We start from the raw sequence: 72,089 nt of genomic DNA, 5'->3' as shown, positions 1-72,089 counted from the left end.
TACAGCGCCCAGAGCACATCACTTTACAGCAATGAGCTCCCGATTTAGGCTCACGGTTTAATCCCCAAGTCTTCAGACCAGTAGGAGAAAGTAGTTCGCTACCCACTCCCTTTATACTATAAACGCATACTAACACTACTTATATAGTTATACTGCAGCGCTAGTATCCTACAGTGCCCAGAGCCCATCACTTTACAGCAATCAGCTTGGTTTGATCCCTGGGTCTTCACACCAGTAGCCGTGAGTACTTTGGTTCCGGTATAGTATTAACAAACGGTAGCGGTCAGTAGTTCCCTTCCCACTCCCTGTATAGTACAAATGCCTACTAACACTACTTGCACACGTATACTACAGCGCCCAGAGCCCATCCCTTTACAGCAATCACCTTGGTTTGATCCCCAAGTCTTCACACCGGTAGGCGTGAGTACTTCGCTTCCCGCTTCCAGTATAGTATAAATCCACGATAGCGGTCAGTAGTTCGCTTTCCACTCCCTGTATGGTATAAACGCCTACTAACACTAATTGCAAATGTATGCTACAAAGACCAGAACACATCACTTTACAGCAATGAGATCACGGTTTAGGCTCTCGGTTTCATACCCGAGTGTAGCAGCATATCATCTCAGCACCATGTCACTCTGAGCAACACCGCACTTTCACACCGGTAGGAGTGACTACTTTGCTTCTCACGCCCCCACAGAGCTTACAGTGCCCCTACCCTCCTTTCCAACTTTTTTTGCCCTTTTTTCCCCTTACTCGCTTCAACGGAATCACAAAATGGCGGCCAACACTTCCTAGTTGCAACCGTTCCCAGCGCTCGCAACCAATATGCAGCAAGCTTGTCCTCGGAGCGCCTCAGCCAATCAGATGGCAGAATTCCCAAATATCGATATCTGTACATTTAAATATTTTTCAAAAACTACTGCATGGATTTACAGCAAATAAAGAAAAGCGTGCTTTCTAGACCAAGACCCTTCTCCCTGCCAATTTTGGGGTAATTCCATCCACCCGTTCGACCTGTAGCCTTGTCTAAAGATTCCCATGGAAATTAACATGGAGAAAACACGTTTTGGGACCCCTCTTTTTTCTCAGCGCCCCTCTTGACGAGGGGGGTGTCACTGACCATGTCATAAGTGATGTAATATGTGACATCATCATCAGTGCATTGCGGGCGCGCAAGTTATAGTTAGCTCAACTAAGTATAACAGGCGAATTTCTCTAGCTTTATATGTCAAATGTTCAACTAACTATAACGTCCCTGAAACCTGTTTTTTTTAGTCAATTTCTAAGGCTTTTTAAATGCTAATTCCTAACTATAACGTCTGTACAACCTATGGGTTAATATATATGTGTATGTGTGTGTGTGTGTGTGTGTGCGTGTGTGTGTGTGTGTGTGCTACATATATATATAACCACGTTCAAAATCAGCCTCTCACTTTGAGTAATATAAAAATCCGGCTGAAAGAGACATTAATCTGTGCCACGAACAAACTGCATGATGGGATTTGCAGTCTTGAAACATTGAACTGCTTGGGTGTTCTCTGATGAAATGTGGTTCAGGTGTGCACCACGCTACTTTACAAGAAGGGGAAAAATATAAAAGACTGAACAAAGGAAACCCCAAGAACCAAGGCATTTGAGAAAGGCTATCGCAGAAATGCGTCATACCAGATATCTGAATAAATGGTTTCATGAAGCCCGCTGTGTCGACTTGTCTACTTTGATAGAAGAAGATGGTGTTTTGATGTTTAACATGCAGCTAGTGACACGCAGAGGGCCCTTCCAAAAAGAGTTCTGGGTTCAGTGGCTTATACCTGGACCGCTGCTCATCCCAGGGAAGCAGAGGCTCTGCTGTCATCAGACAGTCCATGACTACATGGAGAGACGTAGTCACTGAACCGGCGTCTCCAGGTATGATTCCAGTGGAAAAGTGTGGCTGGAAGAGAGGGCTCAGAAACTGTTTGTTTCCCTGCACCGTGCTACGATTTCAACCTAACTACGTTCAAAATCAACCTCTCACTTTGAGTAATATAAAAATCCGTCTGAAAGTGACATTCATCCGTGCTACGAACAAACTGCATGATGGGATTTGCAGTCTTCAAACATTGAACTGCTTGAGTGTTCTCTGATGAAATGTGGTTCAGGTGTGCACCGCGCTACTTTAGAAGGAGGGGCAGAATATAAAAGACTGAACAAAGGAAACACCAAGCACCTGAGGCATTTGAGAAAGACTATCGCCAAAACGCATCATGCCAGAAATCTGAATAAGCGGTTTCATGAAGCCCTGTTGTTTCCCCTTGTCTACTTTAAAAGAAGATGATGTTTTGATATATATAGATGTGTGTGTGTGTGTGTTTTCAAAATCCAAACGCTCCAAGACGAACGAAGGCCAGCGCACACAGGATAGTAGAGAAATATGATTTATTCAAGTGACTTCACCAGTGTATATATATATATATATATATATATATATATATATATACACAATAAATGTGTTTAAATCGCCCCGGGAGTGCGGTTTCTTCTTTATGCTAATCGAAGAAGTGGAGCGATATATATAGCATGTCAGCCTTGTGGGGCCTATTGGAACGCACATCTATGTACATTGACTATTTTCTTCCGGCTATGTGCAATCATTGGATTCATATGTACAGGACACAGGAGATTTTCTGCGGAGAATCCAGTATATCAAGTGGGTAGAGGGTGACTGGCTGATGGCACTTGACGTCACCGCTCTCTATACCAGCATAGTACACACGGATGGTCTGGCAGCTGTAAAGCACTATTTATCCCGACGTCCTCACATCTTTAAAGATCACAATGAAATGCTGCTACAAATGTTGGAATTTTGCTTGTCTAACAATGTCTTTATGTATAACAACCTTCTTTACAGGCAGCTACAGGGTGTGGCAATGGGGGCCAGCTTCTCCCCGAGCTTCGCGTGCCTGCACATGGGAGCCTGGGAGGAGCTGGTCCTCAAAACCACACATCAGGAGGTCTTTGATGTCAATATAATTGGGTGGTACCAGTTCATTGACGACCTGTTTGTCATTTGGAGGGGCAGTGAACTCCAGGCAAAGGAATTCATCAGTGACATTAACATCAACGATCTTAACCTTGCATTCACAGCCACACTAAGTCAAGAAACTGTTACTTTGGTATTTGTCAAAAAAAGCAGGGAACAGTATCATACATGCGAGCAGTGCCCATCCGGCTCATCTCATTGCCAGCATCCCTTATGGGGAAATGCTGCACATAAGGAGGATATGTAGCAACCCTACTGACTTAGAGGCTGCCCAATTAGCCAGCAAGGAGAGATTCCTAGAGCGAGGTTATTCCAAACAGCTCATTGAGGGAGCCCGGGTCAAGTCAATGGGTCCCAAAAGACAGGATCTGTTTGAGAAGTATGACAAGAATTTTAACCATAAGGAGATGGCTAATGAGGGAGAACCAAACCCCAAAGACAGCAAAGTCTTCAGAATTATTACAGGCTATAGCAAACAACATAAGGCTATTTACAATATTATTAACAAGAATTGGCCAATTGTTGTTAATGATCCGGTTATCGGGCCCACCTTACCTGACAGAGCCACTCTCACATTCAGCAAAGCGCCCTCCCTTAGAGATCAGTTGGTTGATATCTGCCCAGAGACCTTGGAGAGAACGACCTGGTTACATAACAACAGTGGCTTTTTCAGGTGTAAAACGTGCAAGTCCTGTGCACACAGGATTAACAAAAAGTCATACAGGGATGCATTTTATGGAATAGAACATCCTATCACACAGGTCTTGACTTGCAAAACGGAATATGCCATTTATGTCTTACAGTGCCCTTGCTCTTTGAGTTATGTTGGTAGTACTAAACTAGCTGTACATAAGCGCATACTTCAACATCTAAGAGCACTATCGAACCAAGATAACACGTATCCGGTGGCACGGCATTTTCGCGAGTATCATCATAGCGACAGCACCAGCTTAAAATATTTTGTTATAGACTCTGTTAAGGCGAGCAGACGAGGGGGCGATAGGGAGGCTAAACTACGAAACTGGAGACCCGGTATATTTTACAGCTGGATACCAAGACACCAGGGAGTCTCAACATAACTGAGGACATGTACACATGTCTGCCATAATGTTAAAACACCTCAGTTATTTATAATCAATATCAGTACCCCGTGTCTAGCCCTGCCACTTGTAATGAGCCATCTCTTCCTTATGATTTATTGAATGCTATCGGTGGACCTTTGATCATTCTGCATTTACAGTTTGGTCCCGTGATTGTCGGATCTGTATTACAGGTATCCCCGGCTGGGGACAACCTGATTTTAGACCAGTAAGAGGATTCTGATTGTTGACCACTTTGACTTGCATCATACATATAATGAATGTATACATTAGATATAGAGAAACATAAAAAAAGTATATACTCAAATGATGAATTGTAATATAATACTTATTTTTGCTTGGATTTCACATGCAGCTGCAGCTGTTGTTGACTATAACCTGATTTTTATGATGAATACACTGCTTTTAACAGCACATCCTAGAAACTACACAAGTAAACACCTGGTTTTTATCTTGTTCACTATATTCAACTATGGTACATGGAGTGTTTATCAATGATTGATGGTTTTGATGTATATATTAGATATACTGTTTTCATTCTAGTTTGCGGGAGGAACTAAATGAACGGGCTGTAAAACATTATGTGAACATCTGTTATCTTATACTTTGGTATATATCTGATATAGTATATAGACTTCACACTGTTTGTCTAGGTCTCGAAAGTAGTACTCTTGGAGGGAACCTGGACTGATCCATAAAAAGATGAGTGCATGTTTACTATTGGCGTAATTTTGCACATACAATTAAACTGTTAACGATGAGAGTTTGCACTATTTGGGATTTTGCACATTGTTAAACTGACATGCATTTTAAGTTACCACAATATTAATCTGTGGTAGGTGGTTGTTTACATTGCATATTTTGCACAGATTGCGGTATCTTGCACTCAATGTGATCGATTTAACAGTGAGAGTTACCCTGTATTTCGTTGTACATTCATTTTTACGGATGTATTTATTTGCTTTTATCACAGCAAGAATGATGAAAGGTTCAGGCATTTTACCAGGATTATTAACTAAACCATGAAAAGGTCAAATTGATATCGTATGAATATATTACAGTGAATTGTGTATGGAATTTGACTTTCAATATTTATTTCATGTCTATACTAAGTTTGTATCACGTTGTGTTAACACGATTAGTCACTAGCACTTTAAAAATGAGCATTTGCATGAGGGACGTTGTCATGTGAGCAAGGCTCCAAGGAGCCGAAACGTCATGCGGCATACTCTGCTTAAATAAAAAGAATTGAGCACTTAACTGGTCCGTGTCTAAGACATATTTGGCGGCTACCTGTCTGTTTGATGCAGTATTTCGGGATATATATATATATATATATATATATATATATATATATATATATATATATATATATATATATATATATATATATTGCGAACTCGTTCTTTTCTGCTGCGGAAAAGAGTGTGACACTGCTCCGGGGGAGTGGTCATAAATTTGAATATCACACGAACAGACCCCTAGGAACATCGAGAGACAATCTGGAATGGGCACTGATGAAGGCATTGAAGGCGGAAACGCATCTGCCCTGCGTTTCCAGAGACTTTTAATGCCATCGTTTTAATAGGAATAAAGCCGCGTCTTGAAAAAACCCCCGGAGCAGTGTCACACTCTTTTTGGCAGCAGAAAAGAACGAGTTCGCAATATTTCACAGCTAGCAGGTGCTGGTTTAAGTGATGCGCCCTCTCGATTTGGAGCTACGCGTTGTACCTGCAAACCTTGTTTGTACTCAATCAGTTACGCGTCACCCCCCCCAGGCGTCAGACTTCTATGAGGCAACTCACGCCAGTATGGGGAGAGAGGAGGCAAAGATGTTTTGCCTGAGAAGGGGGACCAAGGACGGCTTTACCTTCCACGCGACTGCACCGGCGTGGAGTCACTAGCCAACAAAGATTGGGGCATCAAACGATGTCTAAGGATGATCCACCACTGTATGGGCTCCTATGGAGGACTTCACTTACCAGAATGCAGCTGAGTGGTGAAAGGAACGGGAAGTGCGGGCACCTGTAAAGGGAAGGAGGGGCCGATGAACACGTGACCAGGGAGTGGTCATAAATTTGAATATCACACGAACAGACCCCTAGGAACATCGAGAGACAATCTGGAATGGGCACTGATGAAGCCATTGAAAGCGGAAACGCGTCTGCCCTGCGTTTCCAGAGACTTTTAATGCCAGCGTTTTAATAGTAATAAAGCCGCGTCTTGAAAAAAAACCCGGGCAGTGTCACACTCTTTTCGGCAGCAGAAAAGAACAAGTTCGCAATGTTTCCCAGCTAGCAGGTGCTGGTTTAAGTGATGCGCCCTCTCAATTTGGAGCTACGCGTTGTACCTGCAAACCTTGTTTGTACTCAATCAGTTACGCGTCACTCCCCCAGGCGTCAGACTTCTATGAGGCAACTCACGCCAGTATGGGGAGAGAGGAGGCAAAGATGTTTTGCCTGAGAAGGGGGACCAAGGACGGCTTTACCTTCCACACGACTGCACCGGCGTGGAGTCACCAGCCAACAAAGATTGGGGCATCAAACGACGTCTAAGGATGATCCACCACTGTATGGGCTCCTATGGAGGACTTCACTTACCAGAATGCAGCTCAGTGGTGAAAGGAACGGGAAGTGCCGGCACCTGTAAAGGGAAGGAGGGGCCGATGAACACGTGACCAGGGAGTGGTCATAAATTTTAATATCACACGAACAGACCCCTAGGAACATTGAGAGACAATCTGGAATGGGCACTGATGAAGCCATTGAAGGCGGAAACGCGTCTGCCCTGCGTTTCCAGAGACTTTTAATGCCAGCGTTTTAATAGTAATAAAGCCGCGTCTTGAAAAAACCCCCGGAGCAGTGTCACACTCTTTTCGGCAGCAGAAAAGAACGATTTCGCAATGTTTCCCAGCTAGCAGGTGCTGGTTTAAGTGATGCGCCCTCTCGATTTGGAGCTACGCGTTGTACCTGCACACCTTGTTTGTACTCAATCAGTTACGCGTCGCCCCCCAGGCGTCAGACTTCTATGAGGCAACTCACGCCAGTATGGGGAGAGAGGAGGCAAAGATGTTTTCCTGAGAAGGGGGACCAAGGACGGCTTTACCTTCCACACGACTGCACCGGCGTGGAGTCACCAGCCAACAAAGATTGGGGCACCAAACGATGTCTAAGGATGATCCACCACTGTATGGGCTCCTATGGAGGACTTCACTTACCAGAATGCAGCTGAGTGGTGAAAGGAATGGGAAGTGCCGGCACCTGTAAAGGGAAGGAGGGGCCGATGAACACGTGACCAGGGTGTGGTCATAAATTTGAATATCACACGAACAGACCCCTAGGAACATCGAGAGACAATCTAGAATGGGCACTGATGAAGCCATTGAAGGCGGAAACGCGTCTGCCCTGCGTTTCCAGAGACTTTTAATGCCAGCGTTTTAATAGTAATAAAGCCGCGTCTTGAAAAAACCCCCGGAGCAGTGTCACACTCGTTTCGGCAGCAGAAAAGAACGAGTTCGCAATGTTTCCCAGCTAGCAGGTGCTGGTTTAAGTGATGCGCCCTCTCGATTTGGAGCTACGCGTTGTGCCTGCAAACCTTGGTCTCTCAGTTGGTGTATAAGCGGCTGCATGGGTTGGTGAGTAGCTACATGAGTGTCTATATGGGTTATTGATTTGTTGTCTGAGTATCTGCATGGGTGGCTATGTGTCTGTGTGGGTGGGTGGGGGGTGTGACTCTGTGCATAGATGTCTGAGTGGGTGATTCACTGGTTGTATGGATTCAAAAGTGCATCTTGGAAGGGCTGTTTGGGTGAGTTAGTGTGTGTATGGGTGTGTTGGTGAGTGAATGAATGTCTCAGCGGTATATGTGTGAGTAACTACATATGTTTTAAGGCAGTATATGTGAGTGTTGGAGTATATAAATGACTATACGTGAGAGTAAGTTATTTGAAGAGTGGGTGTATAAATGAGTGTCTGCTTATATCAGTGATTGTATAAGACAGTAAGTATTTGTTAGTATCTGCATAGATAAGTGATGTGTCGTGTGTATAAATAACTGAGTTGGTGTGTGTATAACTGTATACATGAGTAAATGGGTATGTGATTGATTCTTTGCATGACTGACTAGGTGTGTGAGTAACTCTATGGATGAGTGGCGGATTGTGACTGTAAGTATAGGCGTATGAGTGCATATTATAGTACTGTATTGATGAGTAACTGCATGTATAAGTGACTGGATGTGTGTATAGACCTAGGAAATAGTCGGTGGTATGTAGTATCTGGCATTGTTGTGTGTATTTATTTATTTATTATTATTTGAAGGTTTTATATAGCGCTAGCTCCACCCGAGGGCATCAGAGCACTTTACATCAGCAATGGAAGTACAAAATAAAAAACAATCATGGTAGTTGACCGAAACAGGTTATACAGGTGTTAAAACCAATCCAATAAAAAATACAGGGAATAATTTAGGGAAACAATAGTGATTAAAGGCACATATAGGAAGAGATAGAGACGCAAGTTGCAGGAACCAGAATGTTATTGTAAATAGTAAATTTAATAGTATGTCAAGGAGGATTCAAAGGACATAGTAGGTAGTGGGTGGTAAAGAGAGGGGGAGGGGAAAAGGGAGGCGACAAGAGAAAAATGGGGGGGTGAATGGGGGAAGGGGGAATAGTCTAAGGAGGGAGGAGGAGAGGTAGTCAGAAAGGAGATCCGGTATTTAGTTTCCCCAAAATTTAGTGAGCAAATGAATTTTAAGGTCTTTTTTTAATCTAGAGTAGGAGGGGTTGCATCGGAAGTCTTTGGGTAGGGCATTCTAAATGGTTGGGGCCTTACCAGAGAAGGAGCGGGATTTGGAAGCAGCTTTTTTGAGTAGGGGGGTATGAGAAGGAGAGTGTTGGTGCTTCTCAGTGTTCGGGCACAGCCAGCTTTTTTAAGTTTAGTTGAGAGGTAGGATGGAGTCTTATGGTAAAGGGCTTTGTGAGTAATACAGGCAATTTTATAGGAGGATCTGCCTTCAATGGGGAACCACTTGAGGGACTTCAGGGCAGGGGAGATGTGGTCCAAGCGTTTACAGTTTGTTGGTAGCCTGGCGGCAATGTTGAGAACGGATTTGATGGGGTCCAGGTGGATTTTGGGGATGCCAGAGAGAAGGGCATTACCATAGTCTATTTTGGATAGAACAAGAGACTGGATAATTAATTTGAAGTCTTCAGCTGGGATAAAAGGTTTGATTTTTTTGAGATGCTGGAGAGTGGAGAGTGCACTTTTTGCTGAGTTCTTGACATGGCAATTTAGTGTGAGTTTATTGTTGCTGGTGATGCCTAGTGATTTACCCGAATCGGCGAGGGAGAGAGTGCAGTTTAGCGCATTAAGGTCGGCGATCCATGTTTGGATGGGGAGAGGGTTGTTTTTGGGAGAGAAAAGGATGATCTCATTTTTGTTAGGGTTGAGATTCAGATGATTGTTGTGGAACCAGGTTTGGATCTTGGTTAAGGCCAAGTTAAGGTTCTGGATATCAGCATAGGATTTTATTTTATTGTACAATTGGGTGTCGTCAGCATATAGGTGGTAGTTGATTTTTTCTTGTTTGAGTATCCGGGTAAGGGGTTCCATAAAGAGGTTAAAGAGAGCGGGAGAGAGGTTGGATCCTTGAGGGACACCAAGGGAGACAGAGGTTGGGCTAGAGAGGCAGTTTTGAATTTTAGTTTGTTGGATTCTATGTTGAAAGTAGGAGGTGAACCAATTAAGGACAGTGCCACTGAGGCCGAAATGATTTTTGAGTGTGTTGAGTAGGGTTGAGTGGTAAACTGTGTCAAATGTCGCGGAAAGGTCAGAAGGATGAGTAGGTAGGTCTCGCCCTTGTCCAGGGCTAGGTGAATATCATCGACTATGTTGAGAAGCACGGTTTCCGTGCTGCACCCTTTGCGGAAGCCATATTGAAGGGGGTCAAGCAGGTTGAACGTGTCAATGTGGTTGTCCAATTGGATGAAGACGCATTTTTCCAGGGCTTTGGAGAGGAGGGGGAGGTAAGAGATGGCGCAGAGATTATTAGGGTTGTTCGGGTCAGCTTTGGGATTTTTGGGGATGGGAGTGATTTGCCCGAGTTGAAGGGAGATGGGCACACTCCCTGTTGAGAGGGAGGCGTTGATGCTGTTGGTACAGTAGGGGACGATGACATGTTTGAGATCTTGGATGAGTGCGGAAGGGAGAGGATCTTTGGTGTGGAAGGAAGGTTTGATTTTGGTTAAAATGTTGTAGACCTCCTGTTCAGAAACAGGGTGGAAAATATGCCATGAGGCATTATTTTTAAGTGGAAGGGAAATGGGTTCTGGAGTTGTAAGAGAAGGGAAGGGGGAGAGGGGGTCAGGGAAGTGTTCAAGGGGAGAGGTGGGAGAGGGGTGGTAATCATGGGTGGTTGAGGGGTGAGCGAGGGTAGAGTATCGAGGAAAGAGTGGTCTATTTTTGTGATTTGTTCACAGAAAAAGTTGGCAATTTCTTCGCATTTGTTAGTGGAGGCTACCGGGTTAAGGGGTGCCGGGGCGGTTTGGTTTCCAATAATGTTGAACAGTTCTCTACTCTGCTTTTGGCACGAGAGAGTTGAAGACGAAAGCATGACGCTTTTTCTGAAAAGATGTGTTTTTTGTAAGAAGATCTCGCAGTTCTAAGGAGGGCAAGATGGGATGGGGAGGGGTGTTGTCTTCATGTTCTTTACGGCTAGTCTCAGCGAGTGTCTTTCTTTATTAAGGTCTAGTGTGAACTATGATTTAGAGGGGGCATTTTTTTATGTTTTAGTTTTCAGAGGGGCAATTTGGTCTAACACCTCCGTTACAGTTTTGTTGAAATGCTCTGTGAGATCATTAGCATTTGAAGAGGGGTGGTGAAACTAAGTTGGGATTGGAGTTTGTGTTCCAGTGCACCAGGAGGGATTTGTTTAAAATTTCTAGCTACAATTGTAGATTTTTTTTTTATAGGGGCATGTGGGGCTGGGGGAGATATTGTGAACAGAATGAGATGGTGGTCAGACCAGTCGATGGGGAGGATGTTGGATAGGGATGTAAGATCTGGATTGGAGATGATTGCATCTAGGATAGCTCCTTTGGCGTGGGTAGGGGAGAGGCAAAGTTGCTTGAAGTCGCTAATCTCAAGGAGATTATTTATGTGGTTGATTGCCAGGTCATTAGGTTCGTTCCAGTGGACGTTGAGATCTCCTAGGAAAAGATTTATGGAGCTGGAAAGTAACGATTTTAATAGGAGGTTGGAGAACTCTTCTGCAAAGAGAAGGGGTTCACCCGGGGGATGATAGATGTTATGCATTCGTTTAGGGGGGAGCATATCATTTTGAGTTCAACGCCTAAGTATTTCGAAGGTTGTGTAGTCAGTGTTATTAATAGGGGATAGTTGAAGTTCTTCTTTAAAAATGATTGCTAGGCCACCCCCTATTTTTTCAGGACTATCTCTTCTGAGGATAGAGTAGCCAGGAGGGGTCAGAAGGTCGATGATGGGTGTTGAATGGTCTTTGAGCCAGGTTTCAGTGAGGAAGGCGATATCAATGTCTTCGTTAAGAATGGTTTCTGAGATTTCAGTCGCATGTCAGACAGCTGAATGGCGGTTGACGTGCATGCAGGTCAGGGGTTTGGGTTTGGCGATAAGGGGGGAGTAATTGAATACTACTAGTGAGTTGGGGGGTCTCGGGGAGCTAAGAGTTCAGGGGTTCTGCTGGTCCCTAAAATAACAGGGATTTTGGAGTTAGAGGGGGAGATTCTTTAGGTGGGGGTTGTTAAGGTAGGTGAGGCAAAGGGCACAGAGGTCAGGGGCAGAGTAGGTGTTAGAGGTTCGAAGGGGTCTGTGAGAGCGGGAGAGGAGTGGCGTTGTTAACCCATGTTTGGGATCTAAGTGTTTTCAAAGGGTTAGCATAAAGGGGAGCAGGAGGGGTGGGCATTGGGTTTGTAGGATTTGAATCTATTGAAATCTTTTCTGAGTAGGGTAAGTTCGGTAGCTAGGGTTACGAGATTATCGGCCAAGTTATGAAGTGTCTGGCTGAGGTTAAAAAGGAGGGAGGTGGAGGTGGTTAGAGTGGAGGGGGTGTTAGGGGCAGAGTGACTAGAGAAATGAGGTTAACCTCTTGGCTTGAGCGGTTCATCCGGGGGGAGTAGTGTGGGTAGGTCTGTGTTTACATGAGGAGTGTGGGAGGCCAGGGGAGGGGAGGGTAGTACATAGTGGGTAGGTGAGAGGTTAGAGGAGGGGGGTCATGACCTTGGGGGAAACGATCATAAGGGGAGGGATTAAAAGGGGAGGGGGTGTTAGGGAGGTGATAGGGTGATGGAAGTAGATGGTCATTTGGGGATATGGGAATTTGAAGGAGTGGGTTAGCGGAGAAGGGGTGATGTTTCCAGAGAAGTGGGTATAACCGGCGCTGCGGAGGGGGATGAGTCATTACAGAGGAGTGTCTTGGGAGAGTGGTGTTAGTCTCTGGGAGGTGGAGGAGAGTTGGGAGTAGGTGTGAAAGGGAGCTAGAGTGGGGAGAGGGGACAGGAGTGTGGCAGGGGAGGGTTCGGGTGAGGGTGACATAGAAGTATCATTTGTGGAGGAAGGGGCCAGGGCATGGACGTGGGGGTTTTAGTCATTATGGGCTGGTTTAGAAGGGTAGGAGGGGTACTGGGGAGGTAGTTCGGTGTTGGAGGTGGAACGTCGTTGTGGGGTATGGGAATATGGAGGAGTGTATTAGAGGAGTGGTGGGGGATGATGTCAGAGTGGAGGGTGGGCTAGGAGTTAATGGGAAGGGTGAGTCAAAGCAGGAAGGAGTGTCATGGGGTAGTAGAGTGATTCTCTGGGAGGTGGGGAAGATTTGGGCGTGGATGGGACAGAAAGCTAGTCTCCGTCGAGGGGATAGTATTACGGTAGGGGAGAGTTCAAGTGAGGGTGCCAGAGTAGTAGTAGTTGTGGGGGGACTGTTGTTAGGGAGAGGGTTAGGAGTTGTGGCGGTTGAGGGGTGTACTGAGGGATTGAGGGACTGAGAGGGTGTTGGAAGGGGAGAGGTTAGTGTCAGCTGGTTAGAAAGAGTGCTAAAGAGGAGTTCAAAGATTGTGAGGTGTTGTTCAGAGGCTTGGATTAAGATATTTCCAGTTTTGTAGATGGAGATGGTTATATCACCAGGGAAGAACAAGGAAGAAGAAGTGGCAAGTTTAAAACTGTGGGGGTTTCTGATTACGCTACATACTGGGAGGTGGCATAAAAAGGTGTTCTTCCATTTGGAGGGGCGTTTGGTATAGAAAATATAGTTAGTTTTAATGGAGGACGTGGGGCTATGATAGTTGTCTTCGATAAGGGTTTTGGGATGTCGTTTTAAAAATTTATGTTTAAGATTCTTTTTGGCATTTTTTGAAAGGTTGGGAGGATATGGAATGGTCCAGGAGTTGAGTCCGTGTTGTGTGAGGGCGGCCTGTTTGTCGGTTGGGGTCTGAGGGGGGTGGTGTGTGGGTGGTATTGAGGCAGGACATGGAGGTGAGGTTTCAAAAGTAGTAGTCTGTATTTTAGAGTGGGTGTATCAAAGTTTATATTAGGGCACCAGTATGTGCATCAGATTATCATGTGGATGATGTCATCAGTGATGCCATCAGTGATGTCATTTGAGATGTCATCAGTGATGTCACTGACCATGTCATGAGTGATGTAATATGTGACGTCATTAGCAGTGCATTGCGGGCGCGTCAGTTATAGTTAGCTCAACTAACTATAACGGGCGAATTTCTCTGGTTTTATATGAGTCAAATGTCCAACTAATTATAACGTCCCTGAAACCTATGGTTTTTAGTGAATTTCAAAGGATTTTTCAATGCTAATTCCTAACTATAACGTCTGTAAAACCTATGGTTTTTTCAGTGAATTTCGAAGGTTTTTTAAATGTTAATTTCATATTGTAATATTTATAAAACCAATATTTTTTCTATTTTTTTAAATAATATTTTAGAACTTTATTATCCTTTTTTGTACTTTAAAAATTATGTAATGTTTTATATCTTAAAAAAAAATATGTATATGTTTATTATTTTTTGGGAGAAAACTAGAGTCTTGTACCGGTAGTTTACCAAGCTCCATCAGCACGCGAATCCTATCCGCCATATTGCTAAATTGTTAAATGATGCTCATTTTGTACCCAACGGGTTCGTGGCACCGCGTCCCGTGTTACGTCATGTACGTAAGGGGTTGCGCCCGCTGTGCGTTGCGTATGCAATGAGTGCACGCTGCCAGGCACTGTGTTACGTCGTAGACATATGCTGTCCCTCATTTTTTTTATGTCTCAAAACTATATCTAAATAACTTTAAAGTGTATATGAGAGCAAGAGATAATCTAAAATATTTTCAACATTTAAATATTTCTAATTGCAATAAACTTATAGTAAATATATTTTCTCAAAACCGCGTCGGGTGCTGTCTCCTTGCGCGCTGGGTGCACGATTTCCATGTGACCTTTAAAAAAGTATTTGATTAGTTCATAACATTTCCCATTGTAGCAGTTGGAGAACGCCACCCATTTTAGTCATTCTTTCAACAGCATTTGATGAGACTCACCTCTTCTGTTTAGAGAGCGTTCTTGAAAACTTTTTGCAATGTACACATATCTTACACTACACACAACATGCAACCATCATCTTCATCAATATTCATGGTCTATAAAGAAGCCTTTCACCTGTGATAGCCATGCACCTAAAAATTACATAACCAAAGTTTTCCCCACTGCCATAGGTAACATGGTTGCATACGCTGTCCACAGCACAATGTAATGTGGTACGGCCCAGGAGCAGTATCATGCATAGATAATAAACACACAGACACAGATAGATAGTGGAAGTGGGTACATGCACGTGCGCTCAACTCCTTTTTATTACCAGGGTCACATATCCAGTAACGTCTGTGCTGTATGCGTGTGGGGTAAGTGTAAACTAGTCCTCAGGGAATGGTTGCTGCTAGCATCAACTACAACAGTAATCATTGGATCACACACAGAGATTCAATAATAAAAGGGTCAATAGTTTGTGCTGCAGTAAGGTAGGGACAGTAGATGTCAAATAATACAGAAAAAATTCTATTGTAAAAGAACCACAACTTGTGGTATACTGAGACACAGGCAATAGATCTTAGAAAATACACAAAAAGATTGTATCATAAAGGGTCCATCAGTTCTAGTACACTCAGATAGCCACATCAAAAGCATTTAGCATGTGCACAGCCAGCGATGATGCGTGCTGCGGGTGGGCCGTACTAGGAGCAATGTCTGTTGCCATCAGCACTGCATCATCTAAAATAGCGACTCGATCTGAATTGTGAACACTGCTGTCAGCAGTGTAGGCCAGAGAGAGTGGTCAGCAAGGGCCCACAGCCACGTGACGTGGACTTGAGCTGCCCAGTTTGTAATACACGAAGCAACAAAAAGCGAGTGCGGAGCCTGCGATGATGCTTATGTGTGGTGCGGACAGAGCGTAGTGGAGCAATGTCTTTTGCCTACAGTACTGCGTCATCTACAATAGCGACTCGATCTGAATTGTGAACACTGCTGTCTGCAGTGTAAATTGAAGGCAGTAGTCAAACAGATATCCATGAATACATTTTCTCACTTCCTCTTCACAAAATACAACATAAATTACAGAAAACTCCACAATAAATAAATCAAAATAATTAGAATTGCGATCTTTGCTGTCCACTGTGTAGACTGTAATTCAGTGTACTTTTCCACTACTAAGAAGAATTTGATCATTGCACTAAACCTATAACTCATCTAAAAAAAGTTCTTCAAACAAGTATACTAAAAGGATATTGTGTATATTTCAATAGACGTTGTAGTTACTTGACTAATGGATTCTGTAATTAAACAATCACCGCTCGATCTGAATTGTGAGCCCTGCTGACCGCAGTGTAGGTCACATGCAGTGGTCATTAATGCCTCAGAGCCACGTGCCGTTGGATTCGAAAGCAAAGAGTTTGGTTGCACCTGATCTGAGGGGGTACACAGAAATCATCACAGACTTTAACTTCTGACATCCTCAATCATAGAATCAAGACCCTGTTTCACTGTTCGGACCTGCTGTTTCCCGGTGTAGTCCATCCACTGCAGTCGGCCAAGCTCAATTATCATGTGCAGCAGTTGACTATGGAAGCACAGAGTGTGATGCATCTCAACACAGGGACTTCTATGAAAACCAAGCACAGGTAATATCGGACATCGTCCATTGTGGGATCAAGACACAGTTCCACTGTTGGGACCTAGAGTTGATTGCACCTGGTCGAAGGGAGTACATTCATCTCCACTCTCAAATGCAGTTCTAACATCGTCCATTGTGGGAGCAAGACACCGTACCACTGTTGCGACCTAGAGTTGGTTGTACCTGGTCGAAGAGAGTGCTTTCACCTACTCTCAGATGCAGGTCTAACATTGTCCATTGTGGGTTCAAGACACACTCCCACTGTTGGGACCTAGAGTTGGTTGCACCTGGTCGAAGGGAGTACCTTCATCTCCACTCTCAGATGCAGTTCTAACATTGTCCACTGTGCGATTAAGACACCGTTCCACTGTTGGTACCTGTTCGACTACTGTGTTAGTAGTATACAGATCACTCCACGATGCTAGGCCTCAGGCTGGGCACTGTGTGCCTGTGTCGCGGTAGCCAGCGTTGATCTCAGGAGCCTTCCGAGCTTGCAGACCTCGGGCCCAGTAGCTTCCGCGGGCACGTGGTGGGCCCTCTTTCACATACGGCAGTGTCGAAAGGTGAACTGTGTGGCATATATGCGTCACAGCGACCATGATGGTTTTTGAGTACCAGCAGGCTGAGAACATCATTCACGTAGCCACCTTCGCTCATGGCGTCAACGTGGTGGTGGTGTAAGCTGCGCAGACCTGGCAGACACGTTCTCCATTCCGGAACAGAACCACACCCAGAGAAACGTGCCTTTTATCCATACCCCTACGCTAGCCTTGCGTATGCCGAGCCAGCCCACTACGCTAAAGATTTGGTGGGAGGGGGCACGTACGCCCTATGTTTTCATAATCTTCCCTACTGACTGTACTATCATGGTTGCGTCCACTGTCCACTTCACTCAATAGACCATCAGTGTATGTTGACATGTATATGTCTGTGCTCTGCATACTCAAGTCTGTCCGGCACACCCCCCCAACACTTTGCATTCTATACTTTTACCATCGAGAATCGCTTGTCACGATTATCGGAGCCAGCTACAAGATGACATTTATTTACACAAATGCAATCTGTGTGCAACCATCTTTTTATTGCAAAACTTGTCCATTCAACTGACGAATGGATCTATGCCTTGCCAACATCCCAACAATGGCTCCCGATATCCAGCAGGCAATGGAGTATCTTGAAAACCATGAACTTCATTGTTCGGGCAATGGAGCAATGGCGGATACAACGCAAAAAGGTATCTTGGTGGAATGGGATTTCTGCGCAGCCGCGAAAGATCTCCTGCAACGTGCGACCTTTGACAACATCGCAGATTGCCTGCCAATTCAAATTGCCGCTCCAACATTCGAGGAACATTACTGTCCCTTCGAGGATATGAATTGGATCGCTTCGCTTTTCTCACACGATGGCAACAATGACCTCATGGAACACTACGCATCTCAAGCCGCTGAAGAACTTCCGGACTGCAATCTCCAAGATTTGTAAGAAATTCATGGTATTCTTTGATTGATTTTTTCCAACTTTTTTTACTTTTTCCAATAAAATCTTTTAATACACTTCAATTGAACTATTTTCATATAACAACTTTCTAAGTATGCTCAGGCATTTGAACTCTGTTTTCATTATTGCCCCTTACTTCTCCAGCCTAACCAGGGATGGGTGATGTATGGCCTATGCAAATACGCTATTTACTTGCTAAATTAGCCTAAACCCTACATCCATTTTGAAACCATGTCTATTCTTTGTGAACACGTCTCTCTGCCTGCCTGTTATCCACCTAGCCCTTTCACACAAATTAACTCATCCTCAGCCTCTGCTCACGAGCTGGCGCAATGTGGTAATCGTATCCTACCTTTATTTTCATTATAGAATTTAGGCATTCATGTCTATTAGCTATTGTTTATGTCACATGGAACTGTAACATATAATGTGGAATTCACTGATTCAGGAGCTTACGTTTGAATACAGCAGAAGCGGTTGGAGTTTGCCTCAGCTGGATGCCTTAGCTGTTAAATCAGTGGGTCCATTTATGGCACTTAAATAAAGACACCTTTTATATAACTTTCAGACTCCATTGCTTTATTACTCATAGCCACTTTCTTAGACACACCTGATTTCATAATTTCTCTTCTGTGGCATTGCAACATTCTGCATTATATTCTTCACGATTATTTCTTTATTCCTGCTTGCTATAAAACACTGCATATGAGTCTTCAGACCGGTAGGGGTGAGTAGTTCGCTTCCCACTCCCTGTATAGTATAAAAGCATACTAACACTACTTACACAGTTATGCTACAGCGGCCAGTATCCTACAGCACCCAGCACATCACTTTACAGCAATCAGCTCACAGCTTAGGCTCACGGGTCCATCCCCGAGTCTTCAGACCGGTACCAGTGAGTAGTTTGCTTTCCTCTCCCGCTATAGTCTAAACTCTTACTAACACCACCTGCACAGCTATGCTACAGGGGCCAGTATGCTACAGAGCCCAGAGAACATCAGTTAACAGCACTCAGCTCATGGTTTAGGCCCACGCTTTCATCCCCGAGTGTACCGGCACCTCACCTCAGCACCATCTCACTGTGGGCAAAACAGCACTTTCACACCCGTAGGGGTAAATACTTCACTTCACACTCCCTGTATAGCACACCCTAACCACCCCACAGAGCTCACAGTGCTCCTTTTTCCTACTTTATTCGCCCTTTTTTCACCTTACTCGCTTCAACGGAAACACAAAATGCCTGCCAACACTTCCTAGTTGCAATTGTTCGCAGCCAATAACCAGCAAGCTCGTGCTCATAACGCCTCAGCCAATCAGATGGCAGAATTCCCAAATATCGATATCTGTAAATTTAGATATTTCTCCAAACCTACTGAATGGATTTACACCAAATAAACAAAAGTGTGCTTTCTAGACCAAGACCCTTCTCCCTGCCAAATTTGGGGTAATTCCGTTCACCCATTTGACCTGTAGCCTTGTCTAAGGATTCCTATGGAAATTGCATGGTGAAAACACGTTTGGGGACACCCTTTTTTCTCAGCCTCCCCTTGATGAATCACCCGTAAACGTTCAACATAGGAGCTGATATAAACAGAAAATAAGTTTGGAAAATTTCATGAAGATTCATCAAACGACGCCAAAGTTATAAGCAAAACAAAAAATGCTCTTCCTATGGAAACTTGGTCCTAACTATAACTACCTACTGGCGACCGCCAGTAGGTAATATATATATATATATATATATATATATATATATATATATATATATATATATGTGTCTGGACAAAGCTATACCTCTCTGAAGAGCTCTAATTAGAGCGAAACACTGTGTCAGGGGTTGCTTTTACTCATTTCAGGTTGGCTTGAGTTGGTATTTCACTAATTCAAAGCTGTAATATTGTACCTGGAGTGATAAATGGCTTTTGTAATTTTACAGCTTGGCAAGGACAGCACTGTACTAGTCCTATGCCTAAAGACTTTGCTGTATAAATTGCAAAAGACTTTGTCATTTTCTATCTCGGCGTGGATAGCACTGTGCTAATCCTATGCTTAAAAACTTTGATAGAAAAACAGACATTTGAGGTGAGCAGATCTAGAGTGTCGCTGGGGTTGATTGTGCTCTAACCGGGGTTGCTTTCCACCTAAACTTGAGAACTACCCAGAGTTCTCTCCTCCTTTTTTGCATATATATATATATATATATATATATATATATATATATATATATATATATATATATATATATGTATATATATATATATATATATATATATTGCCTCGCTATAAACTAGCATCAAGCATGAAGATGGTCTCCGGGCCATAGATTATTATCTAAAGCGCAGGAGTATTGATATGTACCAACACAACCAAATGTTATTAAGGATGATACACTGGTGCCTTTTTAACTATGTTTTTATGTTTGATGGCAAGATATTTATATTTTAACAAAAGCAAGGCGTAGCAATGGGGGCATTATTCTCCCCAGCTACGCATGTTTACATGTAGGCTGGTGGGAGGAGCATGTCCTGAAGATAGAGCATAATACACTTTATGAACAATACGTGTTGGAGATGTGGAGATATATAGATGTTTTTATTATTTGGAAGGGGACTCAAGATGAAGCAAAGAGATTTGTAGATTTGATCAATGTGAATGAACTTAATTTAAAATTTACATCACATATGGACGCCCTTACCACCAACTTCCTAGATATTAAGGTCACAGTTCATAACAAGGGAGTTGAAACTTGTCTATATAGGAAGCCAACGGCAGGAAATACACTTCTGCATGCCTCTGGTTTCCACCCACACCACACTATTACCAGTTGACCTTATGGAGAGTTTCTGAGAATTCGCAGAGCTTGCAGCTCAGAGACTGCACTTAAGGAGGCACAAGAAACAGCCAAGCTCAGACTCTTAGCGCGAGGCTATGATTTACGCAAATTAGATCTGGCAAAAAAAAAAGCAAACAAAAAAAGAGAGGTCAGAACTGATAAAAACAGTGCCCAAGGTCACTGCCAACACCTGCTCAGCTACTGTCACTGTAAATAACCACGAGAAACCATCTGTGGATTCTTGCAGATTTAAATCCACATACAGTAGACAGTCACAGACCATTAAAAAGATTATTAATACCCAGTGGCCGATAGTCTTAACAGATGTTGTTCTTCAAAGAAAGTGTTTTACCTAGTAAATCAGTAAATCCGCACCTGTTCTCTGGAACTCCCTGCCCGTATCAATTAGGGTTCAATCCAATTACCTTAGATTCCGAAAAAATCTGAAGACATGGCTGTTTCAGTAAACTCTTGTTTCCTTTTTTTTTATCGTTTCTGCCTTCTATATCTGTCTGGTGTGGTGTGAATGCAAGTGCTCTGAGACCTTCGGGTGATTTATGCGCTATGTAAAGAAATAAATAATAATAATAATAATAAACCACATTTTACGTATCGTAAAGCGCATTCTATGCAAAGTGATTTGGTGAAAACAAGCCCTGAACTTTTCAATAAAAGCAATTGACTTTCCCCCAAGAAAGGCTTTTTCAAGTGCAGTACATGCCAGGCCTGTAAGTTTGGGGTGAACACCAACTCCTACTTTAATGCTTTTTCTAATGTTCCTATTAAAATCGGCGGACATTTTACTTGTCGGACAGACCACGCTGTTTATGTCTTAAATGCATTTGCGGACTACAGTACGTGGGGAGCACAAAGCTCCAGGTTCATGCTTGAATCTTACAACATCTGAGGGCCACGGTTAACTCGGATCCATCTTATCCTGTTGCCAGACATGCCAAAACAGAACACAATAACAACCTTAATGTTCTCGAATATTATGTTATTGACAGTGTCCCACAAAACAAAAGGGGAGGCAATAGGGAAAGAATCCTCAGACACTTGAAACAAAATATATTATTGAGCTCGACACGAAGAATCCGAGAGGGCTCAATATTTGTGAAGATTTGCACTATGTTCTCTAGACCATATGTCTAATAATGTTTTCATGCAAAGAGAATCGGTTTATAGTACATACGCACTTTGGCTATATATGATCTTTTATCTTCATTTAAATATGCTTTTAGGTCGGTTTTATATACGGAATGTTTTTAGATCTTTGTGGTGTGACCAGTTGATGTGTGTTTTACCATTTATTTATAGCTTTTATGAATGGGTGGTTTTATACTATTTATTGGCGCATTTGCACAGATTTATAAACCTCATGAACTACTTTGATACCGTAACATGACTTAATTGTGAAGAGCATAGCTCCCTACGAGATTCCATTTCGTGAGTGTCTGTATACCCATGTTTGTGGACATACAATGGATTCCCTTTTACCGTATTGTTACATTTTGTATTTAGTTTATGAATCATGGAGAAGACTACAAAGTACTTTTTTGATTAGACTTTCATTTGGGTGAAATCGCAACAATAGAAATTGTCCCTAGCTCTTTCTCCCTGCCCAACATCTACATTTACATACATAGGTCCCGGATGGGACCTTTTGGATAACCAAGCATTTTAAAAAATGTTCTATAATTTATATGTTTTGTATTGTAGTATGCACCTTAGCACTGGTGTCATCTAACTGGTAGGGCGTTTAGCACATGATGTTTTATCACAGAACGATGGTGGCCAATTCAGTCAGTCAGTCAAACCACTTTATTCGATTAATTAAAATCATACAAAGTAAAAACATACAATTATTTTTGTTTTTTTTTAAAAACACGATTATTTACAAATACTAAGATCAGAGAGACACCATATTTTAAAAATACCCAAATGATCATCCTCCATTGTAAAAAGCCCCCATCACAGATAGGAAAAACAGAATTCATGGATCACAGCTACATTTCTAACTTAATTCATGATGTCATGATACTAGGAAATCTCTTTTTCCTTGACCTCACCACAGCAACCAGGAAACTGGAAATATTAAAAATGGACCATATATCATCAAGCAATTGGACATATAATAGAGCTGGCTTTACATGTTGAAATCCTTTTCCTCTCAAAAGAGGAACAAGAAATCGCCGTCGGATGGAATCATAAAAACCACAAAACATGATGACATGCAATGTGTCCTGAATAGAACAATCATCGCATTGACACACAGCTAGGTCTTCTGGTTAACACCATCCAGACAGGTTCCCCAATGAAAAGTGAATTAGGTTGAAACGAAACCTCGTCAACAGCCATCGATGATAAGGTTTCGTCACAATTCTTAAATATGGTTCGATCAGAGGAGAGGTATATAATAAAAAGTGAGCCCTTACCAGGGGTTTTTGTAGCTCAGACTCCTCCCGCTCTAACATCTGTAGAGTCAGGAACTGTGTTCTTACCCATTTTGCGTCTTTTTTTACAATCCCATCAGGGTTGTTATAAATGTCAGCCCGCCCCAAATTGTTAAACATAGATTTGATATATGACAACTAAGGAATTCGCCTGGCCTCATCTAGAGCGATACAATCCCTTAAAATGCGATGGTTCAATGTTAACTCAGGATTGAGCCAAGGTTTTAATCCAGCATATTAGGGGGGCCAATCTCAGCTGGTCAGTCAGGTACCCTTGGCCTAATTCCTGATGAATTGAGAAAGTTGGGGTGGATTGGGGAACTGACAGAAGGGTGTGTAAAAACTTATTTTCAGCCTATTGAATTTCTCGGGGCTGTCTATAGCCCCAAATGGCAGCGCCATATGTGGCGATAGCCAAACACTTAGATCTATAGATAGCAAGAATTGCATCAAAAGGCCGTGCTCCCAACCTCTGTGAGAACCCCAATAACGCAGATGTTGATCTAATCACCGCATTTTTCTTAGCTCTGAATTGGGATCGTCCGCGTATAGGAGGACAGGAATAATCCAGTCCCCTACACGTGGCGTATCCGGGCTGGCCTTAACCAGGTCTTTTTCTATGCCATTTATGTAAAGTGTAAAGAGCAGGGGTGCCAATATGCACCCCTGTCTGGCACCTCTCCAGGACTTAAAATGACTCGTGCATTTCCCGTCCTGGTTAACTCTGACAGCTGCAAAAAGATCCCTATGTAAATCAGCCAGAAAGTGAACCAAACAAGGGTCCATTCCTAATTCTAAAAGGATTGACCACAATTTGCGTCTATTGACCAGGTCGAATGCTGAAGTGGGATCCATAAAGACCATATATAATGAACCTTTCTTAGCTACCGTGTATTTATTAATCAATAGATATAGGTTGAGACACTGGTCCATAGTACTACTACCCTGTCTAAACCCATATTGGAGATTTGACAAAATCCCCTTCTCCTTGACCCAGCTGGAAAGTTTCTCTAGAATCACTTTCCCTAAAATGTAACCGCTGAGTCGATTAACGATATTGGGAGATAGCACCGTGGGTCCCCTCTCTGGCCTTTTTTAAATATTGGGATGATGATCGACCTTGACCATGATGCTGGAAACCCCTGCTGTACAGAGGCATTAAAAACACTAGCCAGTACCTTAGCCCAGAAAAATCTACATCGACCAGAAGATCTTGCTCCTCGCCCGAGCCATAGATATTCTCAAAATGTTTTAGCTGCTGGTCCTCTGTAATATTGGATTCCATACAAACATTCTCGAGACTCTAAAAAAGGGGGGTATTAACAATTGCCCAAAATGTAGAACTATCCCTGAGTATTTCTACAGATAATAGGGCATCCCAGGCTTCATTTTTAATTTCCGCCTTTCGTGTGTTTACTGCTGATTTACATATTTTCCTAAGGCTAGCGACTTGCACCCTGTCTCTTGGGTTAGTTTTTAATGCTCTAATTAAGTTACGATGGGCGCTAGAGCATTTTGTGTCAAACCACTTTTCTCCTATGTTTACTCTAGGTTCAGAGGTAACTGTCAGATCTGCTGCTACCAGAGCACAGATGGCTTTGAAGGCTTTGATGACCACCTGTTGTGAGGCATGGGGATCTAAACATATTGTGGCCAATTCACATATAATCACAAATTCAATTGCAATGTGAATGGTTAAACCTCACATAAATTCAATTTTAAGGATTAGAAGTAACTATGCATTATGCTTTGATATCTACTTCTGTTGGCACAGGTTTTTAATTGGAAATAATTAAGTTTGAAAATATTCAAATGAAATATTGCCAATGCATTTGTACAGTTATTTATTGTCATAATATGTGTCACTGATTTATCCTTATTATTCATAATAATACTGATCCATGTGATATGATATGCAGTCGCCAGTGCCTAAGGTAGAACAAGTTTGGTGGTTAAAGTCTTTTTACCATGTTTTCTACCTATCAGGTGACACCTAATCACATGATTGGTTTAGTGGTGTTTTAAATATAGTTGGGTTTAAATGCACTGACGTTTAGTGATCAAGGTGACCGAGTTCGCTAAAACGCATCTTGTCTTTTTTGCACATGCAGTTCACTTGAAAATACGAAAATAAAAATACCTGCAACTTGAAACCAAGGAAGTGTCCGTTTCGCCGTTCGTGCTGGAATGCAGTTGGGAGTTTAACGTGATATATATATATATATGAAAATCTCCCAACCCTCATCTGATTAAGAAGTCGGCACTCGCTGTCATGGGTATTTCTCCCGTTTATTGTATTGCTTGCATCGCACAAGTGAAAAAGCACAAAGGGACGCGTTTCGGCAGTCACGCTGCCTTTCTCATTTTCTCACATATACACACTCAACAGTGAGGCTCTTTCAGGTGTGAGATCCCATTCAAATATCCAAAAAACTTCCTTTCAAGTCTCTATGATCTGACAAATTTCAGAGAGAAGCCTTCGTCAAGCAGGAAGATGCAACTCAGCTGTGTTGACCTGATGAGATAGTGAAAAGAATTTGTCAGTTTGAAGCCTAGACTTTTGTAACTTGAGCCGGGAGGTTTAGGGGTAGGTTTAGAGGTAGGTTTAGAAGTATGACCTGGGACATAGCGATTTATTTTACAAGAGATTTTTTTCCAATGATAAAGATCTCAGTTTAGACCTGTCCAACGTAAAAAAGAGTGTTGCCTTTCCATCTTTAAATGGCATCACTGATGACATCTCAAATTAAATCATTGATGATATTACTGATGTCACCATGTATGTCACTGCTATACACATTACTTAATAACCCCTTAAAGTATTTTAAGAAAGAAAGTTGGTACAAAAGGTCCAAGAATCACATACAGCTTAAAATTATTGCATATATGTGTAGGTGCATAGAATGAAAATTCCGTAAGCCCTGGACTGAAGTCTAGTTCTGCAAGGTAAACGTAATATGGTACATGCTTTACCTACCACTATCTAGTCTAGTAAAGATTACTTATTTTTCTAAACTTGGGTGGTGTCCATTTTTTTTTTTTTCAAAAACCTTTATTGAAAAATCAAATTTTGTGAACATGTCCGCTTACTGCCTATAACCATGTTCTGGCCAGCATAGCGACTTTGCAACTGTGTGAGATGAGTGTGTTGTGGGGGTAGGGGAGTACACAGCAAGCCGTCTACAACCCTCTTGGGCCGGCCGCGTTGGTGGGAGTGTTTGGAAGCGAAGGCAGGAGTATCATATCAGTTATGTGATAACAAAACATTTCCATCTGAAGCATCATTAAAGAAAACCAACTCCACTTATGTGGTATTCACAAGAGAAATTTTACCACACTAAAGGGGTTTATCAGTCCTTGTATCTGCGGTGATGACGTATATCGTCCCCAATCTTCCAGCATGTGATGGTCGTGTGCTCCTCCGAGGGGGTGGTGCGAGGGAACGGATAACAGTTCTTATGAGGTGTCTGCATCATTGTGTGTGGTATGTTCCAATAAATAGGTTTGCAGCGGGCCCCAGATATCCCGTGGGCGTGATGAGGGGGGTTGAAGCTCTGCATAGGTATGTAGTTGTTCTTGCCAATATGTTAGATCTCGGAGCCAGTCCTTAAATTTCGGCGCTCTCCCTCTTCCCCATCTACAGGCGATTTTCCTTTTGGCAAGTAACAGTGCCATGGAGGTGTATTTCCGCATTTATGTTACAATAGGTTCAGTGTAGCCTAGCAGGGCGGTAAGGGGGTCTGTGAGAACATGTAGGCCAATCATGAGACCCAACGCAGCAAGGAACTCTGCCGAATAGCATTGTATAGGTGGACAATCCCAGGCTAAGTGTCTAAAGTCAGCCCTGTCTCTGCCGCACCGTTCGCAGTGGTCGTGGTCCCGTAGTTTTAGCCTGTATAGTCGCGTTGACGTGTAGTATAGGCGATTCAAGTATTTGTAATGTACTATCCTGAATCTGCTGCTAGCAGAGATTTCCCCAGTCTGTGCACAGCAAAATGCCCACTGTTCGTCGGTTATGAGGTGACCGAGCTCTGTCTCCCATTTGCCCCGGGCCGGAGGTGGATCATATTCTCTATTGATTTGGACGGTTCGGTATAATATCGATAGTACATGTGCTGGGGTTTCTTGCTGCAGCAGTACATGTATCGGGGGCATAGCTGGGGGTTCCAAGGGGAAAGTGGGTGTGGCAGTTTTCACGTCCTGTCGCAGCCTAATGTAATAAAATCGATCTAGGGGGGTAGGGTCTACTTGTTTAAAAAATTAATCACTGGTGCTGAACTTTACATTAGTGTATAGCTGTCCCCAGGTGTGTATAGAGAGTTCATGGAGGAGCTGATGACAGCCGCCCTCTTGTGTGACTGGGAGGTCCTGATGCCTGCATAGGGGCAGAAGAAGAGAGTACAGCGGTGTGCAGTTGGTTACTTTGGCTAGGTCATGCCATGCACTTATGGCACATTGTACAGTGGTAGATGCAATGTGTCTGGGGACCATCGTGGTGCTAAGGTAGGTGGAGATAGGAGTGGGGAGCATGTAGCGATCTTCTATCGCCAGATGAGGCACATAGGGGAGGCTTCATCCAATATGTAGCCAAGTGTGCCTGTGCACAGCTGAAGTATAATTCAATGTCAGGCACCGAGAAACCTCCCGCACTAAAAGGGCACGTGATTATGTCCCATCGAAGCCTGGCCTGTTTCCCTACCCAAAGCAACCAGATAAGTTGAGTCTTGACGGCGGAGAAAAAAATGACGGCTCGGGGCATAAGGGATGTTGACAAACAGGTATAGGAGTTTGGGTAGGATGACCATTTTGATTAGTGATGCCCTTCCAGCCATAGGCAGGGTAGCGCTATCCATTTTGTGACTTTATCGGTTATGGAGTCCAGGACACGTCCGTAGTTAGTCGTCATGAGTTCGTTGCGTGCGCAGGTCACATTGATACCTAGATAGGTAAGAGTTTCATCACACCATGCAAGGGGGAAATCAGGGGGAAATCTCGCGGTAGAGTCAGTAAGAGGATATATCTGGCATTTGGACCAGTTGATGTTCACCCCGGATAGTCACCCGAACAGAATGAATAAGCGCATTATGGGGTTCAGGCTAAGGTCCGGGTGTCACAAATATAAAGTAATGTCATCTGCGTATAAGGATATGAGAATCTGCTGTTCTGGGTAGACAATGGCGTGTTCTCGATGGTGCTGTCTGATTTTGGCAGCGAGGGGTTCAATAGCCAATGCAAAGAGGAGGGGGGAGACAGGGCAGCCCTGCCTGGTGCCTCTCACCAGCGGGAAGGAGGAAGGGAGTAGGCCATTCATCATGACGGTGGCACGGAGGCCAGTATAAAGTAGGTTGATACAGGCTAGAAATGGGGGGGAAAGCCCATGCGTGTCAATACAAAGGAAAGATCGTCCCATTCCAGGGTGTCAAATGCCTTGGTGGCATAGAGGAATATGGCAGCCGCATTTTCCTCGGGATCCATATCATGAAGTAGAGCAAATAGCGTCCTCAGGTTGTGGGCTGTGCTCCTAGCCGGAACAAATCCTTATTGGTCCGGGAGGACCAACACTGGCATAAGGGGGCTAATACGGTTGTCAATTAGTTTGGCGAGTATCTTGGCATCCACATTTATAAGACAGAAGGGCCTATATGAGTTTAGTTGCGTGGGCGATTTACCCGGCTTAGGCAAGGATAGAATAAGAGCTTTGCGCATTGTGCGGGGCAGAATGCCGGTCTCACGGGCCTCCTCGAACACATGCCTCAACACCGGAATAATGAGATGCCTATACATTTTATAAAATACAGCAGGTAGGCCATTCAGCCCCGGGGCCATGCCAGATTGCAATTGCATGATTGCTGGAGTGTGGCGATGGATGGAGTATAGATCTTTGTAAAAACGCTTAAACGCTACTAGAAGGTCCGAGGAATTTCTGTGTACCAGTCCGTCCTTGTCTTCAATTTCTAACACTGTATTAGTGAAGCATGGGGGGGCGGACAGAGGAGGCCAATGCTCTACCCGGTCTCTCGCCCTCACCATATTGTCGAGCTTTGTGGTATTTCCCTCTGAATTTGCATTCACCTTCTGCAGTGTCTTGGTATTCAGCTAGCAGTTCGCGTAGGTGTGCCTGCAGTGTAGGAGAGGTACAAAAGGGGGTGGTGATGGACGGAGCATCTGAACCAATCAAACATTCCGGTCCAGGGAAGGCATGGCTTGGCAGTTCGGGCTGGACTGTTCCCATGAGGCACAGCGTCAGACTGATTTGCATATAGCCATGTCTGAACTGGGGTGGCAGAGTGGGCTAAAGAACGGTGATGGATCAAACCCAGATCTTTTGACTGGGTGTGCGTGTATGATTTGTTCAGATGCTCCGTCCATCACCACCCCCTTTTGTACCGCTTTGGCCGCCATAAGTGTGGCAGGGTATGCTCAGACGTGAGTCCCTTGCTCACTTTGCCACTGAATTCAAGCAAGCCGGGCTGAAGACGGCTGTAATGCCAGAAACCGGTCCTCGGAAGCTTGTTTCCGGTCCAGGGAAGGCATTGCTTGGCAGTTCGGGCTGGACTGTTCCCATGAGGCACAGGGTCAGACTGATTTGCATATAGCCATGTCTGAACTGGGGTGGCAGAGTGGGCTAAAGAACGGTGATGGATCAAACCCAGATCTTTTGACTGGGTGTGAATGTTTGAATGGTTCAGATGCTCCGTCCATCACCACCTCCTTTTGTACCGCTTTGGCCGCCGTAAGTGTGGCAGGGTATGCTCAGACGTGAGTCCCTTGCTCACTTTGCCACTGGATTCAAGCAAGCCGGGCTGAAGACGGCTGTAATGCCAGAAACCGGTCCTCGGAAGCTTGTTTCCGGTCCAGGGAAGGCATGGCTTGGCAGTTCGGGCTGGACTGGTCCCATGAGGCACAGGGTCAGACTGATTTACATATAGCCATGTCTGAACTGGGGTGGCAGAGTGGGCTAAAGAACGGTGATAGATCAAACCCAGATCTTTTGACTGGGTGTGAATGTTTGATTGGTTCAGATGCTCCGTCCATCAACACCCCCTTTTGTACCGCTTTGGCCGCCATAAGTGTGGCAGGGGAGAGGGGTTGGCCTAACGGCTAAGGCGCGCTCGACCTCGGACCTGGGGATCTGGGTTCGAGTCTCGGTAACAACGCCATAAACCTCCTGTGATTCTGGGCAAATCACTTAATCGCCCCGTGCCTAAAATGAAAGTGTGTCCTCATGTAACGTAACTGGTGCTATGTAAAGCGCTCTGATACCTGATTCGGTTCGGGTCTAGTTCGCGCTATATAAAACTCTGCAACAAAAAAAAAAAGGGTATGCTCAGACGTGAGTCCCTTGCTCACATTGCCACTGGATTCAAGCAAGCCGGGCTGAAGACGGCTGTAATGCCAGAAACCGGTACTCGGAAGCTTGTTTCCGGTCCAGGGAAGGCATGGCTTGGCAGTTCGGGCTGGACTGTTCCCATGAGGCACAGGGTCAGACTGATTTGCATATAGCCATGTCTGAACTGGGGTGGCAGAGTGGGCTAAAGAACGGTGATGGATCAAACCCAGGTCCTTTGACTGGGTGTGAATGTTTGATTGGTTCAGATGCTCCGTCCATCACCACCCCCTTTTGTATTGCAGTGTAGGAGAGGGCGCTGACTGGAGAGTAGACTCAGTCTGCTTGATTTCTGCCTTCAGTTTGTAGAGCATGTGTCTGATGTCTTTTAGTACCCCACCACCTTTTGCCAGGCAGATACCCCGCATGGTGACTTTAAAAGTCTCCCATACAGTAGGATATTGAGGAACGGAGCCAGTATTACGGAGGAAGAAGTCTGATATTTCTTGTTCTATTTCATCCTTAAAAACAGGGTCAAGCAGTGATTGCGGATTAAGGCACCATGCAAAATATGGGGGTTCCTCTTGCGGCGGGGTGAGGGCCATCAATACTGGAGAGTGATCCGAGTATGTACGTGGCAAATAAGCGGTGTGTGCCGTCCAAGTTGCCAACCCTTTGTCGGTTACCCAGTAATATATGCGTGACCAGGAGGTGTGGGCAGATGAGTGGTGTGGGTTCCATTTGTAGTGTTCTCTCTGTATTACTGTATGTGTTCACAAATGCTTTACACACTGCCTCTGAGATAAGCCTGTATGCTCGTGTCAAGCTACCAAGGGGTGAGCAGGGGTTATCCAGGAGTGTACCCCCCTTATCCTGACTAGAAGCAAGGTTTCTTATTTGGACAAAGGTACCTACCTCTGCCAACTAGAGACTCCCAATTCTAACACTATGTCATATTCAGTCTCTGCCATCACCACCATCCACTTTAGAGCACACACACTGATTTTGGACCAAGCTGCCATCCGCTACCCACCAGGAAGCTTTGATGAAAGCATAACTTTTATAGGCACAAATTTAAAATTAGACCATCCTCCCACCAAGGTCCCCAGACTTGATGGCATTCAATGGTATGAAATCTGCCTAACATACACTCAGCAATTAATTTGTAAAAAAATTAAATAAATAATAAGCACTGGTGCCCAACATTTTTCTTGGGAGGCTGCAGCCACTTCATGCTCAGGAGCAGTCTGCATCTACTAGAAGCACTAACCACATATTTGAGATGCTCAACCCACTTCCACCACTTGCACAGCCTATTGCCTGTGTTGAAACTGCCTAAAGCCTTTAGAAAGTTTTTCAAGTGGGGTAGGAGGTGATTATTAAGGGAATGTGCATGAAGGAATAATCTTGCACCACTACTCTACATGGGCTGTTTATTCAGAGAAGACATTTCGGCCAGCTGTTCAATCAGGAAACTCAGCATCACCTGTAAAATAACAGTTGTCTTTCAATTTAGTTCTGCAAATATTTTATGCTACTTATGCCTATTTACATATTTTCACATAAATTGATAAACAAAAGTGGCACATGTGTGACCATCGTTCTGTGGGGCTTGCAGAGAGGCCAAGGATCGGATGAACATGTATACTGATGAGTTATAACGGGGAAGACCCTACAAACTCTCTGACCTGGGTCAGTTAGGCAAATACGTGTGAGGATGGTCAGAGTCTATTAGTTTACTAAGCATCAAATGTCAAACATAAGCACAACATAACTTAAATCATCATAGTTCATAGGTCCAGTGTGTATTTTATTTTCATACATAAGTAACTGGATATTTAGTATATTTCGATAGGTACCCAAAGACATTGGGTTACAAAGTCATATACACAAGCATATCCATAGATTTCATAAGTCAATTATTCTTGTGCACACGAATGAGAGGCAAATGTCTTTTGCGATTCTTCATAAGGATAGCTTGAAAATTGTAAAGTAACATACCATAATATTCACATTTGTAATTCAAAACAATGCGCTCAAAGTGAACAAGAAAGGAGGTAATTAGAGGGAATGGGTGTGATGGAAAAGGTGAGGACTAGGTAACGGTGTTGTGATCCTGTTACAATCACAGTAAAATCAAGTGCAGCCTTTACAGTCTAATTTAGATCGTAAGTTCCATGAAGCTCTTAAACATAGGATCCGTATTATTCCATAGTTTACTCCTATGTTCAGAGAAATGGCGTGGTCTGGTCGTCTACGTTTCGACCCCTGGTATAAGGGTTATTGGAAACCTCATGCTGGGGTCTTCATCAGGACAAAGGGAACAGGAGCGCCTATAGATGATGTAATTTAAAATGAATATCTCAAACTAGTAACTTAATTCCTTAATGCAATGGAGCTGAGCTAGGAAAAGAATGCATACTTTACGTAAGGCCATCCAGTGGCTCTTAGGTTGGGACCATCAAAGGTTCATGTGTGGAGAAATACCTGCGAATGGTCAAAAGGATCAATTAAAAACTGAGGTGGAGGGCGAACCTCCCCTGAAGACATGAAATCGTAGAAGTTGTCAAAGGGGGTGGAGAACTTACTGGGTCGGAGAGGCTTTCAAGTCTCTTGAATCTTGTGTATCACTGGTAAGTTGTATTCAGACGGTAGCCATGAGGGTGCGTCAAGCGTCACACTCTCTGGTTGTATCTGAGGATTAAAATGAGGTTCTTATTAGGGTCTGGTCGGTAAAGCGGCTGTCGTGACGCTTGGTTTACGGGGACACAGTCTAGTCAGATAAGGCTCATAATAATTAGTAATCAATTGGGGCCCAATAATTAGGCCGGGGTTACATGGTATTCACGAACTGCAATAGCAATGGAGTGATCTATGTGATCTTTTGCCCCTGCGGCCTGATCTACATTGGACAAACTAAACAAAAAATCAAAAACAGGATACTACAACATTGTAGCAGAATAAGATGCCAAACGTCAGGGGCACCCTTGGTTGACCATTTCCGGGAAAACACCCACACACCTGAATCCTTGAAGTGGGTTGTCATAGAGAAAATCACGTTAGGCCCACGGGGTGGTGACCTTAACTCTATCATAAATGTAAGAGAATGCAAGTGGATGCAGTCTTTTGAATCTGTCCGCAATGGATTGAATGAAGTGGATGCCACTTTTGCGCAAATGGCATTGATCGATCCTGACTGATAAAACCTATGGATTGGTCCACTTGGAGATAATTGTTCCTCTTAAATATGAACAAAATCTGGTACCTCCAGGTTGCAATGTACAACCACACCCATGAAGACTTGGTCCACATGTTCATTTGTTCCATCTTTATATGTATTGTATAACTAGATACAAATTTGTATATTGTATGACTAGATACATTTTTTTTAAAAATGTACTTCCAATCTCAGGACTTTGTCCTTATTGCCTGTATACTGTGTGGCCATGTGTATTGTCTTCTCAGGTAATTGACCTTATCTGCTTTATACTCTATAGGTATAAGTTAATTGAGATCCATCTGACAGGAAGCCTGTACTTGGTTTTATGTCAGTGCCCTATACAGCAAGCACTAACTTGTTCCTGGCATACTTCTTATAATCCTGTGTACGAAAAATTCCACAATAACACTCCCCGCTTTGGACTCGGCAAGCATTTTCTATGTCAGATGAGGCTCCGTGATAATCTAGCCACGCCTGCCTTGAGGACCAAGGCACTGGCGCTAGTATCTTTTACCCCGATCCCCAGCGAGGATCTGACACAGCTCCCTGATTGGCTGCCAGACGGCGAGCCCTCTGATAGTATCTTGCTGCTGCACCGCGAGGCGGCTCAGATTCTTTCCAGCAGCCGGAGATGACAGATATAAGCGCGTTTTCCAAGAAATGAGGTGAGCTTTCGCCCGCAATTCCTTCCACCACACTAGATTTAACTCAGGCGCTTCCCCATCTGCGAAGGAACGCACAGGGCTTGTACCGTGACCCCTATCAATTTAGTAGCGTGACCACTTAGATGTGTGTATTTAATGCGTTTTACCAACTCTTCCCTCTCAGGCAGCGCGTATGTGGACACCGGCGATTTAGGGTCATCTGCCACCCATATACACCGCGGGCGTGCAGCCTCATTGAACTTTATTTAAGCGCTCCCATTTAACAGACCACCACCGGCATAGGTGCGTTTTTGGCCACCAACCCCTTTTAAAATATTAGCCTCACCACTTAGATGCGTGCGGATATCACTCTGTCCACCCTAATATTTTCAGGTGTCCGCACCGAGGTGGCACACACGCTGCCAGTACCCGTTTGAATGATTTCCATTTGCGCTACGTAATTACCGGCTCCAGGCCACTTCACATAGATTATCATTCCATCAGGCACGATACTCACCAGATCTTCGCATACCATGTAACCCCGGCCTAAATATTGGGCCCCAATTGATTACTAATTAGTATGAGCCTTATCTGACTAGACTGTGTCCCCGTAAACCAAGCGTCACGACAGCCGCTTTACCGACCAGACCCTAATAAGAACCTCATTTTAATCCTCAGATACAACCAGAGAGTGTGACGCTTGACGCACCCTCATGGCTACCGTCTGAATACAACTTACCAGTGATACACAAGATTCAAGAGACTTGAAAGCCTCTCCGACCCAGTAAGTTCTCCACCCCCTTTGACAACTTCTGCGATTTCATGTCTTATGGGGAGGTTCGCCCTCCACCTCAGTTTTTAATTGATCCTTTTGACCATTCGCAGGTATTTCTCCACACGTGAACCTTTGATGGTCCCAACCTAAGAGCCACTGGATGTCCTTACGTAAAGTATGCATTCTTTTCCTAGCTCAGCTCCATTGCATTAATGAATTAAATTACTAGTTTGAGATATTCATTTTAAATTACATCATCCATAGGCGCTCCTGTTCCCTTTGTCCTGATGAAGACCCTTGCATGAGGTTTCCAATAACCCTTATACCAGGGGTCGAAACGTAGACGACCAGACCACGCCATTTCTCTGAACATAGGAGTAAACTATGGAATAATACGGATCCTATGTTTAAGAGCTTCATGGAACTTACAATCTAAATTAGACTGTAAAGGCTGCACTTGATTTTACTGTGATTGTAACAGGATCACAACACCTTTACCTAGTCCTCACCTTTTCCATCACACCCATTCCCTCTAATTACCTCCTTTCTTGTTCACTTTGAGCGCATTGTTTTGAATTACAAATGTGAATATTATGGTATGTTACTTTACAATTTTCAAGCTATCCTTATGAAGAATCGCAAAAGACATTTGCCTCTCATTCGTGTGCACAAGAATAATTGACTTATGAAATCTATGGATATGCTTGTGTATATGACTTTGTAACCCAATGTCTTTTGGTACCTATCGAAATATACTAAATATCCAGTTACTTATGTATGAAAATAAAATACACACTGGACCTATGAACTATGATGATTTAAGTTATGTTGTGCTTATGTTTGACATTTGATGCTTAGTAAACTAATAGACTCTGACCATCCTCACACGTATTTGAACATGTATACTGAACACCTTTTTAAACTTCTGACAGGCACTGTGAGAAAGTCGCACCACCTTCTACCTCAGCTCCAGAGCTTTCAATCATGCCCTGTCTGTAATGCTCGTTCACACTCACAAAAATATGTAGATGTGATTCAGCTCACAGTATGCGTTCTTTAAGAATTCTATCGTATACATGGCCATGATAATATCATTATCTATGGAAGCTCCCGGTTTTCACTCAGTATTCCATGGAAAGTTAGTTTTTTCTTTCATTTTAACATTAAGGATGTCTAACACAGGTCCAGGAAGGGTTGAGCATTGCCATATTTCAGAATAACACACAGGAAAAATTCATACAATTAACGTAAATGGGTCTAATTTACATAGTCAGTGGGAACACTGAAAAAACTGGCATAGGTCTATCTCTCCTGGACCGACATTGGCCACTCTTGTCATTAAAGTGCTCACCGAAACAATACGTGTCCTTTTTTGCTAGTTTAGGAGCTGCTTGACCCCCACCAGTGAAACGAAAGCTATCCAGCACCTCTGATCCTCTGCTTGAAGGCACCTGTGGTAGATAAAAAGAGAGATGGCCCAACGTGTTCCAGGGAACAGGGCACTTTAAGTCATTCAGAAAAGAAAAGGATCCCTGGGAGTAAATCTCATCCACTTTCACTCTAAAAACATTCACCTAATCGGTTCTATATTACCCCTGTTCACTTCAAAACTACCCAAAGCTATTTATCATTGGCACACAAATGAAACCCAAACAGAAATGTAATGCTTACACAGTTTTATTTAAAAAAGAGTTTTTGTCATCTCATATATATGTTGAAAATCTCAGACAAATCCATAGATAAACACACAAACACACTAAATTAAAAATCAAAATTCATAAAATACAATGTCATTTATCAACATATTGTAGTGTAGTTCCTATATTCCCAATAGGCTCTGCGCATTGGAATAACATAAACGATAGTTTAGACGTAGGACTGAGGTCGACTAGGTCTCTACTGAATATGTTAGACTTAATTATAAATGCCAGCTAGCTCAGAGGTCACTAGAAACTTTCTCGAATGAACAGGAAGGAGTTAACTTTCCTGATTAGACAAGAAGGGATTAGTTTCTGACAACCGTATAAACATGACAACTTTGCTCCCCCCAGAATAAGGAGTATATCTCCAGAGTCGTGTGAAAACAATAGACAGCTATTTCACTCAGTCAATCGTGCATGCTTACTCTCACCAGAGTGCAGAGAAATAGAGAGACGGGCGTTTTCAATAAAAGTTGTTATTTATTGAGCAGTCCTCTTTCTCGTGCAAGAGAAGTGAATTGCCGTAATTGCAATACTTATCATAAAGTAAAGTGCGTATAGTAAAAGGAGTATTATGAAATAATACTGTAAAAGCATTTATATGGTTTCTGAGCCATATGATACTTAAAACGGATAAAATATATACATACATAAAATCATTGACTAAATGTACTCAACTGGTGCTTCTAAGATACGCCTACCCCGGTGTACCTAACCTAAGCCTAGTACGTGGGAAGGAGTAAGTGAGCTGCAGTTTTAAGTTAAGTTAGTTTTGCCAAGAATCTGAATCAAGAATTCTCTTAAGGATTTAATCAGCTCCGTACCTTGGTTATAGAATGAAGGAGGTCTTGTATCTCTTTCTCAGGACTCGATTTCCCAGCAACCCGCGAGGGTGACTGGAAACACTGGAGCTGGATTTCTCGGCAGGAGAAAAGACAGCGTCTCTCTCAGTGCATCAATGGGAGGGTCGGCTTCCTTCGGCTCTCGCATCAGCTGGGCTTCGGGCAAGTAGATAGCCGCTCTGCTCCAAACCACCGTGTGTTTGCTTAAGGCAAATGCTGGTATATTTATACCTGAAAGGTGCTGAGTTTGACGTAAGGTTGGACATAAGACGTTACTAAGAACTGACAGTTCTTTCAGGACTCCAGGAGTTCTTGCACAAATCAAATCAAAAGCAGGGGGATTTCCCGGGCTGCTGGAGGCTTGGTTTGTTTAAAGAACACGTTGTACTTTCTAGGAGTCTATGGGAGTAGCCTTGCCATATTTGGACTGCATTGGCTATGACTAAATATGGATATGATTCCTATGCCTTTATAAGGATATGTTTTGTTATAACCATATAAGGGCATGAATCGGGAATATTTAAATAGGGTCCTAGATACATTCACAACAATATTAAATCACTAAAAAACACATAGACCCAAAAGAGAAAACAGTCATAAATATCTGTTTAAAGTTAATATGATCCAAATGCAATACATGGTATGTAAGGGGCCTTTAGTAAAGGAATTTCTTTTTAATCTAAAATGTCCCTTGTTTGTTTGGATTCCTAGTTGGCACAAGCTTTGACGCGTTTCGGTGGTATATTGACTTTATAAACAGAAACCACCTTCCTCAGGACAACAACTGATATAGGGTCACTTTTCTTTACATAATAGAGTTTTATATCTATACAAAGAAAGAACAAATGTCAACCACAACAATAAGTATTACATAATCTCATAGCTATAAAAACATTAATTGTTAAACAATGTGTGTTACCCAGAAACCGGTCCCAGGAATGCTTGTTTCCGGTTCAGGAAGACCTGGCTTGGCAGTTCAGGCTGGACTGTTCCAATGAGGCACAGGGTGAAGACTGATTTGCATATAGCTCGGTCTGATCTGAGGTGGCAAAGTGAGCTAAAGAATGATGATTGATTCAACCCAGATCTGTGACTGGGGGTGAGTGTCTGAAAAGTTTCAGCGCTCCGTCTATCATCTCCTTGTGTTTGCTTTGTTCTCTCTAAGTTGGCAGGGTGTGCCCAGACGTGTGTCCCTTGCTCACCTTGCCACTGGATTCAAGCTAGCCTGGCTGATGGGATGTATGTCATTTCGACCCACCGCGCTACCATTACAACGCAGTTATCACAATGCAAGTCGTTACAACGACTTGCGCTGTAGCCGCTGGACTTAGCAATAGTATGATTTACTATTCCAACTCCAGCCTACGCAACAACAGAAGGGAAGGTGTTGGAATAGTAAATCTACTATTCCTTAGTCTGTAGCGCCATCCAGCGCAAGTCGCTGTAACGACTTGCGTTGTAATGACCACATCGTAATGGTAGTGCGGTGTAAAGACCGCGTTGTAATGGTCGTCTCCCGGCTGATGAAGGGTGTTACCCAGACACCGGTGCCAGGATGCTTGTTTCCGGTTCAGGGAAGACCTGGCTTGGGAGTTCGGGCGGGACTGTTCCCATGAGGCACAGGGTCAAAACTGATTTGCATATAGCTGGGTCTGATCTTAGGTGGCAACGTGAGCTAAAAAATTATAATGGATTCAACCCAGATCTCTGACTGGTGGTGAGTGTCTGAAAAGTTGCAGCGCTCCGTCCACCATCTCCTTGTGTTTACTTTGATTCTTCTGTTGTCCTTGCTAAAAGTGTTCCTCATGTTTGGTGTTTTGCATTCTGAAAATTCATCTTTTTAGATCAGTAGTCTACAACCTTTTCATTATTAAGTGCTACTTTTGTTCAATGAAAGTCATCTGAGCTACTAGTATTGGTGTTGTAGTAGAGACAGCCTGCGACAATGGCCACCCTTTGCAAGATTACCAGCAGACATCACCTCAATGCATTAGGAGGTTTGTCAGCACTAATGTAAAAAAGGCGTGAGTAATTTGGAACCTTTACCTGGGTAACACATAACTAACAGCCATAGTTGCAATGAACTGGCCATCAAGATAATAAAATTAGTAGTAAGTCTCCCCAACATGATTTATCCCTCAAATATCAGCTTTAAAAACATTTAGGAAATTCAGCCATTTTTCGCCAAAAATGTCTTATGCTTTCTGGAAATACACACTTTTTAGTCTCAAATACACAGTTATTAATTTTAGTATACATGTATTAATTCCATCAAGCAAAAGCTTCTAATTTATTAAATTGGGCTGCACACATGAGAGCTACCAATAGATCATAAGCTTCTAATGGGAGAAACCTGTTTTAGATGTTCTCTTGTTCATCTACAGTTAATTTTTCCCCACAGCATCACTGTATCGTTGTAGCGGTTTCCTCCCTTTTGTTTGCCCGGTTGTAGATGCATTCAGAGGAGCGAGAGTGGTCCTGGCAGACAGTACTCCAACTACCAGCATGCAACGGGGCGGAACTATAGAGGCACAAGGCGGTTCCTACAAAAGCACCTCCCTCCCAAGAGGAAGGTGCTTGTCAATCAATCCGGAGTGTTTGGGAATGGCGGATGGTGATCCCCGCCGGAATTCAGCTAGAAGAAAGAAGCACGTCTTGTTTGGAATCTGCTTTTGAACTTTCGTGTTCTGGATCCTGTGAAACGCGCATTCACGATAAGTACTTATTAGCCGGAGTGCGGGCTCGCCTCCGTTGTGCAGAAAGTGTATCTTGATGAGCAGATAATTGAGAGAGAGAGAGAGACCGCGGTGTCAGCTTAAACGCACTTTGCCGTTTATTTGGCATACACGAGTAAAACGAAGGTATTTGCTAGAGATCGCGTCTGCAGTTAAGACGTGCTCTCTGACATTTTCTTTCACAGCTAGCAAGAATCGCTGGTGGTGAGATTCGTATCCTTTGATCTTCCCGGACTGGGTTGTAAACTAGGAGAGGACATTGACTCAAAGAAAAATGACTCATTGGTGACTCAAAAAGAGGAGTATCTGGATTGTCACTGCTACTAGCTTGTGTCCACAAACATCCTAGTCGCCTTCTAAGGACGTTATGCTCCATTGATTTTTGTTTTCAGCAGCAGTTGAACTGTTGGGGCATAAGGGATTAAGACAGTAGTAATTCCTCTCAAGAAGGAGTATGTTCGCAGCACTGGTCTTGTCTACAAAAAGTGCCTTAAGCTGCTATTTTCCCGGTCTGGGTGGTGTGAGACTTTGGTGAGTGGCAAAAAAGGTTTTTTTGGGCTTTACCATTGCTACTGCTCTAAAGACTGTTACAAACCTTCTTCTTGTCCTTCCTGTACATAGGGTGGACGCTCCCTTTCTGAACATTTGAAGTCCGCTGACCAGAACATAGAGGGAACCCCTGAGAACAATCACCGCCTGTTTATTGTTTTATCCACTTCCCCTTTTCCCGCCTGGGCACGTATTCTTACAGAGAGTTTGTACTGTCGCTGTTGGAGTCGTGTTTAGGTGGGACTGGGGGCTTATCATCAGACGTCGTTTCTGCCGGTTATCAGAGCAAGGTTAGTGGCGTACTTTATACTTGCGCTGCGGCCAATCCCGACAATCGTATGTAAATGCACTTCTAATATTTATTATACTGGGAATTAAGAAATATGTTATGTGGATAAAGGAGTAGCCATCAACTGAGGGGATATCTTTAGTAGATGCCAGAATCTCAATGATGATACATTTAATGAAGACACAGGTAGTAGCCAACAGCAAGCCTTTTGCAAACACTCACCTCTTTCTTTGGATGTTTGGATTTCATTTTCAGCTTCAATTTAGTCCCTAGTTTCTATTATGAAGCAGTGCTAGAGTGCAGGTGTATGACAGGTGTATTATATATAATGCTTATGTTTATAATTAATAATATTTTTTGATTGTGCTTCATACTACATGGCTGATGTCTAGGTACTGTAGTCAGTGTCACTCCTACGCTATTCAGTGGTAGTAATTTTACGGGAGGTGCTGGAAGTAGGGGTACAGTTGAATAATTTATTGTATGCTGAAATTCAAACAGTCAACTTCATTTTACAAAGTGCTGCTACTTCTTTAACATCATATTCCTTTCTGTGCATGTTTAGCTGATATTGATATTTTAGCTATTGACACTCTTACAGGTGAAAGGAGAAGGCTGCAAAAAAAGACATGCACTTACTTTTTCAAAGTGCCTTATAAAAAAATTAACGTGTCTGTCTCTAACGAAACTGGTGCTCATGTAAAGTGCTTTGATACCTGATATCCTTGGGTCTAGTTTGTGCTATATAAAACTCTTAACATTTTGTTTTACAAACATCCCAAAAATATATCAGTAGCATGACCTAATAATACAAAATATCATTTTACTGTAATATCATGTCATTAATAACATCACTCCAAAAATATTGAGGAACATAAAACAGAAGGTAAGCATATTTTATGTATATATTGTTTTAAAAAAAATTGTATATAATGCATTAACTTTAATGTTGTATCAAGTATTGTTTTAATTAATTTAATATGCATTAGTTATTATGTTAATTCTAGTTGTTAATATTACTAATGTATTTTTTGTTATCATTTTCTAGGTATACTTTTTATTGTTAATGTGTAATTAAATTTGTTTTCTATTTAATTAGCAGTTTATATTTAGAAGCATGTTGTTGGGTTTATGGGGGAATAGGGTGGGTAGATATTTACATTAAAAATTATTGTTTTTTATTTTTAAGTAATTTTTCATGTTAACTATATATTTAATTGGTGATTTAATATGTAACTTGATTAATTGGTGATATAATAATTTAAATGTGTTTTGAGACTTTTAATGTTTTTTTATATAGTTTAATTATTAATTCATAATTTACTTGCCAATTGTTGAGTTATTGAAATTATAATATTTTTTAAGTTAGTCATTTTTATGTTAATTAAATATTTAATTAATGATGTAAATTCTTTAAGCAGAGCAACCACAATGGCGGACTGTGGGAGTCACACTTTCGTCTGTTTCCTTTTGTTCAATAAGTATGTGCACAACAATTCCTGTACCTGCCGTTATTTGGTACAACTGTAACGCAGAATAGAAACTTGAATTTAATGTGGAATGGTGCACCAGTAAACTTCTTATCCAAAAATGACGTAAGAATAGGCGTTCCTTTTTATTTTTTCCTTTTTATGTTCTGATCTTTTGAATCCATACAAAACATCCAGCCAACGCGTTTCGTTTAGTTGAATAGTTTGAACTTCATCAGGGTACGCATTGAAAGCGTTCCTTTTTGGCAGCTTCTTCCTCACATTATGGTCATGCCATTTGGGCAACGTCGCAACCACGTTCTTTAGATAAGAAGTTTATTGGTGCACCCTTCCACATTAAATTCACGTAAATTCTTTAATTGCTTTTTTGTCATGTGTATTATGTGGTGCATTTTAATTCATTGTTAATTTATTGAAGTGCATTTAACAAAAACATTTGTAAAATGTATTTCATATGTTACTGGCATTAATCTTACTTGCTTTTCTTAATTAGTATTTTAATGCTATAATCGTTTTATTTATAAAGTATAACAATTTTATGAGGGGTGGATTGTTTTGGGTAAGAGGGTGGAAAGTCTATTTATTTAAAATGTATGTATATTGTTATTATTTGTTAAATTGTTTACATTTTATATTTAAATATATTTATTTACATAGTCTATATTATCTTGAATAATGTTCTAATAATGTTATGTTGTTAGGTATTTAAAGGTTTCTTTAAAGTGATAAAGAGTTGGCATGCTATATGTAACCCCTTCTAAGTCCAATGCTTTCCATGCTTTCACCTACGTTGGAGTGGAAATAGTAAATGTAACACAAGCAAAGTCCATTTCTTTCCATACTGTTGCATAGATTGGAGTGAGTATATTTAACCTGACCACTTCAAAGTCCCTCTTTCCCTGCTTTCATTTATATTACAGTAGGAATAGTAAATCTAGCCCTGCCCTCCAATGTCAAAACTTTACCTACTGTTGTTAAAATGGAGTGGGAATACTAATCTAACCCTCCAAAGCCCAACATTTGCCCTCATGTTGCTTAGATTGGAGTGGGAACAGTAGATTTAACCCCTAGAAAATCTAACACTTTCCCTACTGTTGCTTAGATTGGAGTGAAAATAGTAGTAGTTTATATCTTTCGTTGTTTGATTGAATAAAATCATTACAAAATACCATCCAAACTACATTACATTAATAACATTGTAAAAATACACTCTAATAGCTCAAAAAAATACTCAAAAAAACACAACATAATTGTTATAAAGCAACAACATGTATTAATGAATTAAAATGTTGAACAAACACTAGGAAGTAAATAAATAAAAAATCAGCTAGTTATCACTAAACAAAATACAGTACTGTTGTGAATCTGAATAGAGTAGGAATTTCGCCCAGAGAGTCTACTTAGTTATTATAACCCCTCCACAGGATAAGAACGCACTAATGTAAATGCTTAAGCGGTGATTTGATTGACCTAAAATGTATTCTTCATAGGTCAGAGCACTGAAGATAATATTGGTCAAGAACGTGTAAATACTGGCTGACTGTTTTTTAAGGGTTATATCAAATCTAAAACAAATTGCTAATTCCTAAAGTGCGTTCTTTGGTTATTGAAGACACTCGACAAGGCAAGAGTGCACTACTGCAAAGGAGTCTAAGAAATCCTAACTTGCCCCAGCAGAAACATACTTTTCTGTTCTAAATACTGATAAGAATAGAGTGCAATAATGATAAAGACTGAGCAGTCCCTAAAGTACATTCATTTCTGTTTCGCGCAATTGAAAATGTAAAACAAATACTGTACAAAAGTTAAGACATTTTTCACATAACCTACCCCCCTTTGAAAGGAATTTTCTTGGAACTTTAATAATTAAAATACAGTGCAATTACAGGGCAAGAAATAAGATAATGTATCCACAAACTGCATTCTTCGCTAAACTAAGCAGTCCATGGTAAAAGCTGAAGATACGTAGCTTGATATCTAAAACTTTGTCAGTTTATTTACCCAAAATCACGTAATGCCAATGGTATATGCTTCATTGTGCAGAACAAACTATAGTTGAAAATTAAGCTCCATATATAACACTTTGTCACTTTACCTACTCCAAGTCAAGGACTAAATGACATACATTCAACTGGACAGATTCCCACAATTCAACATTTGCCAATTGATTCAGAAAATAGATAGGGGCCGATTACGATGCGGTCTGAAAAGGCTCAGACCTGTGGTCGGAGCCTTGAGGGCCGCACCGTAATGGGCTGCATGGTTTACTTTACTGACCGTCTCATTACGATGGAGGCAATCGTTAAGTAAACCTGCTGGCCAGTCAGAATCCGGCCTGTGATCTCAAGGGCGGACCTTTCCGTCCTTGAGATTACAATGTCGGGTTTCGGTGGCCTTTCCGTGTCGGCCTTTCCGACAGGGAAAGACTGTCGGAATTTATTATGATGGAAGCAGTCGAAAAGTAAACCGGCCGGTCATTCCAGCTGGCTTCCGACGGGCTCAGAGAGCCCGTCTGCCAGGCGGCCAGTCAGAAGCCAGACAGTAATCTCTAGGGTGGACCTCTCCACCCTTGAGATTACGTTGCACGGTTTTAGACATAGTTTCCATGCTGGCCTGTCTGACATGGAAACCATGTCGGAAAGAGTGTTTGACACCAGCAGTTTAGGTATATTCCGGGATATTGATAAGGTTGATTGCGCAATGAAAATAAACATTGTGAACACTGTAAAAGCATTTGACATTGTGAACACTGTGAATGCGCAATATTAATGTTCACTTCCTAATATTATATGTATATTTTATGTTGTACCAATGAATAACCAAGAAAGTCATGTGCAGCATTCATTGCAAACATGATTATGGTAATACAAGCATTCATTAACAGCCTCCTGCACATGTTAACTGCCACACTGTGTAAATCATGAGTATGTTATTGTAAAAGATCACCGCCAGCCTCTGGAACATGTAAACAGTCAAAACGTGTAAGATACAGGTATGCTAATAAACAACGGTACGGCAAGGGTATTTAAACCGCTCCCACATTCAACCATTGCTTAGCCTTGTTTCATCTCAACATTTACCTGACTTCAGTCCCTCGTCTGTCGGTGGCAGCAATCTCCTTCCTCTCTCCAGGCTCCAACTTCTTTGACTGGCTCCTCGTCCCTTCGACGCTCTCCGTCTTCTGTGGCTGATTCTCCTTCCTGCTCTTTGGACCTCCGTTACTGTGATAATCCACCAAGGCAAGGTAAACTGAGCATTCTTTGTAATATCGCTGAGTGTAACATTTCTTTTCCCTAAAAGAGCGCACACAGATTTGAACTTGCAAGTGAACAAGACGCTTTTGGGTTTATCTGAAGAACGCGTACATTGGCACATTATGAAGTTTTGACATGAAGATTTACTGACAGTTTTCAAGGAAAGAATGGAGCGGTGCACTACCCTAGTCCTCTGTTCCAAGTAACAACAAGTAGTCAAGGTTCCTTTGGTGAAAAAATATGTATCCTTTATTCAATTTTTCATAATGGTGCAAAAAGTCTCAGCCAACGCGTTTCGTTCATCAGAGTGAACTTCATCAGGGCGTGTGATATGTAAGAAGTCCAAAGTGGCTTAAAACCATGAGTCGGTTGTCTGTATGTAGGCAGGAAAGTGTGTCGCCGAAACGGCAGTACCAGACCACGGTAAATCCAATGGTACCGCAGGGCCTCCTTGATAAGTTTTTTATAACAACAAATACTCCAAAGGAGACCTACTCTGAGACCCACTGGATCAATGAATAGGGTGAGATTAAAAATAAACTCACTAGGGATGTGTATGATATGCTACCCATATCTATGTAATGGGAGGGGGCAACACTAGTTGTTTTTAGGTACCCTCACACACCCTAGTGGTGTCATGCTTCATCATCGGGTCACCCAGACTCCTATAGGTCGGGGTGGGCTCAACCACAGTGATTGGAAGCTCTTGTGATAGTGAAGGCAAGTGGATATAAATAAAATACCTCAATCAGACCCCAGGTATTCCTTTATTCATGGGTCTGGTTGGGTTATTAAAAATGAAGTAAAAATGGGTCTTACTAGGATTTTTATGGTCCTATGACCCTAGTGATGTGCCGACATGTTTCAGTCCTAAGGTGAAACAATGAATGTGTGTGGGTGCTGCACACAGTATACAATTTTTATCAAAAATTAGTCCGATACGAGTGCTACCTTTGATTGGTGCCTGCTAACACCTAATGAAACATGTATATAGCCTGGCACCTGAATGGCTGCCAGGACTCTTGGGTGCACTCTTAAATGAGTAAACTCTTAAATAGCTTTCAACATTTCATTTTTTGTTTTAATCAATTGTTTATATGATATGTTAACTCAGTATATTCACCGTAATCAAACATTATCAACATTTATATACATAAATCATAGCAAATTCATGACATTCAGTTCATCAAACTAAATATACAATATAAAATACATCAACCCAATGCATTTCGGGACCTCGCGGCCCCTTCGTCAGGGGTCTACCAGGGAAAAACATAAAGAGAAGAAATGATAGTAGAATAAAGAGAAAAAGAAAAAGAAAAAGAAAACTCGTTACTTTCGACGTTTAAAGGTTTCTCAGTTACTTATTTTAAACCAATATTATCCTTTAAATGACTTAAGCTCTCATATGTTGAGATGCAACATCTTTATATCTTATTGTGTAAATTGTAAATCATGCAAGTTTATTTACATATTTAGTGGAGCCATAGGTTTTTATTAAGCCGTCCTACCGTTATTGTATGGTTTTTCTAAATGATGAACAGCTCTTCTACAGAAAGACAAGAATGAATACAGGGTAGCTTACTACACTGTCAGTTGAATATTATAGTTTGCGCATTGCTACTTTTCCTATTTAATAGTTACCTGCGAGCCTATGCATACAGCGTCGGTCTCGCTTCTGTGATCCGGACAAACAAGTACTATCTGTCAAAAAAAGGAACCAATTACAATCTAGGTTCATTTGATAATATCCACTACACATTTCCATATCTAGCGCCATGGTCTTACCTCTTTGGGTAGTTATACTTGCACCTTTTTAGTGAGCCAGCCCGCAACAACCTGGCAAAAAAATTAAATTAAAGGTGCCGTTTTAATTCTACTTTACACAGGGACAGAAAACACTGCCTTCAATTTGCACACGCTAGCAGTACGAATACTGCTTGCGCGCCTCATTAAAAAAGCTCCGGTTAGCATTTACCTGCGGTCCTAGGCAAGGAGGCTTCGGTCCCGCAGTGTTGATTTACGCTTTTGGCCTGCGAAAATATAACCGCGTGTTAAAAGGTGGCGATTTTCGGCATATACGAAAATGCTTGAAAACGCTAAAACCTTTAGCAAGGCAACGCTCTCGCGTCTTACCGGGGTGTTTACATTTAGCTCCGTCTCACCGGGTTCTGTGCTCGAAGGCTTCATGAAAACTGAAAAATTGAAACTGAAAAATGAAAACTATCCCTAGGCATGAACTACTCGAGAAGAAACCTAAAAAAACAAACAAAAGGATGGTATTTGTGACAGTGGAGTAGGTTGAGTATGTAACAGTTTCTTAATTATCTATTGACAATCTTTATAATTAGAGTCAATTGTTGCATCAATGCGCTAATAACTGTTCTAATTTTCCTTTTTTTCATCTTTTTTTCACTTTTGATTTATATCTATGTAGCCCATAGCTCAAATATAATCGATTAATCTCACAGGAGATCTAAATAGAATAAACACATGTTTTAGGCATTTCAAGATGGCCACTGCGCAAAGATTGGAAGTCCTTCATTGATTTCCATGGTATGACCGACAATAGCATAGATGTAGGACTACGAGCTTGACTGAAGCATGAAGCCTTCGAGCACAGAACCCGGTGAGACGGAGCTAAATGTAAACACCCCGGTAAGACGCGAGAGCGTTGCCTTGCTAAAGGTTTTAGCGTTTTCAAGCATTTTCGTATATGCCGAAAATCGCCACCTTTTAACACGCGGTTATATTTTCGCAGGCCAAAAGCGTAAATCAACACTGCGGGACCGAAGCCTCCTTGCCTAGGACCGCAGGTAAATGCTAACCGGAGCTTTTTTAATGAGGCGCGCAAGCAGTATTCGTACTGCTAGCGTGTGCAAATTGAAGGCAGTGTTTTCTGTCCCTGTGTAAAGTAGAATTAAAACGGCACCTTTAATTTAATTTTTTTGCCAGGTTGTTGCGGGCTGGCTCACTAAAAAGGTGCAAGTATAACTACCCAAAGAGGTAAGACCATGGCGCTAGATATGGAAATGTGTAGTGGATATTATCAAATGAACCTAGATTGTAATTGGTTCCTTTTTTTGACAGATAGTACTTGTTTGTCCGGATCACAGAAGCGAGACCGACGCTGTATGCATAGGCTCGCAGGTAACTATTAAATAGGAAAAGTAGCAATGCGCAAACTATAATATTCAACTGACAGTGTAGTAAGCTACCCTGTATTCATTCTTGTCTTTCTGTAGAAGAGCTGTTCATCATTTAGAAAAACCATACAATAACGGTAGGACGGCTTAATAAAAACCTATGGCTCCACTAAATATGTAAATAAACTTGCATGATTTACAATTTACACAATAAGATATAAAGATGTTGCATCTCAACATATGAGAGCTTAAGTCATTTAAAGGATAATATTGGTTTAAAATAAGTAACTGAGAAACCTTTAAACGTCGAAAGTAACGAGTTTTCTTTTTCTTTTTCTTTTTCTCTTTATTCTACTATCATTTCTTCTCTTTATGTTTTTCCCTGGTAGACCCCTGACGAAGGGGCCGCGAGGTCCCGAAATGCATTGGGTTGATGTATTTTATATTGTATATTTAGTTTGATGAACTGAATGTCATGAATTTGCTATGATTTATGTATATAAATGTTGATAATGTTTGATTACGGTGAATATACTGAGTTAACATATCATATAAACAATTGATTAAAACAAAAAATGAAATGTTGAAAGCTATTTAAGAGTTTACTCATTTAAGAGTGCACCCAAGAGTCCTGGCAGCCATTCAGGTGCCAGGCTATATACATCAGTCCTAAGGTGGCCATAAAGGTCCCGGACTTTCTTCAGGGCAAGAATAAGTTACCCCCTTAAGTGTGGGGATATTAAAGTGGGGGAATTCCCTACTCTATTAATGTAGCGAGGGAAGAGTAGCTTCTCCTCGTGTTAATGTATTGATAGTGTTATGAGATGCCAGGCTCCATCCAAATTAAGTTGGGCGTAGGCTTCTCAGTCAGCAAGACAACGAGGCATGCTCACATATTGTGTGGACGCTCCCTACCGGGAACCAAACTGTCTCGCCTCCCGGCTCGCGGTTGCTGTTCTTGCTCCTTGATAAGTGCCACACGTGTTCCACCGGAGCCGTGTGGAATCCTTGCTCCTTCCTTGTGTCGCCTCTGGATATAGGTAGCCTTGCTTTAAAACCGTAATAATAGGGAAATCGGACACCCTTAAAAAAGTTGTAACTGAAACTCTGTTTCTCCAGGAGAGAACAAACATTAACTTTTAAGCCCAAGGCATTTTTTTGATTTATTTCTTCATTTAATTTCACGTTTGATATTATTTATTTAATGTGTGTTGCACAGAGAAGGTGAAGTCGGTCGCTAGAAGGCTCAGGTACATTTTTATAACAAATGTGAATTTAGACAAAGCACGTTGAGAAAAAGTTGCTGATAATTGACTGCACAATTATAAAGGTTGATTCTGTTTCGTAGGAAGATCATATGTTAATCAGGTTCTCTGGTTAAAAAACGTTTTATGCAGAGATTACATCTTTTTGAATCATACTAAATTTGCATGTTAGAAGATTTATATATATATATATCTTACATTAGTTAGTCTTTGAATTGGTAATTCTTATTTTGATCTCTTACATGTTAGCACACCAAGAAGAACAGTTCCTTAAACAAGATTCACATCTATCCTGAAATTCAGAATCCCAAGTTAAAAGGTCATCCCTGACAATCCTAGAGGTGCCTTCCTTGGTTCGGCGAACACTTTTGGTATCTTCACCTGACTTGTCTCTCTTCTCACATCCCAATCCCCTTTCCCCCGGCCTTTCCAGATTGGCAGTGTGTTGCTGTCATTTACTGCCTTTCTGTCAGTTCCTAGAGGGTTTGGGGATCAGTCGTGTCAAAGCAGTGCAACCTGGAGTGCAGGTGAGTGGCTTGCCATAACAGTTTGTATTACGGCCAGTTAATGACCATAAAAGGAACTCCCATTGAGAAAAGGGAGCATGCGACCAAACAGTGTTCGATCGCATTGTAATGGGCCGGTCGGAACCACCGACCTGGTGTCTGTCGGTCCCAGGACCAAGTATGTGCTGGGCGGAAGCAATTTCGTCAGACATCAAAATCAGCCCCATAATTGATATTGATAAAAGCTCAACACTTTTTTCTACTTTTACTTTAATTGGAGTTTGATTGGTAAATCTGACACATTTGCTAGTGTTGTTTATTTTTAATTGTTGGTATTATTTGCTTATTTTTTTAAGTTTGCATTATTTGAAAAAATATTTATTTATTTTACATGTTCATAATAATTGTAATTTAATTAATTCTGAAATATGTTTTTTTTTAAATATGTTTGTTAATTTCAATTTTTAAGTTATTGATAATATCATTAATGTAATTTCTTTAATGATTCAAATATTTTTTGTGTTTTCTATATAAATATATATATATATTATTTAGTATGTATTTAGTTCACACTATTAATTACAACCATTTTTCTTAAATCAATAGTAATAATTACATTTGGTTACATATATAAATATATTATTAGTTATGAATATGTTTGCTGATTTACAATTTTCATTTAATGTTAATATATTTATCTTGATTCATTTTAAAGTTCTTTCATTGTTGCTTTTATATGTTGAAAGGATATATAATATAGTAATGCATTTATATTATTATACATATTTACCTGTAATTATATTATTATCTTGTACTTTAATATTTCAAACAAATGACTTATAGTGCTAATATATTAAAATGTCGATATGCGTACCTTTTTTTTGGTAATATACAGGTCCACAACATTTTTGACACAATATTTTGGTATAAATATAACAAGAATGGTTCTGTTGGGTAGAGCAAACATGAGTAAAAGGATGCTTTTAATGCTGTCTGAAAATTAAGTCCTTCGACACAAAACCATACTTAATGAATAAGGCATGGAAAAAACAATTGCTTGGACAAAAGGATTTATCCCAGAATTACTTCATTCACTGAAAATACAATATGATCATGTGGACTGTCAATAATTATACAAAACAGAGGGGGTGACAAATGTGCAAGGAACTTAGGTGGTGAACATTATATACAGTGCAAACATATACATATGTACAAGCGATAATGAGGATAGGCCAGATGATTGTTTCAAAAACAAAGCTTTCTATCTACTTAAGTATAGAATCCTGTTGATGCTGGACCTAGAGTAAAGTGTCGACATTTCAAACCTGTGGTGCCCCAGTGGGTGGTCATGGCGGGTCTTTCTCAAGACAGGTAGGGGAGTGGTTGACAGTCCTACTGGAGGCCGGGTATTTAGTCTTGGACAGGTTGATGGGAAGGTGCAATGGCCTGGTATCTTTTACTTGAGGGAAGAATCTGGAGATAAGGAAGGAGGGCTGGCGTCCCATCCAGGTCCTGCTCTGAGTCAGGCTCAATATTTTGGTAGTTTACATTCAAAGTATGTAAACTCGATATTTTTGTAGGAAATATTACTGTTCCCTATATTCTGTCATACAACCAGCAGCATGGCCCTCAAAATGGCCAGCCCCCGATGCTAAAAACTGTTTCAGCACTGCTGCATATTACCAGCCCTTGAAAGGATGAAAGGCTGAGCTTGACTTGCTGCGATTTGAACTTGTGACCTGTAAATCACCACATGATTAAGCAGTCAATTTTCAACTCATTGAGCATTGATTCGGACATTAAAACATTCTGCTGAATCCACTCTTGTTTCTCATTTCCAGGTTCAAGCACAGAAAGACACATTTATGGTGACTTCGTGGTGATTTCTTCTTACGAAGCCTCTTTTCACCTAGGACAGGATGTTTTCACTCTCCTTTTATTTTTTCAGTCCTTTCAAGATCAACTGTGTGAAAATCTTACAGTTGGTGTTTATTAAATTGATAGCACTGTATGAGCACACTTCAGTAATTTGACCTTTCTTGTAGCTTTTCACAATTATTCAGCTTTCTCAAAATAATGGAATAGAAAAACCAGTGGAAAAATTGATGAAACCTTCCATTAGCATCAAGTTTCACCACAAACCTAGCTGGCTAATTGTGTCTGGTGGCACTATAATGGGGCATGGCGCTCTGCCTCTGCAAAGATATTTGATTACCTTTTCTAATTGCACTACAATGATAAATATCTATTATGCCTACTTTGTTGTGTCTACATCGTCCTGGAGCTTAGATCTTGGGTGATTATGGTTAGAGTTAAAGATTGTGGTGTTAACTGATGATTGACATATACCAGTGCTGAAGGCTACTGTTCTCCAAACTTTCTTGATGGACCTTATCTCTTACAAACGTCTTAAAACGTAGTACTACATCCTCCAAAAAGGATAATTATCAAAATAGTTGTTTTCACTTAAAACTCCAGAATTTACAGCACTTTCCAGATCTCAAAGATTCTGTTAAGCTCTTGTAATGCTCCAAACAATATATTATTTTTGTAAAGAGCCTTGCTTTTTTAATCATTTAGCATCTTTCCCAATATGATGGACTCATGCCAGGTAAGTGTGCTGCTCTATTGTTTTCTGTTGGATTTATAATTAATCAGTTGGTAGAGATCTTCCATAAAGCACAATATTCCATTTTGACTCTGTTCCTCTTCCACTCTACTCTTTGTGCCATTGCTCCTTTTGCAGAGCCTGGCCCTTCTACTGCCCATGGCAGTGGCACTACCTACTTTTATCCCAATGGTATTACCATGTTTGTTTGCTGATCCCAGTCCTTTAAGGAGGGTCCTATTCAGGTTGTCTTTGAGTCCTCTCAAAACAGAGTAGGATGTGGAAGAAAAGGTGATAGAGATCCCACAGTATCTAGTATCATAAACTACAAACTACTCTATGTCCAAGTGAGATATGAACAAATAATGACAAACCAATTTATTTATCCTAAAAACAATCAACATAAGAAACATCAGGCCAGATGTACAAACAGTTTGGTTCGGTAATCAATCATAAATTGGTTAGCGATCTTTAAAGGGTATGTTTGGAATGTATGAAAGTGGTTTCCGACTCCTGTGACAAAACTAGCAATGCAAACCAAATCTTACTGACTTGCTATTTTTGCAATTGAAATTTACAATTAGCTATTACAGATTACCAATTTGCATTTCATATTTTGAAATGTGCAATTGATTTGCTAATTGTGAACAGTTGCAAAAACAGGTTTTTGCACTTACTAATTAGCCGCAAGTGGGAGCAGGTGGTAAGCAGGTGCAAACTATAAAAGGGTTGGAAACTTTGGCCCTTATTTATGAGGACTTGTGCTGCCGTTTTGTCACTTTTTGACACTGCGGTGGAGTAAACAATGTCCCACGCTGTGCCCTATTCATAACGTGATGCATCTAGGCAGATACATCACTTTGTAAAGGTGTGCGCTACATTATACCTGTGTCAGGTTTAATGTATGCAGGGTGGGCGTTCCCATTAAAAAAAGCCCTGTAGAAGGGGTACAGTGAAATCTATGAGATTTCACTGCGCCACTCCTATGACTTAACCCAATCACAATCCTTATGCCTGCTTCAAACAGGCGTAAAGAGTGACACTGGCATTTTACATGGACTCGCCCCATGTGTATTGACACATTGCTGGAGTTGCGTCAGTTTACCGACACACTTCAGCAATGCATCTTTACTGTGCCACCAGATACGTCAGAATTCCTGATGTATCTGTGCAATCCTTGGGACATGGAGTGCTGAAGTGTAAAGACAGCGGATCCTTGATGTCGCAAGGATGGCGCAGTGAAAATTGTTGCATCGCTGGTTTTCCCCAGCGTTGTGACACTTTTCATAAATGAGGCCCTTTCATTTTTTCCCACAGAGGCTGCTTTGTATGCAATGGCAAGGAGGATGAGGCAGTTTGTTCCACTTCACCGCAGGAGAAGTAAAAGACAGGAAAGCATTTTCAGAGTCAGGGTGACTTTGTTTCAGCAGACTGCGGAGGAGATATATAACAAGTATAGGTTCAGCAGGCTTGTTATTTTAGATTTAACATCTGAGTTAGACCCTGTGTTGTGTAGGAGATTTAATAGCTGAGTTAGACACTGTAGGAACACACAATACGGTGCTTCTATAGCATCCCACATTCATGTACTTTGCTGCCTATACTTTTTAGCCTCAGGAAGTTATCAGGATCTGTTGCCACAGTGGGAGGGGGTTTCCCAAAGTGCTCTTTCACATTTTTCACAATTTACTGAATGCTATGCTGCTAAACATTCATAAATATATTTTGTTCCCAGTTCACAATAAGAATTGCAGCAAACAAAATTAGATTCATTTTGTGCGCCACATTTCGCACAGGTTACAGGTTGTCTTGATGTGACACAAGTAATAATTTGCTCTCCTGCTGGTACTAAACTTATGTATCGGACTCAGGAGAGCCAGCACTCCTTAAACATTCAGATAGTTTGCAAAGTCAGCTTTATAATTATTTACTCAAAATATCCAGGTCCGACCCATAGCTCCAGTATCTTTCACCACTGTGCCCTAAACAACCGGCTTTGAAAAGGAGAATTTTGGTATGATTAGGTTTTAGGTATTTCTACATTTCACATTTATATGTAATAATTCCATTCTTACAGGAGTGGTGTTAAATGTATTTTTCATTTGTATTAGGGGTCAGCGCTTATGCACTACGCACATGGATTTTGACCCCATACATGAATGCAAGTATAAGGAGTGAACGCTATAATGATATTGCCTACAAGTGAACAAACGCAGTTATAGACCACACGTTTGGGCTGCTTAAGGCGAACTTTTGCTGCCTTTATAAGACTAGGGGAGCACTTCAGTATGCACCTCCAGAGGTACATGCAAGATCGTGGCAGTGTGTGGTTTGATGCAAAATATGGCTACATATAAGGGACTTCAAAAGCAGCCTAAGCAGAACAGCTCTGATAAAAAGGAAGACTACCCACCCCTAAACATATCCCAAGATTCCAGCAGAGTATTAGATGGAAGGAAGTGATGCAGTTACTTAACTAACAATTATTTCTAAAGTAGTGCAGTTCAAATGAACAATGCAATGCATAATGAGGTAGTCACAGTTGAAATGCAGAAAAGTAACTTTTATTTCCATGTATCTTCACAAGAAAAATGAAAAGTCACAAAAGAGACTGCGTAAAATGTTTTGTTTTTCACATTTCTAAATGAACAATAAAGTAACACAAATAATGTATTTTTGTTTGTTTTCTGGGAATGGGCCTCTCTAGTCAGTTGCCAACCTGCCCACTTCTAAATCAGTTGCCAGCCTCCATTTACACCTAGATCTTATAACATCCTAGATAGATATACTACAGCGGCTAAAAGCCTCTTCACTCTCTAACGCACAGGTAACCATTCCACTAGAACGTATTCGGGTAGTTTGTAAAAATTCAAGACACAATGTAATCTGTCCTAGACATTTTGGCACATATGTGCCACAATAAGACATTTCATGCTGGATATATGGTGCAACGACTAAGTATCCCTTTTGAAGCTGCCCATTTTTCTATTCTTTTTCCAAGATGTTATATTTTAGATACAACATGCTGATGTCTGCTACATGTTTCTGTGTCTCATCAGTAATAGAATCATGTAATGACTTCATTATTTCATTTAAAATGTCAAAATTAACTCATAGCAGATATCTTCATCTATGGTTCTTGTAAGCATGTTAATGGCATCCAATTGTTTTGTTTGAATGTCTAACTGTGACTTTCAATTAGAATGCTTTATTTTTATTGATATAATATGAGAATAAAACATAAATACAGAATATATATATATATATATATATATATATATATATATATATATATATATATATATATATATAATGTTCAAACAATTCAAATCAAGCAATGTAAATAAAGGAGAGAAATAGGAACAATTTATTAATTTCAATACCAGAAGCCGACTTGAACAATGTAAACAGTTTTACAAAAGCATATGCATTTAAGAATTTTTGAGAAAGAGAAAAGAGAGAGGAAGGAAGGAAAGACAGAAGAAGAAAAATAATTAGAAAAAGCATGTAATAAGCATAACAGCATTGCAATAATAACAATATTAACTTGTTAAACATTTTAACATTTATGGGGGTTCATATCTGGAAACCGTAGAAGAAGACCGAACAGATTGCCTAGATAGAAATGTTGTAAAGGTGACCATAATAAATCTTTTTAATCATTAAAGGGATAGAGGTAGCATGTGCTCGATCCAGTCTATGATGATGACATAAAAGATTACACCAGCCTGGAAAAGTAATTTTGGTGGTGTGCTTCCAATTTGTGGTAATAATCTGAAGGGTAATAGCTATTATCAAATCAATAAACTTACCCACACTCCCCCAAGAGCACCATATAGGGGAAGAACCTCCCCCAAAAATGTGCAAAATATCAAAAGAGATTGTCGTATACCAAATGTCATTTAACTTCTTCCAAAGGAGCATCCAAAGTGTTTTAACCATAGGACAAAGAAAACGTGTGGCACCTTTCTTAGCAGATCTGGTTGGAAACCATGGTTGGAGTGGTAAGAATCTTTGACTTCTCAGTGTCTGGATAAAATAGTTTGTTCTATGCTGTGTAGTAGTTCATGCATTTCTACTACATCTAGGCGTGTGTCTTCTTGCAGGCAAAGTTATTTCAGTCAGTATAGGTGTGATGCCCATTGCTTAAAGAATATCATTGTTGTTAAACTCTTGATCGGCCTCATCTTCCACATTGCGGGCATCATGTTCCTCTATAGAGTTCTCTTCTATCTAATATATAAAAAGCCATGTCAATTTAATTAATCTGTATATAGTTTTGAATGACACATAAAAGATTATGTTGAAGTGTAAGCCTCTAAACTCTATGATGCACTATTGTTTCATTTCAGAATCATAATACAAATTATCTATGTTATTGTATTTAGTTAAGCAATCACACTATAACACAATATTTAAATTTGCATTATATTGAACTGCTGCAACCTCTAAGACATTCATTGGATTGCAAATCCCATAATGCAATTTCATGAACATAAAACATGTCAATGGATTGAGTAGTTAAATAAGCCCAAATCAACTTTTATCTGTGTATGTACCCACTTAAATGATAGTTATAATGAAAATTCTTTAGAATCCTTGACAAACTATAAGAGACAGAGGGCTATACAAATGAGATGTCCACCTCAACCAGGGTGTGTTTAACTTCCCTTGTGTCCAGCATTCTAAACAACAAGGAAGAACCCTATCCCACATTTCTCCAGGACTTTTAGGGTATTGTGGTTAATGCATAGCTTTTGTATCTGAACTTAGAGACCCCTTTAAAAGAAGCAATGTAAGTTCATGACTAAAGTTGGGGTTACCTTACTAAATCTTTGTGTTTCATCTGTCACTATTTGTTACACACATAGATCATGTTCTTCATACAGTGCTGAGTTTCTGACTTCTAAGATCTTGGAATATCTTTTCTACATACATTAACTGGCTTGTTTATCTCCTTTCTGTATTTTTATGAATCTGAGGCACAGAGAAGAAGGCTATTTGCATTTTGTTTTGCTGTACTGAGATTCCAATCATTTCACACTATTTTGTCAATGAGGATGATGTTGTATTCTTCCCTTCCTGAATGAAGGCAATTACTTCCTCTATGCATGGCGATGATTGCACTTAAGCATCAGAGCAAAGTGTTTCTTTGGGGATTCCTTTCTCCTTAATTGGGGACTTTTCCTGACTGTAAGCCTCTTCCTCAAATTGCTAGGCTTTTTCTGGATACTTGGGGGCAGATGTATCAAGTGTTTAGCATGTCGCAAATGCTGCGAATCGCTATTTCCAAGCGTTTGCGACGACAGAAAGTGCAATTGGCATGTATCAAAGAAATCGCATCGCATAATAAGAATTCGCAATTTTTGAGAATTCTTATAGTGCTAGAAGTATTTTTCGCATAATATATAGCGATTTCTAATTTTGCCTGTTCCTAAAATTGCGAAAATGGCAAAAAACAAATCGCAATTAAAGAAATCGCAATCAAGATGTAAGAAAAAATCGCAAATAGCGATTTTACAAAAATCGCAAAATAAGAAATCGCATTTAACCCCAAATAGAAGCAGGTGTTAAAAAAAAATGTTTTTAAAAGGATCCCAGAATGCATTTTCCAGATTTTCAAAATGGCGGGATTGTACCTGATTGCCAGGAGGCTGCGCATTCAAGCTCTTGCCCATAGGAGACAAAGACAGGAGAGAATCTTCAGAATACGCATAACGCTGTTCCAACAGACTCAGGAGGAGATCTATGAAAAATACCGACTACATCCTCTCACCATTTTGGACCTGATACATGAATTGGAACTTATTTGACACATCCAACAGGCAGAACACAATCAATACCAACACATGTGCAGGTATTGTGCTCACTGCACCTTTTGGCTTCTGGCTCATTTCAAAGAGTAATTGCAGAGGTTGGTGGAGTGTCACAGAGTGCCCTATCAAGTTTTTTTCATGTGTTCCTGGATGCAATGCTAAGGAGACTCCAACATCATATATACTTCTCTAATACACAACAAGCCATACAGGAAACAAAGTTGGATTTCTATCAAATAGCCAGATTTCCACATGTGATTGGATGCATTGACGGAACCCATATTGCTATCACTCCACCTGCAGCCATAGAATATGTTTTCCGTAATAAAAAAAGCTACCACTCGCTCAACATCCAGATCATATGCAATGCCAAAAACATAATTTATGACATTGTAGCAAAGTTTCCAGGGAGTACACATGACTCTTTCATCTTCAGACATAGCGCAATTCATAGACGTCTCAGTGCTGGTCAGTTTGGAGATGGATACCTGCTAGGTGAGTAACACTCATGCAAACATCCATCCATCCATCACAAATAAATGGAACATACAGTTACTATTTTCTCTCTTACTTGCAGGTGATAGTGCCTATGCAGTGCGTTATTTTATCCTTACACCCTACTTAAATCCTGCAAATGCAAGTGAAAGACGGTACAACAGGGCACACCGGTCCACACGTGGGGTCATTGAACGTACTTTTGGAATATTGAAAAGCCGTTTCAGATGCATACACAAAAGTGGAGGTGCATTGCAATACAATCCAGAAACGTGCTGCAAAATTGTTATAACATGTGCAATGCTGCATAACATGGCAATTCGTAAAGGCACAGAAATTGAAGTGAGTGACTCTGACTCATCTGATGATGATGATATCCCTCCACCAAGAATGGCAGTGGCAGGAGTAGGACCCATGGCTGACCGTCAAAGAAGGACATAGATTACACAAAATTATTTTTAGGTAAGAAAAAAGTAACTACTAACTTAAGTTTGTAAAGGTTGTTTTTATTCACAACATACAAACTCTTATGCTTTAAGTTGTAAACATTTCTTTCAAAAGATGAAACTTAAAATTCCCATACATGGAATAAAAATAAACCTTTCAGAATGCATTTCAGCTGCATAAGTTACTAATCACAAAGTTATTTTTTGCGGTGGCGGCTGGTAGCATGTTGCTCCTGTGAAGGCATGGCTTTTTGCTCAGGTCCGGGAGTAGAACGCCTTCCACTTCTGCGTTGGCCCATTTGGTTAATTGGGGTAGGGTTTCTACTACTACTCCTACTGGAGTTGTCCTCACTTTCTCCAGAGCATAGGAGAGCGCTTGCACCTGAGTTTGTGGTTTGCATACTTTCCAATACAAGGGTCATTTTGTCTACACTCTTCGCCATTTCACGTGTGCAGTCAGTCAATTCTCGCTGCATGTTGATGCTGCACCGCGTGAAATTGCTTGTAACTGCATAAAGCCTGTTGACTGCTTTGGTGTAGGTATGCATCCGGACTTGTGCAGCCTGTGCAGCCCTGTTACGTGCATTTTCAGTTTGTAAAAGGGTCAGGCAGAGTTTGTCGATAGATGCAGCCATGCTCTCCTGATTTTTATTAGATTTCAGTAGCTGCCTATTTATTGATCGGAGTGCCTTGTGTTGTAGGCGATGTACGTGAAGCGTGTCCTGCTCAAGGCCAGCAAAAACAGTGCCTCCTTCACTTGGTCCTCTGTTGCTCCCACATGCCTCCAGATGGAATGAGCGTGCCCTCCTAGGAGTATGTGGTTGCTGGTGTGAGTCCTGAGGGGACACTGTGACTGTGTCATTGGGAACTGCATCTACATCAGGATTTTCTTCTACTCCCATTAGTTCCAGAGGTGCAACAGGTCTGCGCTTCCTGTGCGTGTTCCTATTTTGTACAGGGGCATCACTGACTACTTCATCTGTGTCAGGCGTCACATGAGGAGGAGAACTTTCAGATTCATTTTCTGGCCTGGAGTCTCTTGTATGTTCTGTGGATGTAGAGTGTGAAATATGAATTTGTGTTTATTTGAAATAAAATGATTTCATTGCAGAAAACAACTTGTACTACACTGCTTCAGCATGCCAAATTAATACTTGTTCAAATAACATGTGTTACTGTGATGAGGAATGTGACAAACTTAATTGGACTACAACTCCCATGATGCATTGCTCACTTCTGGTTTTACAGTGTAAGTCAACTAATATTTATCTGACAATGAGTTTCTGCACAGGACACACACACATTCTTTACACACATACATTGATTACATTTGCATTCAGCTTACCTTGTGTAGTTGCAGTAGGTTCAGAGCTATTAATGGTGCCCACTCCACTCACACTCTCTGGTAGCAGGGTGGATTCTATCAGTTCCTCATGGGGTGTTGGTTGGTCCACAGTAGAAGTCCCACCACCTGTTTTGTTTGCCTCTTTAATTCTGTCAGCAAGTCTCTCTTTTGATCTGAGTCTCATATCGTACCACCTTTTTTTAATTTCATCAATGGAGCGAGTGGTGACTCCTACAGAGTTAACTTTTTCCTGGATCTCCTGCCAGATTTTCCTTTTCCTGGAGTCAGGTACTTTGAGTGCTTTTTTTCCAAATAGTTCCTCATGGTTACACACCATTTCCTCTATGAGGATTTCTTGCTCCTTTTCTGAGAACTTTTGCTTTTGTTTTCTTTTTTCCAAAGCCATTTCCTCCTGTGCCTTCTGTGACTCCATTGCTCTCCAAACAGGTCTGCTCTGCCTCAGAACACTCTCCCAACTGCCACTGGGTGTGGCTCTGGAAAGCAGGTGCAAGCAATCACTGAGACTTCCTGGTTGTGATGTCATCAGGCTGTTCCTGCATTGCATGATCCCGTTTTTGCGATTTCTTAATTTGCGAAATTCGCTAATTAAGAAATCGCAAAAATTTCGCAATAAATTCTGTGATTTTTAAGGAATCGCACATTTATCGCAGATTTGTTCATACATCCCATTTTGCGATTCAGAAATTGCGATTCGCAAAAAATCGCAATTAAAGACTCGCAAAATGGAATCTTCATACATCTGCCCCTTGGATTTTTCAGCCTAGACAAGTTGTTCCAAGTGTTCCCATTTTACAAATTGCCCTTTTTGCGCTAACTGACTTCCTACTACATGTGAGGCAATGTTAGGACTTGACAATATCTGATTCTGTTGCTATCAGATGAACACCATACCTTTGTCAATAGGTAAGATGTTTCACAAGACAGAAGCCAAATTGGATTTCAGGGCTTGAGTAATTTGTTGGAAGCTATAATACGGCTGTGTACATTGAATAAGTCTTTCTGCTCTCAGTATGGTTGGCTGGTTTCTTCAATTCACTTCTTACTCTAGGTTTTATTGCCCTAACTTCTCAATGTACATTTTGGCTCATGTTTTGCTCCTTGGTATAGCTAATCCTGTGAACCTGTGGTTGAACCTAATGAATTTAGCAGTCCTGGTGAATTCCATGTGTATCAGAGCAACCACCTTCTCACACCAAGAGTAGTATGTCCCATCTTGAGCAAACCTCTCCCCTACCCCGCCATATGTGTTGATGTGTTGCCTGCCTTCTTGTCTGCTTCCCAAAGCAAAGCCATTGATGGATTAACTGAACAATGAATCAGGCACTTCAAAATCCAACTTTTGCACAGCCTCAGTAGGTTCAATGATAGTTAATGATGATTTAGAATTACCCCCATACACATATGGGCTAAGATTGGCAGAACAACTGTCAGGGGCTGTCCAGGACTGTCTGGGACACAGTCAGGGACTTGGACAAAGAAATGTGACTGCACAGAAAATGACGCAGAAAAGAAGTACAGCACTACCCAGGATCACACAGGAAGTCAGAGGAGAAAAGGGATCCAAAGGGGAAGCCTGCACAAGAGAACAAGATGGCTAAGGCTCAGAAATGACAGGCACTCACAAGGCGGTTCAGGATTTAGAATCACTACACCGAGGAAGGATAAAGGGAATGTGGGGTAAAGTACTCCGGAGCTCCACACAGTAAGAATGAAGCTCAGTAAGTTCCTCACCCACAATTGCGGTTACAGATATGGACTGCAAATACCCACATATAGGATATGCATGCAAGGGCAGGGTCTGTGAAGCTGATACCTATGGTGATGTTATAAATGTAACTCATAGACAATACTCATTGTGAACAAGAAACACCACCTAGGTTGTCAGCCGTGCCCATGGATTCTGGCAATAAAACAGGAACACACTAGGTAGTAACAGCAAGGGGGTAGAACTAAATACAAGCACAATAGACAAGGAGCCAGCAAGGAGGAGTGCTTAACAGGAAAGGAAGAAAATCACAGGACACACTTGGCAGAAAGCAAGTAGCAAACATACAAGGTAACAGAAGCAAGACAGCAGAAATAGAAAGAGAGTAAACTTGTAACGGGAACCAAGGAAATGAAGAAAAGCAGGGACTGGAAAAGGATGTATAGAGAGGGAGGCTACAAGGGTATACTAGAATAGTTTTGAAACAGGAGCCAAGAAAGCAAAATAGCACTGAAGACTGTGCTGGAGCAGGAACAAGAATTGAGCAAAAGCTCAAAAGTCAAAGTAGCACTATAGGCAGTGCTAGGTCAGGACCAATGGAAACTGCTGCAGCTCAGGAACAAGGAATAACAAAAGCTCAGGAAACACTGGAAACAAGGATATTAAAAGCCCAGGAAACACTGGAAACAAAGATATCAAAAGCCCAGGAAACACTGGGCACAAGGGTTGGTCTCACCGGTACACAGCTATAATGACCAACCTTGGACTGAAAGGAGATGGGGCTTAAAAGAGCTCATAGTAATCACATGCATCAGTTGTGGGCAGGCTAGCAGCAGCCAGGCACAGGTGAGCTGAATTCCTCCACCCATCCTTGGCCTGCTGGGGTGTTGACGAAGCAGTGAGCAGGGAATTCTAGGTAAAGGAGTGTCAAACATGTGCAGGCTGGCTTCAAGCATGAGCAGGCTGGCTTTCAAATAACCCGGCATGGATTTGGCATGGATGGCGATTTGGAAGTAGAATCGAAATGACTGGAAGTCAATATATGCATGAAGGGAAGGGTCTGGAAGCTTATTCGAACAGAGGAAAGTCACACTATGCACCCTTCTGGTGGTGGGCACGAGAGTGCAGGGAGCGAATCGTGACACTAACCCCTGATAGTTCTCCTGCAGTCTAGATTTGAGGATACGTTTGGTGAGGCTGACTATGTGTGATCCCTCAGATTCTGTGCCTTCCCCCCATTATTGTCGGACAGTGTTTGGCTGCCTCTGTGACTTAGGGTTGTTGCTACATCATTTCATTCATATAAGGGTTTTGGCAGCCCTATTCATCCGTTAGCGTGTTGTATGTCACTCATATTTTTCTCTATCAATTACAGCATGCAGTAGGGGGCAATAGGTCACCCCACTTCAGCCAATGGCTAACTTTGCTGTGTGTGACACCATTCTGCTCTTTCACCAGGTGCACATCAGTACATAAAGAGTCAGGACTAATTTGGCAATGTGTGCTTTCTTTTTTTATAGAAACATTTCTATTGTTTGAAAACAATAGTAAAAAACACAGTTGCTCTAAAATGTACATAAAGTGCATGAACAGTGTCAGATAATGCCCTCATGTCACATTCCCTCCCCTCTCAAGCTTAATAGTAGGGGAGTATTTCAGTGCCAGTTCTAGTGCTGGAGGCTGTGGCACGTCCACCATTTCTTCCATATGGCTTCATATTTGTGGGTGCAACCCCTTGCCAAATAAATTGGTTCCTCCAGTTTGCCACACCAGTCCATGCTTTTAATCCATGCCTCCACAGGCGGAGCCGTTAGAGAGGTCCATCCTCTAGCACTATTCCGTTTGGCTACCTCAGTTACAATGTTTGCTTTCTGAGGCAAAAAAAACACTTTTTCTTTTTTGTATTATTGAGAAGTAATATTGTTTTATAAAAACTATGACAAAACAAACACAAGCGATTTCAGTCAATGCCCGGCGGAGGCACTACCGGGCCATGGGGTGAACACAGGGTAGCTTCACCAGTAATGGTCATTCATAAGACTACAAGGGCCCTATTATAGCTAGAGTGCACTTTATCTGTTTGCTTGATGGCGCACCTTTAAGCAGGTGCGCCGGATGCAAACAGGAAAAGTACGCCCTATCATGTAGAATGCGTTGCCCTCAGGGCAGCTGCGAACTCACGCTGTCCCAGGGCAGCACATTCAAGAGAAATGTGACCCGCCTGCACTTTAAAGAGGGATTTGAGATCCCCTTGTCGACAGGTGCCGTGAGGGACTGCACCCGCCTGCAAGGGGATGTCTGGGGGGTCCTTAGGACTCCTTTTCCCCCCTCCAGAGGGCTGCCATCGCTGTCAGTGCACCTCAAGACAGCTTCTATGCCTCTGTGCCTGCATCTATAACATGGCGCAGGCATAGGGGCAAAGAGATTCCTTCATTTACATGGGACCACGCACCCATGCAAATGCGGGAATGCCCTTTTGAGAAAGTGCTGGTGCTACATGTGCGCCAGCTCTTTCAGTATTACAGAAGGGGCAGCACAAGTGTCTGCTGCCCCTTCTGTAATACCAACATAGTCCTGGGGCGCTCATAGCGGGAGCACATGCCCATTGAGCATCTGGGGCATGTTCTGTAATACAGTCCCAGGTATGTTTTGTTGATCACACACTGACCCAGTTGAGGTAACTCAGTGGGTTAATGTTCTTACTGTAGAGCGCTGCTTGATTACTGAAGGGCATAGACTGAAAAGACACAACAGCCCGTTCAACAGAAAATGATAGATTTGATTACCTTTGAATTACATTGCAGCTATACTTGTTACTTGCATAATAATACCAGTAAACCACATGACTCTGCTGGTAAACACTAAAACAAATTTATATTTTAAATAAAATATAAAACTTGAAAAAAGAAAACGGCACCGCCAGGCAAGCATTATATAAGGAAAAAGAGTTTGTAATATACACCCTGTCCTATATTGTAATTAAGCCTTGACAGGCCCACTATTATGCAAATAACACAAGGTCTTCTGATGCCTCGGAAGACTATAATTTATAGACGAGTTCAAGGGTTAATAAATGAAAAGTGCTAATTAATATATGATGCTAGTCAAGCACAAAAACAAAGCTTCCCAGAATTGCTTAGAAGAATAATTACATTTGGTACATGAATTAAAAGAGAGAAATTCTATCGCTGAATAAGAAAAATGTTAATCCAAATTAATAAAGTAGAGTCATGGAGTGAAAAAACCCAGGCACCATAGGAACATTTTAGCATGTTTGTTTAAATGGACCGATGATAGGATGGTTCAAGTTAGATGTTTCCATTGTTTTTGTCCATTCCGCGAAACTGCATAAATGATACTTAGATTTAGCACACCTCTATCTATGTCTGAGAGACAGGGGTGTAACACAGGCCCCCTCAGCCCCCGTGGTGCGGGGGCCGTGCGCTCCAGGGGCCCCCTCACTCAGGGCCATATGTATCATCAAACTATTTTGCATTTCCTAAATAGCGAATTTTAAGGAATCGCTATTTAGGAAATGCAAAATGGTATGTATGAAAAAATCGCTTTTTATTTGCGAATCCTTAAGCTTCCTTATTTGCAAATTCGCATTTTGCGAATTCGCAATTAAGGAATAATTTCCAATGCATTCCTATGGGCCAGGAGGCCCATAGCAATGAATGCAAAATAATTCTCAAATTACAAATTTGCAATTTGCTAATCGCAATTTGAGAATTATTGCAAGGGTGCAGGGGTGTCTCAAAGACACCCTGCTGCACCCCTGAAAAGAAAGAACATGTGTGTGCATATGGCGCACATACATGCCCTATGGGCATGTGTGTGCATCACATGCCACCTTTAAAAATGCCAAATTGTGCATTTTTGGAAGAATTCGCAAGTTACCATCAACTACAAGTTGGTGGTAATTTGCGAATTCTTAACCAAAATTCGCAAGCCAAAAATGCTATATACATAGCATTTAAGGAATCGCAAAATTGCGATTCCCTAAATGCTATGGAAAAATAAGGAATCGCACAAGTTTGCAATTCCTTATTTTGGGAATGTTTCATACATCCCAAAACATGCAAAAAGGCCGTTTGCGATTCGCAAAGGCCGAAATTCGGCCTTTGCCAATCACAAAAGGCTTGATACAAATAGCCCTTAGTCTCAGCCACGGAGGCATCAAGTAAGCCCAAAGTCTGTGAGCGCACCATTAAATTCATGATTGAAGTTCAATCGTGAATAAAATGGTGGTGCACACGGCTGCCCCCCCTCTCTTCCTATTATTCCCTTGCTTTCTGTCTTGCTCCTCACTTACTGAAAACCGTGACTTGAAGAAAGTTCACAACCTCTCGTTCCGTCTTTCATTTAGTTGATTCCCTGTGAAATGCGGGAAATGCCCTTTTTCTGACATTTTTCTCTGTTCCAAAGTGCAGCCTCGAGATGGAGAGAAATAAAAGGTTTTACATATGAAAAATAAATTCATAACTAAATAAAGCAAGACAGAGTAGTTGCAAAGTGGCCAGATTGGTTGTATTCACATCCAAACACATCAGCCCCACTTTACAGACTTTGCAGTGAAGCGCTTCTTTTGTTTACTCGTCTTTCTTTGAACAGCATTGTTGTCCCCAGGCCCAGGTGGGAAAGTGCACCATTCCTGGATGTATTGCAATACCTGGTTGAAGGGTGGATTGGAAAACAAAATGTGTACCATGGCTCTGTGTTTATGGATGTGGTCTTTTTAAACCATATTGCTTATGTTTTGTAAGGATATAATCAATGGACATTGAAACTGTTCCCTTCAGGGCCCTGTAGTCGTGTCCTTAACTTTTCAGGTAAAACCACTCGCTGATTTCTGAATAGTGAGTGAGAAATCGTTAGGGTAGCCACGTTGTTTCTGCTTACATTTCACATGCTTTACTTAGTCTTGCATTCCCTATGAGTGTTTGCTATTACTTTTTTTATTTAGGCAGCATATTACTTTTATCAAGTGCATAATTTGAATTGAGCCACATCCAAGTGTTTATAGCAGGCACAGCTAGTTTGTAGCTGAAGGCAGTGCGAGTTTCTCTCAGTGGAGCAGTATGGTGTTCAGTGGGGGAGAGGATGTGGCACTATGGCCAGAGCTGTTGAATTTGGAACTGGGGAACCAGGTTCAGCCTTCTTGAGCGCTCTACTGAGGGAGCATATTCCCATGCTAGACATTAGAAGGCCCCACTAGACCTTAGAAGGCCTGATGTCTTAGCACAAGCAGGTATACCCTAGTGGTGTCAATTGTGGGTTAACCTTGAAGGCCTGTCCACCACATTCCATACTGAAGTTCATCTCCTATCTTGCGGGCAGGCTTCGAAGCAGCACATCCTAGAGCAACAGTGATCCAGTCACTGTGACTCTGTCACTGAGGTCACATGAACCTTGAGCAGGTTAGGGCAGTGCGAACGGTGTGACCGCACTGGGTACCTATTTCGGGTGGGTGCGTAGTGTTTGCAAGTATTTTATGGTTTAAAAAAAACTTCCTGCCTCCTTCCTGGCCTCCAGCAATTTTCAGCAACAATAAAAATGTCATGATAACTTCAGTGATTAATATTCTTCCTAGAGAGAGATCGGAGTTTTGTCTAGTGGAAGGGTTGACTCCTGGAAAGGTAGCACAGAGGGTTAATGTGCCTGCTGCAAAGAACATGTACCATGCTGATCACAAAGTGCACATAATGTTAACTAGGTTAGTAGGTTACTGTCAGAATAACTTTATTCGGCTTATTCAAAAGCCATACAAAGAAAGAAAAAGAAAATACATTTCATACAAAATAGAATTTTCCTATTTACACAAAAACATTAAATGGGTGACAATATAACAGGCAGTTAAGAAGTGTAACATTTACACATAAGTTTAAGTAAAAAGAACAATTGCTCTAAAACTAATTTTGACAGACAGCTTTCAACCTTGAAGCGGCTACCAAAAAGTTAGCAATGCAGAAAGTAATGTGGGGATTAGGTAACAATTGTAGATAGAGCAAAGCCGGTCTCACCTGGGTGAAGCCAGCCTTTTTAAGTATAGGCAACAAATATTTTTTCCTTGGCTCTGAGTACAGCCCACAGAACATAACAAAGTGAATCGTATCTTGCACTGAGAACTGGTCGCAGCTACAGGGAGGAGCTAATTCTGTCTTCTGCCAATTTTTAAAAGAGCCTAAACAAAAATGTAACAAATTAAATCTAAATTTGGTTAAAAGAAACCTATGAAAGGGAATTGTTACAAAGCCAAGATAGGGTGCAAGTGATAACGAGTTAACAGGTAGACTATGGTCTCTCACAGCCGGTTTTACCAATTCACGGTCTTCGCGGCATGCTTCCTTCCTTTCCATAAAGGACTTTTTCACAAGGTCAATGTCTTGGAACTTAATGTTCTCAGGGGATGTAAAAAGATCCGGACGGCCTAAATCTAAAAATGCCCTGGACAAATAAACCAACCAGGGGATCTTGTTGGATCTATCCAGGGACAGCACGTCAGACATGATCTTGTGGTTCAGTGGGAGTTCTTCATTAATCCACATTTTCAGCCAAAGGATCAAGGGGCCATACTCAGCTTATCAGAGAGAAACTGTAGGCCCACTTCTTTATGAATGGAATAGGTTGGGGTCGACTGGGGTACAGAAAGTAGAGTTCTAATAAATCTATTCTCCGCTCTCTGGATTGGTTCTACGTTTGCGTATCCCCACAGTGCAGAACCATATAGTGCAATGGCCACAGATTTGCTGTTATAGATTTTTAGTATAGCTTCCATGGGTCTAGCCCCTAACCTGCCGGCAAATCCCAGGAGCGCTGATGTTGATCTAATAACAGCCAACCTCTTGGCTCTTACCTGCGGGCCCCAGGACCCTTTCTGGTCAAACAATACGCCTAAATAGGGAAATGTGGATACCCTAGAGACCGTGTCTCCCCTGCATGTAAATGTTTTGTTTCTCCTCTTGCAGCACTCTTGACACACCACCATTGTGTGTGACTTGGTTACGTTTATCTTAAGGTCCAGTTGCTCCATAAACGAACCAAAGGCGTTCAAAAGGCACTGGAGGCCAACACCTGTGCGGGCGATCAGCACGGCGTCATCCGCATATTTTATTTTATTTTATTTAGCGATTTATAAAGCGCCTGGTGACCCGGAGGCATCCCCGCGCTAATGATACAAGTGGAGACCAGAGGGGGAAGGGGAGCTTATTTGGGGAAAAGCAGAGTTTTCAGTTTTTTACGGAAGAGGAGGTGGCAGGGTTCCAGTCGCAGGCAGCGGGGGAGTGAGTTCCATCCTGCAGACGCTTTTACTGCGAACCGTCTACCGCCAGTGCGTGCCTTCCTGAATCTCGGGACGGTGGCCAAGCGTTCGTTGTCAGAGAGTAGGAGTCTAGGGGCCTTGTAGGGGGTGACCATGTCTCTCAGGATAGAAGGGCCAAGACCATTGAGGAGTTTGTGGGCAGTGCACATCGCCTTGAATTCTACCCTCTGCCGCACTGGAAGCCAATGTAGGGCCTTCAGCGCTGGTCTGGCAGAGGTTCTGGAAGGGAGGCCCATAAGGAGCCGGGCTGCCGCGTTTTGAGTTCGCTGGAGTTTGGCCAGGGTAGATTCAGGGGCTCCCAGATAGACAGCATTGCTATAGTCTAGCCTGGCAAGGATCAAACCTTGAATCAAGAGTTTCCTAGATAGGGGCGGGAGTAGTGGGAGGATTTTACGGATGGAACGCATAAGTCCGAAGCAGGTGCCTGCTGTTTTGGCTGCCTGGGTCTTCATGGACAACTCCGGTTCAAGCCAGACTCCCAAGGTCTTGATTTCTGGTTTCGGGGAGGGCACCTCACCGAAAGCGTCTGGCCAGACCGAAGGTGGGATGGTGGACCATTTCTTGCCCATGAGCATGACTTCGGTTTTCGATCCGTTGAGCTTCAATGATGACTCGCACATCCAGTGGTGGATTTCCTGGAGGCAGTTCAACAGATTGTCCGGGTGATTGTCAAGATGAGAGAGTGAGACGACCAGTTGCGTGTCGTCCGCATAGCTCACTATCTTGAGTCCGAAAGGGGAGACGACATCCTCAAGGGGGGCCATATAAGCGTTGAACAAAGTAGGGCTTAATGACGACCCCTGGGGAACTCCACTAGTGAGGGGGAAAGGGGCTGAGCGGGAATTGCCGTCCCATACCTGGAAAGAGCGGCCTGATAGGAGAGATTCTATCCACGCAAGCGCCGTGTCCGCGAGTCCCGCCACGGCCAGCCGGTGGAGTAGGACACGGTGATTCACCGTGTCAAAGGCTGCACTGAGGTCCAGGAGGATCACTGCCACTGACCCTCCTGAGTCCAGAATGCACCTAGCTTCCTCGATGACAGCGAGGAGGGCGGTGTCTGTACCGTGGCCAGGGCGGAACCCAGTTTGGGACCGACGTAGAAGGTTGTTTGATTCAAGGAACTGGGACAGTTGGACGTTTACCAGTTTCTCAGCTATTTTGCTGATACTGGGGAGGAGCGAGATTGGCCGATAATTGGCCAAGTCGGAGGGGTCTAGTTGGGGCTTTTTGAGAAGAGCCTTAACTACAGCGCTCTTCCAGCTCGGTGGAACAGAGCCCTGGGATAGCGAGATGTTGATGAGTTCCGTGATGGTGGGGAGGATAGTGGGAACGACTGCTTTCAGGAATCTGATAGGTACGGGGTCAAGGGGGGAGCCGCTATTCAGTTTGGTCAGGGCTGATCCTACTTCGTCCAATGATACTGCCCTAAAGGCAGTGAGTTGTGGGGGCAGTATATTTCCTGTCTGATTGGTGAGTGCGTCAA

Source organism: Lissotriton helveticus, chromosome 6 (assembly GCF_964261635.1).
Source record: "Lissotriton helveticus chromosome 6, aLisHel1.1, whole genome shotgun sequence".
Lineage (NCBI taxonomy): Eukaryota > Metazoa > Chordata > Amphibia > Caudata > Salamandridae > Lissotriton > Lissotriton helveticus.
Note: the sequence above shows the minus strand (reverse complement) of the source record.